This window comes from Cibotium barometz, chromosome 3 (assembly GCF_041138505.1).
Source record: "Cibotium barometz isolate CiBa-2024 chromosome 3, ASM4113850v1, whole genome shotgun sequence".
Classification (NCBI taxonomy): Eukaryota; Viridiplantae; Streptophyta; class Polypodiopsida; order Cyatheales; family Cibotiaceae; genus Cibotium; species Cibotium barometz.
Genome location: NC_141048.1, coordinates 27163388 through 27235476, shown reverse-complemented (window position 1 = coordinate 27235476; position 72089 = coordinate 27163388). Strand labels below are relative to the sequence as shown.

Below are 72089 nucleotides of genomic sequence, written 5' to 3'. Positions count from 1 at the left end.
TTGCCATGCTGGTGGACCTTATGCCTTGTCCACAAATGACCATCAAACCTTTGTTCCATTCCATCCATAGTTGAACCCTTTCTTGAATGTGGAGGAAATACGAATGCAATATTTCCATTGTATTCATAAGGAAGCTCAGTCGTCACAGCCAAAGGTCCATTTGAGTTCTACAACAATAGCTTCTTCAAGCACTGTGCCTTATCATTCCCCATTATCCAAGGAACAATCTGCTTGATTTCCTCCTTTCCCTCCAAATCTACTTCAATTATGTCTTATTTATAATCCTCATCCAGTTCACAATCCTCTCTTGTTTTGGGTGGAGTGTCTTCAATATCTATTGTCGATAGCACTGGATCAACAAACTTAGTTTGTCAAACTCCATACTCTCATCATTGTCACTGATGTAGCAAGAATCTTGGCTATGAACAATTCTATAGTGGCAAAACTAAGTGATGAATCCAAGCAAAAAAATTTATTACCATCTACATCCCATTGATATGGAGTCTCCACTTCAGTTAAGTTTGTACCAAAATGCAAAATAGCATGCAAAGAAACAAAAACAGAACTTGGGGGCAACAATGATTGAAGATAGTACGAGCTCAGAAGGAGCTTGCCATCCCTAAGCTGAAGATTGCAAGTCAATTTCTCTATGCCCACAGACCATGACACAATTGCTTCAACAATTGTCATTGTAAGCCTAAACAATGAGTTATCTAAGCTTAAACACAAAGAAGACATCAACATACTATCACCAACTTGAATATCTTTACAGATAATATTCACTCAGAATAAGTATTACAAATACCTCTCAATTAAAGTACAAAATACTTCTTGGGAAAATATATAATAAAATCTTATGGGGGGTAAATGAGGGATTGAACCTATCATGAATATGTGCATCAAATCAAATACACCAGAATGACTTATACTACATTATGATTAGTCTTTATACCAAATATTACAGGGAAAATATTGATCATTACATGCTTGCATTTATTTAACATTCCTTTTTTATAGGCCGCCCCTACAACCCTCCTCATTTGGAGGTGTAGAGGGGGCTACACCTCTAATAGCATGTCATAAGGAACTAAGAGGGTAGAGGGTGGTTTTCAAACCCTCTTAAATTCTCTAGAGAGGGTTTCACCAGTTCAAGCTGAAAAATGTCAGCTTTATAATTGGTTGCCCTCCTTTCACTTTCAAATGTGGATGGTAATGGGGGTGATCTCTTAGAGGGTGACCCCATAGGTCAGCTGGCAGCAAGGCTAGCTAGACACGCGGAGGTGAGTGAAGCATAGCTACCTCTTATTGCATGTTTGGAGGAGGTCTACAAGTTTGGAGGGCTACACTCTCTCCCTCCAAAGCAGCATTCCAACTTCTTCTTTGGAGGGTCTTCAGAGCTTTAAATGCACGTAATGAAGACCCTAATCACCCTCCAAAGTGGCCTTAAAAACACAATCCTACCTAGATAATAACGACCACTTTATATAATACTCTTTAATACTATACGTATACTCAATCATGCACTCTATACAATACTATATTATACCACACTAAATATACTATATATACATACTAAACTATACAATAATTAATACACTATAATACTATAATATGAGTAATACTCTTTACTATACTAAGTAATACACTCTATAATATTATACGTAAAATCTATATTAAACTACAGAGATAATACACTATATAATACTATATTCTACAATACTAAATATACTTTACTATACTAAAATATACTATATATAATACACTATATTACTATACTATAAGTAATTCTATTTATATAGTATTATAAGTAATACTATTTACTATACTATATGTAAGTATTACACTATACCTAAAATACCCTTTTATTTGTTACTAAAAATATAATCTCTTTTATTATATTCTATATATAATAAAAATAAGACACTAAACTATACTGTAATTAATATACTATACCTAAATTTTATATAGTATTGCTTTATTAAAACTTTATATCAAGAGAAGCCAGCGAAGTGAGAGAGAAAAATTAAATTTGTGGCTGCCAGCGAAGAAGAAGAAGAAGCTGTAGCCCGCGAGCTTTGCCAGTTTGGGTATGTGAAAAAAAAGGGGCGCTCCTAGAGCTCCCCGAGCACTCGCGCGCGTGCGGGTGCTCAGGGAGCTCTGGGAGCGTCCCTTTTTTTTCTGAATGCTATGTTTTCTTAAATGAATGTTGTCCATAGAATGAAATGAATGCTGTGTTTTTTTAAATGAAATGAATGTTGTCCCCATAGACACAAATTGGAAATGAATGTTTATTTTTCTAAATGTTGTGTTTTTTTAAAGCCCTAGAAACATGCTATCCATAAACCAAAAAAAAGGGGGGGGGGGGGGCTCCCAGAGCCTCCTCCTGAGCACTCGTGCGCACATGTCTTTCACATCTTCGTCTCTTGGTGATTCTAATGTAGAACGTCCATAGGTGTTGTATGGTATATCCCATCTCCCACTAACATTATAAACACCTCTTGAAGAGCCTTCCATGGGATCCAAAACTATGGGCTGCTTTCCAAACCTAGAACCTGGAACATGCCCACTTTGGTCTCTTGAAGGCATATTTGACTTTCCTTGCATATACCACCAAGATTCCCATGTGGATTTGGTGCATGATCAAACTTGTCCACACCCCTTTGTACACCTAAAATCCGATCTTCAAGAGTTGCAAACCTTTCATCCAACTTGTCCACCATTTGATGCAGCAACTTGGCATTCTCATTACCTTGACACACAATCTCACTACTAATGTAGAGCACCTCTTTTTGGGCATCCCTTTGAGCATCCTTGATTGCATCGGTGAGAGCAATCCTTAACATATCCAAAGTAATGTTACCCAATGAGATTTGATCATGTCCATTAGTGTGGATCAGCATTCCTTCATTCACTATTTACCCACTAATGTCATGAAGAGGCACTCTATCTTGTTGCATAGCCCTTGAACTTTACCCATGTTCAACAATGGAATATGGATTCTCACCCAATGGAGCATCACCCACATGTACCACACACAAACCACTTCATTGGCATCATCATGATCTTGGTTGTCTTCCACAAGCACTTGTGCTTGAGATCTCGATGGCCTTCCCTGGTTTCTCATGCTACCAAGTGGTTAATATAGAAAACAGCAACCAAATTGGGAGTTCTTTAGTTTGTCATTCGCTTTGACTAGATGAACACTTCTATCACCCTCGATCACCACTTTGAGCACCCCTATACCTCTTTGTTTTGACTTTAGCTAAAAGACAACTATGTGAGGTTGACCATCCAAATGGTAACGGAATTGGGAGCTTGTTGGCTTATTTGGAAGCTCTTAGGTAGTGCTCTTAGGCTATGTAAACACCTTCAATTCATTCCGTACTATTTTTGACTGAATTAGGCTTTTCAGTCTAACAAAACTGTCCCCTTTGTACCCTGAGATGGTGTCCAAATCAACCACTTGATGGCTTGTTAGGTTTGCCTTAAGACCCCCTTTTAAGGCTTCCAAAGACGCTTGAGAGATCTTGAACGGATTGGGATTGAATTGCACTTCTGTGCACACTGCAAAGTGTAGGAAAATCATAAAATTTTTGCCATAGTCTTCTTGCAATTTGGCCCAAATCTCAATCAAAATCCATAAGCACTTGCCCAATATTCAATCATGATATAATTCCCCAAGTAATCACTATCAAAAGCATATACTTGCTCATGCAACTCTTACGCTTCGACCACTATCAAGTATCCATGGCATGCCCAATCAAGTGACATTTGGATTTCATAGCCTCGACATGCTTGCAATATAGTCATGAAGGATGAAGCTTCATGGCCTTGGAATCGCAGAGCAAAACGGCGCTGTATACCCACAAAAAACGTGCAAAATGGCATGAAGAATCAAGCAGAATTTTGCAGCCGTCTCACAGCCGCCTAATCGAGAGAAGCCTTCATAGTAGCCCTAATCTAAGCTTAAGCAAGCTAAAGAAGGCTAGTATAGATCAGAATCGCGTGAATCAGCTAATGATCTGAGAAATATGCACTAATAGGGTTGCAAACCTCCATGGAAGAAAACGTGAACACACCAATTTGAGATGCCATTGGAAAGTTCAAGAAATGCTCCTTCAAAAACCTAAGTCAATGCTACTCAATGGCAAGAGGGTGAAACCCTATTTTCCCTCAGGAATTACATGGAGATGAAGGAGAAGAAAAATCGTAAACGTTTTGATTAAGAAAAGTTAATCAAGATTAGCAAAATTTTCCCCCAAATTTGGTTCCTTCTTTCAAATTTTGGAGCGACCTCAGAATTTGGTCCTCAACCAACCCATGACCCCAAAACTTTAATCAATTCAAAATTCGAGGAGAACTACAACATTCCACACTCCCCGTGCCCCATTTCTTGATCAAGAAATCAATCAAAATCAAGAAATTCAAGCAAATTTCCAAGAAAATCAAGAAAATACATAAATTTTAAAAAATTCTAAAAAGTTTGGATCAAAGACAAGATTCTGATACCACTGTAATGATGGAGAGAGAAGAAACAAAGTGCACTCATGATGGAGTACCACATGCACTCGAGAGAGTACCACCATAGCCATAGAAGCATAGAGATCTAATAAAATATGATTTGATTAGTCAAAAGTGATTAATGCCCCTAGTTACAATATTCACTTATATACTTGCCCACCTTTCCACACTCATTAATGTTGGGCCTCATACTTGCCCGGCCATATCCATGCCCATGAGCCTCTCCTTATGTACAAACTCAAGCCCCTTTCATTACAAGGAGGAAGATTCTCATGTCTCATAGTCAAATGAGGAATCAGAGGATGAGGAGGAAAACCGCACGACACGATCAAAGAGCAAGAAGGCAGAGAAAGCGGCCAAGGAACTCGCTCGATTGTCTAGTGAACAAGCAAATTCCCCTCAAAAAGTTTGATCGGGCACTTGTGCACAAGATATCGGAATCATGGCAATGTGGCCGTGGAATGCGGCTTAAATGTGCTTTGGTGTGCCACTTACATGACTACAATGCACAACACTAATGCTTGCAGATATAATGGAAGGAGATCACCTCAGCCAACTATGATACAACCGATCCGAGTTGTGGAGGCAATTCAACCTGCCCCACAAATGGCTGCGCAAGAACCATACGGAAGGCCGCCATTCTACCCAAGAGTAAATTTTTCTCCCAGGGATGTCCCAAGAGCACAATGCTCCGCTCTAAATTTCACCTGTTTCTATTTCCATGCACTAGGTCATCGGAAGTCTGACTATGAAATCTGGAAGAAACATAGAGCCGATGTGGAAGGCACTCACGGTTCAACATTTGGCCTGCCCCGGCAATGAATGCCATGGAAATTATAGCTCTAGGGGAGCAAGAAGTAGACATGCCGACCATAGAGGAGGCAGAATCATCAGCCATGGTGGTGACAAGGTTTATACGACATGAGACTCCAAAGGTAGAGAAAGAACCGACCTCAGATAAGAAAGGAAAGCACACGGTGGTCACATGGTAGGATTAACACAAGGTTTGAACACAGGTGTCCCGCCGATTGGGTGCAGAAGCAGTAAGCTCAAGAAGCACTTCAGAAGAAGCAGAATTCAGCAAGAAGTTGAGGCACAATACAATATGGTGATCTGATCTAGCAAGTCACGGATCAAGGAGGAGAGGTGTCAAAGACACGGGACAAAGTAAACCCTCGGGAAAGTGCAGACGCACCAAAGAAGGAAGACAGCTTGATCAAGGTAGCGGAGGGAGAAACTCTACAGTATAATCTATGGGAAGATCTAAAGACACAATAGATCCACGTGTCAATGGAGCAGCATGCTAACCCTAGTGCCGAACTTCAGAAAGCAGTTGTTTGCCAACTGATGCCCCAGGAGGAGAGAACGAGTCAATCCCAGGTTCTAAAAACCATGCACATTGACAAAACAAAGTTTGAAAATCTGACTCCACTAAGGGAAGCTCCAATCTATGATGATGCCATCTCAATGATTCAGGTCAAGCTGTGTGGCATGGACATAGCATAGGTACTATTAGATGGACGATCAGGAGTCAATATTGCGTCGAATATGACATGCCAAAAATTGGGGTTGATTTGATGGGATCCAATCCCATTCATTATGAAAATGGTAGATCAGAGTAGAGTACAATCGCTCATATTGATTAGCAGGCTGATAATGGAAGTCTTTGGGTTTACCTTCCAAATTGCAGTGGTGGACCTCTGGATGGAGGACATTAAAGGTGCCTACCCGATGTTACTCGGCAAACCATGGTTCCAACAGGCACGGATCAAGCATGATTGAGATGCAGATAAGATCACCATCTGGAGAGATAAGAAGAAGGTCCTCCTATCTCAGTGGCCAGCCATAAATAAGAAAGTGGAAGACCCGTCTCCGACCAAAAGTAGTTGAGGAAGTCAACATGCTGGAAGGACTAGATCTGGATGAAGAAGAGGAATACCTTTAGCAGTAGTAGCAGAATGCCAATCTGATCAGCATATTTGAAGTTGATGTAATTAGCATCATGGAGAAGTACCAGCCAACCCAGAATTAGCTGAATGTGGCAGGCAAGAGTCAGCAGAATCCATTGGGGCAGGTGGAGTCTCCGAATGAGGCCTAGGACTATTTCAAAGGATTAGCCAAAGATGACAGTGTACCACACCTTCAACAAATCATTGTGGCAGAGAAAGTTTTTAAAAAGGATCTGAAGAAGTCTAAACGGGTCAAAGAAGATGATCTAATGAAAATGAATTCGGGTACGGAGGTAGACCTAAAGATGGTCCGAATCAATATACAAAACTGGATGATGCATTCCGAGCAGAGATTTGGGGATTACTCACTTCCTTTAAGGATTTCTTTGCATGGAGCTACACAGACATGAAAGGGATTGACCCTTGATTTTACCAACATCAAATCAATCTGAAGGAGGATGCAGTTCTAATCTGATAGCAAAGATATCGGATAAACCTGAACTATGCCAAAAGGGTGAAGGAGGAGCTCGATAAGCTATTGCATGTCGAATTCATATTTCCGATCGATCGAGCAAGTTGGCTATTCCTAATCATGATTGTCCCCAAGAAAAATCAGAAGCTCAGGGTCTGTGTGGACTACAAGAAGAAAAATCAAAAGCTCAAGGTCTGTGTAGGACTACAGGAAGCTCAATGCCGCACCGTTAACAAACCCCTTCCCTTTGCTATTCATAGATTCTTTGTTGGATACAGTAGCCGGCCACGAAATGTATTCCTTCTTGGATGGATTTAGTGGCTACATCAAGTCTAAATAGCACCAGAGGATTGGGAGAAAACATTCGTGGGTGTCTTTGCATCCAACGTGATGATTTTTGAGCTAAATAAAGCTCCTGCCACATTTCAGGAGATGGTTTAGGAACTTTTTTACAAGCATTTGACAAGATTTACAGGTGTTCTCATAGATGACTTCAGTGTCTTCGGGAAGTCATGTCAACACCTGACACATCTAGCATTATGTTTAGCAAAATGCAGAGGTTCTAGACTGAGCCTGAAACCAGCAAAATGTGCATTTGTAGTCTAGATCAAAATGATCCTTAGCAACATAGTGTCTCCGGAGGGCATTGCAATAACCCAGTTAAGGTGGAGGGTGATTCGGAAAGCTTCTGTTTCCGACAAATGTGAAGGAGCTAAGAAGATTTTTGGGGCAAGTCCGATGGCACAGCCAGATGCTCCGGTACCTCTGGCACATATAGCAGTGCCATTGAACCAGCAAGATGAAGCATGCCAACCTAGAGTGGTTGGAGGCATGTGACATCGCATTCAAACGCCTCAAGTTGATGCTGGCAGAAGCCCCCATTGTGCAAGCACCCAATTGGGAATTTCCATTCCATGTGTTTGTGTGGATACATTGGATGTGGCAATTGGGAGTGTCTTGATGATGCAAGAAACTAAGAAGAAGTGGTTCCACCACTCATAAGGAAGGCGCTCAAGATGATTTACTCGGTTAGCAAGTTCCGCCCCACTACCTACTAGGCAAAAAATTTACATTCCATGTGGATCACTCTGCATTGCTCTATCTGGTAGGTAAGCAGAGTTTGGCAAGAAAAATGGCTCTGATCCTATAAGAGTTCAAGTTCAGCATAGTGCACACCCTAGGAACCAGCCATACACTGGTAGACTACCTATCTGGACTAGAGACTAGTGAAGCTCCAATCGGTGTGGCTGATGATCTACCGGATGTGGAGCTGCTTGCAGGGGCGGAAGCAGCTGTGTCGATCCCTTTGACCTGGTATGATGAAATGTTGCAGTTTGTGGCCATAGGTAAGATGGAGGATAATATTTCTCGAGACCAGAGGAATTTCCAAGTGATAGCAGGATAGCTGTACAAGAGGAGCATTGACCAAATTCTCTGTCAGTGCGGTCCAAGTGATAGCTGGATAGCTGTACAAGAGGGGCATTGACCAAATTCTCTGTCGGTGCGGTCAACCTCATGAGCAAGAGGTTGTCCTCCAAGAATCCCATCAAGGGATCAGCGGGCAACCACTTTGTAAGGAAAGTGACTGGGAGGAAGTTCCTCCAAGCCGGTGTTTGGTGGCCACAACGGTACTAGGAGATGCCTACAGATTGGCCAAGCAATGTGCCATGTGCCATGTGCCATGTGCCAGATGCTCGGTCAGTCGACTGACAAAGATTGGATGCCTCACAATCAATCCTTCCGCTAGAGCCGTTCCAGAAATGGGAACTCAATTTTGTGGGTCCATTTAATCCGCCAATCCGCTTTACCATTAACCAATACATTATGGTGGCCCCATGGACTATAGTACCAAGTGGGAGGAAGCAAGAGCTCTTAAGGACAATATAGCCAAGTCCACCACCAAAGTTTCTGTATGACATTATCATCAGCAAGTTCGGATGTCTGATTGAGCTGGTCAGTGTGATTAGGGCAAACATTTTGTGAATGACGTCTGCCACCAATTGGTCACCTAACACTTAATCATCCCCATAAGAAGTCCACCATCTATTATCCCACCCCACATGCCAATGGTCAAGCAGAGTCCACACAAAAAAATCTTGCAACAGATCCTCAAGAAGCTGGTGAATGAAAATTGCACAAATTGGGATGAAAAGTTGTATTCAACATTATGGGCATTCCACACTGCCTATAAGGTCTCTATAGGAATGACTCCATTCAAACTAGTATATGACACTGAAGCAGTGGTGCCAATGGAGTTCCTGGTATACCTACTCTCTAGATCACCATAGCTAAAAAACTAAGTCCAGAGGAATCCCTTCAACAACATCTAGATCATCTCATGCAGTTGGATGAGGATAGATTCACCAATTTCTTTGTTACCATAGTGATGGAGAAGAGGAGGAAGAAGTGGGTGGACCAACATTCCAAGTTTTGACTATTTAAAGAGAAAGTCTCGGTCCTCCTATTCCAATCACGGATGGGTTCGCATCCGGGGAAATTAAAGCTCAGGTGGAGTGGACCATTTCAGATAGTAGAAAAGTTCTATGATGGAACTTTCCTACTCATAACTCTTGTTGAAATTTGGGCATTGTGATGAGCTATGGTGGATCAAACACTAGAATCAACATCATTAACAAAGTGATTAGTAAATAATTAAGATATAATTAGTGGGTAATTAGCAAATAGATTAATGTAGGCATGGATACTCAAAAACCAGCAAATTCTCATTAGGGCAATGCCTCAATTTATAGAGTTTACATCAAGCATCAAATCCCACTGATTTCTCCATGATTCACTCCACCTCTTTTCCCTGATTCTCTCGACCTCTGCACTTTTCCCAGAATATCTCCACACTTCCCAGAATATCTCCACACTTCCTAAATCTTCTCATGCTACCCTTTATTCTCTCCTAGTAGATTCTTCTCACCTTTTCACAGGTTCTTTCACATTTACTCATTCTCTTTTACAGCCTCTAACCAAGGGCTTGTTCCCGCACACACCCTATTCACTTGTATTTTCAACACCTCCCCTCAAGTGAATACTCCTAGTACACCTAGACCCTATACCAAGTTTGCCTCCCCTTACTTGATAGTCCGCGACTAGTGTCTACACCTCCCCTCAAGTTATCTTAGCACACCTGGACCCTGTATCAAGTTTCTTTCTTACTTGACAGTCCGCGACAAGTCCCTAAACTCCATAGTCCTTGACACTCTCTCTCTCTCTCTATGTGTCCAAGGCTACTATAAGTGCCCGCCGCACGACCAGTGCCTCAAGTCCCTAAACTCCATAGTCCTTGACACTCTCTCTCTCTCTATGTGCCCAAGGCTACTATAAGTGCCCGCCGCGCGACCTTGACTAAAGTGCTCACACATACATCTACCACGTGGCCTACATCATCGGTGGCTCAGAGGTGGTTTTACTTTGTTGGGGCAGGTTACATTGGGTTGTGGGCTCTCTCTCTCTCTCTCTCTCTCTCTCTCTCTCTCTCTCTCTCTCTCTCTCTCTCTCTCTCTCTCTCTCTCTCTCTCTCTCTCTCTCTCTCTCTCTCTCAGAAAAGATGATCCGACTCCACTTCCTTTGGAGCCTCCATGAAGTTTGCCGATGTCATTCCTTCTCCACCCACTGGGTTTGCTATAGCAGTCTCTCGCCATGTGTCCTGGCTTTCCACATTTGTGGTGGCAAGTGAAGGTCCTTCCTCCTTCTCTGCCTCTTCCTCGTCCTCGTCCTCGAGAGAATCCACCTCGAGTGAAGAATGCCTTTTCTTCTCCTGCTGTGTTGAGTCAAACCACTTCTTCTCTTTACCTCTGCTCTCTTGCTCTAGTAGAGCTGCTTCTATCTCGTGTAGCTTCAATTCAGGTACATTCTTTAGTGTTGCTACAATGTTTTCATAATCACCTTTGTCCACACTCTTCAGAAGCACTGCTAGTGCCTCATCATCTTCTACCTTTTTGCCAATAGCTGCCAGCTGTTGCTTAATGCTTTTATATTTGTTCAAGTGTGTGATTAAAGGTTCACTTTCCTTCATGTCCAATTTGTAGAATTGCATTAACAGATTTATCTTTGAATTTTTTGCTTGTGTGCCAGATAATTTATTGAGTTCATCCCATGCATCTTTTGCCCATTGTATCCCTGTGATGTGATGAATGATTTCATCATTTAAATTGAGTGTAATAAGTCCCAATGCTTTTTCATTCCTACTCTTCCACTCATTTTCTCCTCTCTCTGGGCATTCATCTCTTCCCTCAACTAATCCCCACAGATTTCTCCTCATGAGCAAATACATGGTTTTTGTCTGCCATGTGTAAAACTGCTCCCCATTAAATTTGGCTATTTCCTGTGCTGTACTCATGGTGATGTGAAGGGGGTCTTACCTCTTTATCCAATTTCAAGATTCAAGGGCAGTGTCTACCCTTTTACAACTCAATCTGGTGTTTAATAGACGATTACAACAAATTTATCAGCATAAAATCACCAGAAATTACATTAAATCAAGGGTAACCAATTTGTACGGAATGGTTGGAGTATCAAACCAACTCCGAATTGAAATCTGAAGTTATAGGGATCTGTATCAGATACCTAATGGTTAATTTGAACCCTCAATTGCACCAAAATATAGTGATTAGCATTGATTAATCACTGATTAGCAAATTAATCCATTATTTTGTGTGCAAAAAACAGAGTATGCGGGGAGTTCAGATCTGGTGCCTTAGACTTCAAATGAGCTCAAATGCTTTCAAAGGAATCAATAGCAATGAGTCTAGTAGAGGATTAAGCCAAGAAACACAAGATTTGACCAAATATTGAAAGCTTAATCTCTGTTTTACCAAGGTCACCTGCAGATTTGATGAAGAGCTTGGATCTCATTGTAGACTTGATGAAACTGAATTCTGTCTTCACCAGCTTGTAGAGCATGCTTGAAAACACCTTGGGCTAGGAGGAATTAGAAACATTTGATTTGTGCAAGCTGCAATGTCAATTTTACTCAGAAAAAAATGCGCCTGAAAAACGTGCTGCCGCCGGCGATTCGCGCTGATTCCCTTCAATTCCTTGGAGTAGCTTGTAGCCCCTTGAGTGTAGTTTAAGCTCCTAAAAGGGCTTGGCCTAATTTGAAGTGTGCAAGGAGAATGGACTCCTCCACTGGCTGGGGGTACAGAGATGAGTTGAAAACTAACTAAAATTTTGATTATTTTCTAATTATCTACTAATCCTAATTAATTAGATAATGGGCTCATAAACCTGATGGATTCTAGGCATGGATACTCAAAAACCAGCAAATTCTCATTAGGGCAATGCCTCAATTTATAGAGTTTACATCAAGCATCAAATCCCACTGATTTCTCCATGAGTCACTCCACCTCTTTTCCCTGATTCTCTCCACCTCTTCACTTTTCCTAGAATATCTCCACATTTCCTAAATCTTCTCATGCTACCCTTTATTCTCTCCTAGTAGATTCTTCTCACCTTTTCACAAGTTCTTTCACATTTACTCATTCTCTTTTATACCCTCTAACCAAGGGCTTGTTCCTGCACACACCCTATTCACTTGTATTTTCAACAACTCTCATAGGGGAGCGGTTCTAGAAGCTAGTGAATGACTACAGCCTTCGACCATACAACATGCCGATACCACCAAATCCTTTCATTAATGAGGCGGCGCCAGTTATCTGCTCCCTGGAGGTCAAGAAAATTAATGAGGGTGCGCTTCAAGAAATCATCATGGCATATTCTTCTAAAGAATTTATTTTTTTAATACTTAATCATGCTAACTTGAGGGCGGTGTGGCATTCATGCACAACACAAACTATTTTTATGTTCTTTGTGAATGTTGTTACTTTCTCACTTTCTTCTACATTCTTGCATGTAAATAAATGCCTTACACCCTGTCATGACAACATAGCTTCACCTTAAGCTTCACAGCCATCACAACTGCTCTTGCAACCACGCTACTTGGCTGCATTTTATTCTGGTTGCATAACACTCCACACTCTCCATCAGTTTATCACAGGCGCAGGTACCATGATGATGTTTCACCCCTTCACCAACGTAGCAAAAGATGATGAAGATGTGTAGGCATGGCTGGAGAAAATCGGTCTTGCAGACTTCATGAACATGTCATGGCATATGATCCCAATGCACCCAGCCCACCACCACCTGCCGAAGAACTCATAAGGTTGCTGCAACTCCATCACAGTGTGGGGGGTGGTGGAAACGCATCTCACATAATCTTTGGTCATCGCAAAAAGACTCAAGCTACCCCTCAAAGGTCTCAAAGAGGTCACTCGAAGGGCATGATTTAATGGTCACGTACTTCGGGGAACCACTAAATGGAGAGCACAGGCTAGCAAACCACAACTCCACAAAGATAACCTACTCTACAAGATGTTTATGGAGATGTGATTGCAAAACAAGACCTAGAACATCTCTGTAGAGCAGCAGCCATGGGGTGGATATGGAAGGTGGAAAGGGGCGAGGCTATCAATTGGGCGTCCCCATTCGTCACAAAGTTATAGAAAGAAATTGCCCACCTGGTGAAGAGAAACACCCACACCAAGGTGGGACAATTGCTAATGATCCTCTTCCCATTTAGACAAACCACAAGAAAATTTGCCTGACAAAGTAGAGGTACAACCTACCCAAGCCCAATAGCAAGACTAGCAAATAGCATTGAACCCTGCACAAGTAGCCAACTCTGAGAGGACGGTCAGCTAGACCTCCACAACAAGGGGAGAACCAGCTCCACGACCATGACCTCGTAGTTTAAGAGAAATCTTATATTGGCCTCCCTCTCCTCTAAGGAAAAGAAGAAGCATGGGTGATGGAGCCTACCTGCAATGATGCAGTCCAATAATCAGGTCCAACTCGTCTCCACAGCCCGACAAGTCCCTCCAAGCCATCCCAACAAATTGACCTCCCAATAGCCAAATGCTATGCGGAGTACCTGGTGTGCTTTTTCAAGGGCGAGGATCCATGGCAAGTGGAAGGAGAACACAAACCTTTGACAAAACAGGCGGTAATGCCCAGAAGGAGGTGGCAAACACAAAGGAGAAGGGGTTGGAAATAGTCCACCATATTTACAGACTTCATGGACTTTTTCAAAGACAAAGCACTAAAAGATCAGGCTCAAACGAGCTTTCTTGAGGCTAACCTCAAATCCCAGACCGACCCCCCCTCCATCACCATACAGATAGATATAGAGATGCTGGTCGAGCTGTTCGATACTCTGCAAGAATATCTAGCCACTCAATGGGATAGCCTCATGGACAGCTCATCCTCACGGGCCAATGCAAGCCACCTACCATCCTCCCGAGGGACGAGGCTAACTCGGATGATGACAAGGATGCCTAGTCAGGCGCCCCAGGCAGAACGCCAATCAGAACATAATGCATTGTACAAAGGGGGGCAGCAAACGACTCCAACCTAGCTCGAAAGGGATCGACTCCTTTAGCCCCAACAAAGGATGATCTTCTCTTGAAAATGGAATAGCTCGAGCAAGAGCTCAATAGTATAAAGAGCAAAACGCAAAGCTAACAGTCCCAAGAAGAGGCCTCTCCAAGTCCAAGAGGAATAGGTCAACATACAAAACCTGCAACTAGCCATGGTGTCTGACTCCGAAGAGTAGCGTCCTCAACAACAGACCCAACCATGGCGCTATTAAAAGAGCATGCAGTGGCCCTCCAGAAGAACTATGATGAACTACAAGATCAGATGACTGCCATGAAGTTGGCATACAAAGACAAACACAAACAAGCCTTGCAGGATAGAGATGACATGCAGGCTCATATTGATGGGCTGAAGACCAAACTGGTTGACAAGAAGCCTTCGGCTCGGCAAGGGAAATGCCAAAACATGCATGAAGATATTCAAATGATCATTGCCACTATGGAAGAGGCCAAGAATGTAACACTCCATGCCGAACTATCAGCTCTACTAGAACGGAGATCTCCAACCTACAACAAGGGGTGGCCAGGAAACTTAGCAACCTCACTCCGATTGTCCGTCAAGTGTGTGCCTACATCCAAATCCTCACAAGTTCTGTCGTTGTTGTGGCCAATCTACCTGAACCTTAGGCCTAGCAGGTAGATGGATAGCTTTCTCCAAAGCAGCATGCCTTGCAATATTAGCCTCTCCCAAACCTCGCCCCGGCCTCCAACTCCAGCTGGTCCAAACAATCCGATCCGACCTGTTGACTATACTGCCAACAATGCTGTTTGGAGACGATGAGCTAGGCAGAGTGGAAGACTAGAGCCTCGGAGCTAAGGGATCAGGAACGTCCCCAAGCACGTCTGGGTTAGAATTGTTAGTATACACTCAATGCCTACCTCTCAGCATGTATCTCACTTTGATGTATAATGCACATTTGTTAGGCCCCCATTACGAGGAGCAGCCATGGTGTATATGTCTTTAGTGTGAACCCCGGGACGTTGATGGGGTCATTATTGTGATCATTGATGATGGTTAGGAGATGGTCACAAGTACGAGTGTTAGCTGGGGTCTAGGGCATTGCCCTGGTTGGGCCCCCTGCGGGGGTTCGGGGGTGGGAGCCTCGAGGTGATGGTATGAGGAATACTCCCTAGAATATTCCCTCAGATAGCAGGTCCATCATTAGTGGGTGGTGGTCGGTGGTCGATGGGCTGCATTCTTGATACACGGGCAATGATATGCAGTGTAACCACCCTCATTGTATACGCGTCTACCACACCGCCTATAGTACTATATATGGACATGTATATATGGACATGGTTACCATGAGCTAAGGTATCCAATGCTTGTGAGTATCCACCCCCTTCTACACTTCATACATACTCCATCCAGATTCTGTCTAGATCGCCATCTAAGCTCTACTTGAGAGCGCACGAGTGGACAGCACCATCACTTGTACCTCTTTGGTATAATCAAAATTTTAAATTCTCTCCATTGTGTATCTATTGCATTGTCTATTGTGCTTTGTCTTGATATCTCTTTCCGCTATGCCATATTCTTATAAGAATTGCTCGGAAGCACAATGATGAGGAGGATTCCAAAGAGTATCCCCACTCTTTCGACCAGTCGTCGCATTGATATGCCCACCCACACAAGCTATCAGGTGGACCCCATCTCTGGGTGATTTACTCTACCATACCAACAACATCAAGGAAAGACTATGGGTTTGAGTCGTCGGATTGGGAATCCGACCCACCAGGTGTGCCAAGTGTTGGGGATGGATAGTCGAACAAGTCAGAACACCACAGTCGTGCCAGTTAGGCACTTGTAAAACGGATTAGTTGGTTACATAATTGCTAGCTTTAGCCATCATGGGTGTAACACAACCATTGCTCATAGCACGAAAACTTCTTGGTTGTAACTGCACCTTGAGCACGAAAACTTCTTGGTTGTAACTACACCTTGAGTAGTATAAACATGTGATGGAAATCAATTGGTGTGCCAAGTGTTGGGGGAGCCGGATAGCCGGACAAGTTGGAACACCACAGTTGTGGCTAGTTGGGCACTTGTAACGCATTAGTTGGTTACATAACTGCTAGCCTTAGCCATCATGGATGTTCCTGTTGCTCAAAGCATGGGAACTTCTTGGTTGTAACTGCACCTTGAGCAGTATAAACATGTAATGGAAATCAATGGTGGTTGGTTGGTTTATCAGTCAAGTGTCTACTTTGTATATCAGTCTTTTTTCTTCTTCTTCTTTGGTAATACATCAATGTTGATTTATCTCTTGTAATTGTGTTCATCTCTTGTGACTGTATTTATGCTTTGTCTTATGCTCTTTTATATGTAATTCTTTTGCGTTACAGTGGTGTATGAAAACTCAGTAGGTTATAGGGTAGCGGTCTCCCAATAAAACAGATCCCCAGATAGTGCCAAAAATGTTACAAGCTACACTATTCTCTCCCAATGCAATGGAAAATTCTTACCTTAACACATCATGGGAAATTGGCCTAGCATTCAAGCTCGTATCTTACAAGACTCCAAGATATGTTAGTGGTTGCTAGCTCCATTCCTTTGCCTCCTCCTCAAGATGTCACCATGAGGTTGCCTTTCTTCATACAAGGACACTCACACCTCTCTACTCTCATACTCATGAATGAACATAAGCATAAGAGGAACATGCACCAAGAATGAAGCTCTCTCCTCTCAACTCTCTCTCTCATACACAAGAGATTAAGGAGATAAGACTTGGCTCAATTGACACAAAGGGGGATTGTGTCTTGTACTACGAGAATGTTGTTATTTATACAATTGGTCCTTATTCACACTTGGGCACCCAAAACTTAATGAAAGATGAACTAAAATATTACAAGATACATAGTTTTGTGCATTGCTAGCCATTCTCATAATTACAACGTTTATAATGTTGTTTTATAACACTTATGGTGCTCTCTCCCTTATGTAATGAGAGATGCTAAGTTAACCCGTAAAATGGGGTTAACAGATTATCCTTGAGCCTTCTTGTGATGGTAGGGTCTAGACACCATGCTCATTAGAGGGTAGGGAAGCTCGAATTTCATGTAGAGTTGAAGAAGAGGGTAGGTGTTGCATTTTCTCTTGAAGCTACTCCTGCTCTTTCATAGTCCATGTGTGCTCTATCTTAGCTTTCTCCCTATCTTGCTTTTTGGGCATCTAAACTTGCTTTGGTGCGACTTGTCTATACAAGGTCCTTAAGCATGATAATGATTTTGTTAACTTTTTTTTTTCTCACTCTAGGAGGGTTGCATCTTTATGGGGACTGCATCCTTGGAACCTATATCTAGCTTCTTCCTTGGTAGTATACTTGGGTTATTATAGTGAACTTTGTGTGGTCACCCATCCCTGTGTGGCTGGATGACTATATGGCTTTCAGTTTCTTCTTGGCTTAGGGATCCACACCAGCTTGTCATCACCACACATGTTTGGGTTCTTTGTTCTTGGGCTTTGATTGTTTTGCGGGCACACAAGTTGGCTTTTTTAGTGTCTGCAAGTACCCACACTTGCTTTATTTGGTTTCTTGGGGCTTTCTAAAGAATTGAGGTAGCAGGATTGGAAGTATTAGTTGTTGGACTTTGTTTTCTCTTACGGTGCCTCCTTGGTTTTTAAAGAGGCTTCTCCTCCTTTGGTTGGGCTTTTAGCTCCCTAGCTTTTAGTTTTAAGGAGGGTTAATTGGATAAGGCCTTGAGTTTTTGGATAATTGCACTTATTGGCTTGATAGGACCGGTTTGTAGTGATATCATTAACTTCTGGACCGCCATAGATGCATTTTAGCTACGTGGATAGGTATAACAGCTCTCCTTGGTTTTTCTTTTTCTTCATGGGCTTTAGCTTCCCATTGGGATCATCTCAGCCTCGTGTTTTCTCTTTTCTTCAACCTTGTGAATGGCTTGAGTTTCTCATAGGACAATAGCCCACAATATTTTATAAGTTTAATCCCATTGAGGAATCCTTTCCATTTGGACTCTATTGAGGGTTTCTAGGCATACTACCCCTCCAAGCGTGAGTTCATAGATCCTGAAAGGACCCATCCCTCTCAACTTCAATTTTTTTAATTTTTCTTGAGTTCATAAAGTAGGGCTAGGTCCCTTCTTAGAACCTCTTGGTTTAATCTTGGCATCAAACCACCTTCACCTTCTCTTTTTCTTGGCACACATGCCCACCACTAAGTGTAGCCTTGCTTTTTCTAGCTTCTCGAGCTCACAACAAGTCATTCAAATAACTCACTACCCATCCATTCCATTTTATTTGCTACCCTCAAGGTTGGGATCTTGAATTAAACCGAGGGTATCGCATCAAGCCAAAGACTAGGTTTTATGGGATCTTGGATTCAACTGAGAGTATCGCATTAAGCCAAAGACTAGGTTATATGGCATAGTCCTAGTTGAGGTTTTGTAGGCGGTTCTGTAAGCCCATAAAGCAGATGAGAGCGTCTACTCTCCCAGTCCATCCTTGATGCTTTGATTGTCTTTGTAATAAGCACACTGTATAGGACCTTATTCGTGCTTTCAACATTTCCGTTTGTTTGTGGATTATTATATAGGGAAGACTTCTGGTATACTACTATCAGTTTTTCTAAGAGAAACTCAACTGCATCACTTAAGAAATTGGTCCCCATGTTCTAAGAGAACATCCAAATCATCTTCATATACCTAGAGTCTTAAGATATTATATTTCCCTCTCTTGTAGAGCTATCTTGAAATGAGTGTACGGGGTTGTTACCTTCACCAACTGGCATTTTCTTCTGAGGGGCATGGTCTCATCTAAGGGAAGTTCATTGCTTAAGTAATCAGCCAATAATAACTCTACCTTGGGACAAGCTTATAAAGATGCATCTAGAAGATCATCCTCCTCAACCCCAGTTGGTCCCTCTTCATTGGAAATAACTCCACCTTGGCAGCACAAGCTTATTTGAAATAGAGACGCATCTGGAGATTCATCTTAGACCCCTATCAAAAATTCTAGATAGGTGATCACCTCTAACATACAATGTTCCTTTGCAAACTGACATTGTGAAATCAAATTCAAGAAGAAGTAACAACCATCGCGTAACTCACCCTATGGACATGGTTTGATCATAATGTAAAGCAAAGCCTAATGGTCTACAAAGAATATAAACTTGTTTGCCAAAAGATAATGGCAAAACTTCTTTACCGCATAAACCATCACTAAGCCCTCCCTCTCTATGGTTGTATAATTCTTCTCTGAATCATTGAGTTATCTACTGGTATAATTTACAAGAAATTCTATGTTCTTTTTTCCAGGTTGAGCTAATATACATCCTATAACGAAAGCTTATGCATCTATGTGTATGTGAAAGATGGCATTCCACCTTGGTGCTCTAAAAATCAAAGCTATTATCAAGGCCTCCTTAAGTTTATGGAATGATCCTTTGCACTCCTCATTCACACAAAGCATATCAATAGGGTATATAGCGGTCTAACAATTTGTGCATACATGAATATGAAGCATCTATAATACCCCGAGTGACCCATGAATCTTTAGACTACTTTTGGTGTCTTTCAAGTTCTATAATCACTCTAAGCTTCCTTCATCTGTGGGGATTCCATTTTTAGACACCATGTGCCCTAGGATTACACCCTATCTAACCATAAATTTACATTTTTCTAGGTTTAGACACAGTCTATAATGTCAGTATCTTTCCAACACTACTAGTACATGGGGTGTGTGCTCTCATCTTAACTTTGAGTTCATGCATAGATCATCCATGAAGATCTCTAAGAACCTTTGTAGGAAATCCTTATATGTTGTGTACATAAGTCTTAGAAATTTAGTTGACACATTAGTTAAACCAAACGGCATTACTTTACATGCAAATGTTCCCCATTTTAGCAAATGTTCCCTTGTTTGTGTTGGTTTCTTAGGTCTATGGATACTTGGTTGTACCCAAAAATTCCATTTAAGAAGCTATAGGATTCTTTTCCTACCACTCTTTCTAGCACATGTTCAGTGTATGACACTGTGGATAATGATCTCTTACTGTGGGGCTGCTTTCACTTTCTTCAAGTTTACACACATGCAAATCTTATTGTTCTTTTTAGGCACGATCATAACTGGTGACACCCACGATGTGTAGACTTAATATCATAAACGAAACCCACATTGATAAGTCTATTAGCTTCATCTTTGATTAGCTAGGCATAGGTCTCATTGTAGGTGTACGATCTTTGTTTTATTGGACTAGCACCATCCACTAAAGGAATTGTGTGCTAGCAAACCTCTAGAGGGACTCCTTTCAAATATGCATAGCTTCGAAGCAAGCACATCTCTTTATTTCTTGAGAACTATTATAAGTTCTATCTCCTACTCTTAAGTTAAGTTGGCGACTATCCAAAACGTCCTCTTGGGTAGCCATCGACTTAACCCAAGAGGAGAAGACATAATTGCCATAAGTTCTGTCTCCTCCTCTTAGGTTAAGTTAGTGTCTACCCAAACTAATTTGGGTTCCTCCCTAGGTAGTGCTAAATCAACTTATTTTGAATCTTCTGGTTCGTTCACATGACTCGATTTTTTCCCTTTTTGGTGGTGGGGCTCACACCTTCCTGCTTTCCACTTTGTAGTTCTTGAATTAAGAAGGGACATATTTGGAGTCCTCTTCCTATGATCACTAGTTGTTAGGCTTGAAGACTCAAAATCCTTCTTGACGCTCCCTTCCTTTATGGCCTTGTTTTGTCTTCTCCATCTAGACTTGGAAGTCTTTTTGGAGTCCATTGGAATTGTATCATAGAATTACTCATAGGTTAGCACTTCAACTACTTCAGGATCTATGTTCATGACATTTGCACTGGGTCTTTTCATTAGATCCTTCCAACTAGAGCAAGACTCCTCAATTGCTTTCAAAGGGCTTCTCTCTTTTTTAGGAATCCTTTGAGAATGGGCCTAGTGTTCTAGCAACACTTATCCTTCTTCGTCTTTGCTATCTTCACTATAAGAGGAGCTTTTTGGTGTAAGACTTACACTTAAGCCCCTCATTGGTACAATTTTTGGTTCATCAAAAGACTTTTTCCCTGTCTTTGGTTTCTCCTTTCTTAGCAAAACCGGTGTCTTTATTTTTGGAAGCATTGGGTCATAGTCCTAACTAGAATTATGTCCCTACCGTTCTCATCACAAGATTGTGTTCCCAAGTGTCTAGGACATACATCCATCATCATAGCTAGCAAGTGCATCTAGTTTTCCTCCTTTTCAAGGTTTAGTAATAACGAAACTATGGAAGATTCCTCTGCTAATACCACTGAAGTGGTGCATGTGTACCAAGTCTGAAGCAAGCCATCGTATCTAACCCCAAGTCATCGCTCAATAGGTGTTTTGGTGACTTATTTGTACTTACGGTCCCCTTCGAGTTCACCTTAATGGTATTTTCCTCTTGACGGAGATAAATGACATCATAACCCTAATCGTCAATCATCGACAATTGGCACATAAATGGTCTTCCCAAAATTACATCGTAGTCAGTAATAGCAAATGTATTCTCGTATAGGTTAGGCTACACGATGTTACCTCTACGTCCTTCAGGATTCCCACAGGGGTTCTTAAATTTTTGTAGCTTGAGGACTACTTTTGCTCTTTTAAGGGGCTTACTTCCCCATCTTTGCCACATGTCTTTGGTCACAATGCTCACTCCCGATCCCCCCCATCAAGGATCTGAGTGGTGGGTCACTCCTCCCAATTTGATTGGAATGGTTGCATTTATATTATGTCCTTCATAATACTTTTCGATCGCACACTGACTGGTACATCCTTGAATATCCATCATGGGTTATCTTTTTTAGCTTGGTTTTGTCTCCTCAATTTCTTCGACTAGTTTAAGCTTTTCTTTCATCCACTAGTGATGGACTTCATTCTAAGATTCCGGCTTGCATGCCAAGTACTCAGCCATGGTTATAGTGACAAGGGCTGAGAAGATAACTCTTGAGGCTCTCGTTTCTCCTTTCACTTGCAAGCCTTAGAGATGGCACATTAGCGACTATCACGAACTCGTCATTCGTACCCATGTAGGATGGTGCAGTGGATAATGAGTTAGGCGTAGATTTATGTGGTACCCACACCCATTCTGATGGTTATCTCTAGGTGTATCCTCCCATTAGGGATTCTTTGAAGGGATATTGCCTCTCTTGTTCAAGCCTTTCTTTTATGATGTGCTCTTGAGGCAGGCTCATAATCTTAGTTTCATCAAGTTCTTGGAGCTCTTCGAATGTTTTTGTTTCATTTTTAAGCTCTTTGTGAGCATTGTTGTGGGCAATTCTAGTTCTTCCTCCCTCATTGTTTCCTCTTTTTTTAAAGGGTTATTATTCTTTTACTCTATTGGTGCCTCCCATTGAAGCAGATGAAAAGTTATATAGCATTCTTACTCAAGACACTCCCCTCATCCATCTCTAACAACCCCTCTCTAATGGCGTTATAACAGGGGTTCTTTGTGGGAACATGGAAATCGGTCTCCTCGGCCCTTCTATTTCAAGCTACCCGTACTCTACAACTCTTGCATGTCATTCAACCTCAAGATTTACTCTCTCAGGTTAGGGTAAGCTTGTAACTTATTAGGAAGGGGTTCTTCTAGTCCTCCAAATTTGTACTTCCCTTCCATGGCTTTCTTAGCCGTTTTGCGAAGCTCATCCTTTTGGTCCATTATGATTGATCCGACTTCACTTTCCTCGCCTCATTCTTCGTCTAGAATGAGGTTTGAATTGGTGGTTTGTGAATAATTTCTATTTCCATGTAGCTCAGATCATCAATTAGTTCAACCCCACTGGAATGAGGTTTGAATTGGTGGTTTGTGAATAATTTCTATTTCCATGTAGCTCAGATCATCAATTAGTTCAACCCCACTGGAAGGCTCTTTGTAAGGATAGGTCCATCAAGACTATTTACCCCTTCTCTTCATCAAAGGTTATTTAGCTTACTGAATTCAGAACATCCTCAATCTCAATTTAACCTAGATGGTCTTTTGGGTCCTTTCCTCTTGTCTCATTACCACTAAGACGTTTTGAGGTCCCTGGTTGATTGGGTACTTTTGTTGGCTCTATGAAGGGCAATGTAGTTTTTCCCTTGCCTACAGTTCTTGCCTCGTTTCTTGTTTTTTAATGCTAGATGGTCTTTTGGGTCCTTTCCTCTTGTCTCATTACCACTAAGTCGTTTTTAGGTCCCTGGTCAATTGGGTACTTTTGTTGGCTCTGAGGAGAGCAATGTAGTTTTCCCTTGCCTACTTTTTTTTGGCCTTGTTTCTTGTTTTTTAACCCTCTTGGAAGTTTTTAATGCTTAGGTCATAAATTGAGGACTAGTTTAATCCTGCACCTTACTTCTAATCCTCGCTAGTATTTCATGTTCTTCTTCTGATGAAGAAGACTGGCATACAACCCTGACTATGACAAAACTTGCTAAAACTTGCTGAAGGTGACTACAGTGTGATGGTAGATGGATTTGGAGGAGCTGTCTTATGCGGGCAGAGTATCTATGCCACACCTGATACACCATCTATCTAAAGATGGTGGATTTGTTATTATTACCGCTTTGGGATTTTGTCTTCATGGGGAATTATTCTACCTCTTTGTGGGTCCTTGACATCTAAAACAAGAAAGAGGGGCTCTTCTCGGGCCATAAATGTCCGGTGGCCTATAAGCTCTTGATGTTATTTGCATTGAGGTAGTCAATTGTTGCATATCCCACATCATTTGTCTTAGTTACCCTGAATGGTATTCACTTATAGGTGGGCTCCCCGAGATTGGGTTTATATAGTCAACATAGGGTCCCTCTTGAATGTGTTCCATATCATTTTTTCTACATCGACATGGGTCCTAGTTAGCAGTGTTGGCTATGGTGGTAACACTAAAGGTGGTACATCCCGATGCTCTATATGGGTTTCTTGCCAATGTAGGGTTAATTTTGCTACATGAGTAGCATTTGGTCTAGCTGTAGGTGGAGCGAATAAAGCTAATGTTTGAGGAGTTGCCGATAATGCAGGCACTCCTATCATTCTTGCCATTCATTGTGCATGGTAGATGATTCATTATTTTCATACCTCCTACAAATAACCACACCACTAGTTTCCTCTTGCTCTCAAGATTAGGCACACATGCACCATGCTATTACTTCTACAAACTGCATGCCAAGTCATTTCCCATCTTGGAGCTAATTGTGGATGGCCTCTCTCCTCCCTAGGAGAGGCTTTCCACACTTCTTTTAGCCCTTTGATCACTGCCTTAGAAATGTGGAAAGCCTCTCCCTTGGAGAGGCTTTCCACACTTCTTCTAGCCCTTTGATCACTGCCTTAGAAATGTCTTTACATTGTTAGGCTCTTCCATTTTTCTAGTGTCCTAGCTTTTGACATCGGGTTCTGTTTTGACCAATGAGTCTAGTCTTCTGCTTTTCGTGGAAGGGATGCCTATAAAGTTATCATCAAAATCTATCAAATTTAGGCAATACATGAGTAACATTTGGTCTAGCTGTAGGTGGAGCGAATAAAGCTAATGTTTGAGGAGTTGCCTGATAGTCTTTACGCTGTTAGGCTCTTCTATTTTTCTAGTGTCCTAGCTTTTGACACTGAGTTCTGTTTTGACCAATGAGTCTAGTCTTTTGCTTTTCGTGCCTATAAAGTTATCACATCAAAATCTATCACATTTAGGCAATACTCCACTAATCTCATGTGCCTTCTAGTGTACAATGTATCATGCAATTGTTTGTTTCTCTAAGAAGAATGATATTAGCCTGGCTCCGATTTTTCCTAAGCAAGGCATATGCTAATCAAGTTCTTAAGGCAGTTGATATAATGTCTCATCGACTCGTGTTTAAGCTATTTGAATTGATACAATTATGTAACAAATCTATGCTTGACACCAATCATCAAGAAGCCGTGGTAAATGTTAGCTCGAGATCCTCCACGATCCCTTTTTGTGAATATTCCATTTGAGACCACAATAAAACATTACCTTATAAGGTCAATCTCGAAGGCATCGATCTTTGTTTTGGGATTGATTACTCACTCAATTGTACAAATTTGGGATTGATTACTCTCTCAATCGTACAATTTTTCTAAATGTAGCTACGTGGCTATATGGATCCCCCAATTCATCAAACTTTGACACTAGCTTAGATATATGTGAGGCTCTTATCCTTGGATGGCCATTATTGTATTCGTCTCTCATTCCTCTAGGCACTCTAACCACCGTGGAATGACATCTAGCACTCTTCTTGTTTTCGTCAAGAATATGAGCTTGTACTCTAAGTTATGTAGGCTTGACTATTAGTTATGGGGCCATCGAGGCTACATATCTTGGTTTATCTTTGGGAGGTATTGGTGCGTAGGATGGTCGTACGTACCCATAGGCTGGTACACGTAAAACTAATGCTTCTAGTAAAGGTTCTAGGAGCATATTGGCCGTATGTGTCATTGGGTATCCTGCTAGCTAATGGTAGGCTTGTAGCTCTTTGTTCGTCTCGTGACTATCTGGTCTTTCAGTTTCCCATGCTCCTTGAGTTGGTACTCTAGGCTCTAAGGGAGTGGCTACCCTTGCTCTTTTGAGAGGTATTACCTCTCTTCGAATAGCATTGTTTTCCCTCATCTTTTCTTCCTTGATTCAGTCCAATAAGGAAGGAATCCGATAGTTAGCATCATGTCTGTGGCTATAGAATGAGAATTCTTACTCCTCCGCCCACTGTTGAACTGCCTCTTCTTAAAATGATTTGCTCATGAGAGGTTCTTCCTTCTCTTCCTCTTGTCATCCTTTCACTCTGGTAGGGTACGGGTGGTGTGACACCCCCTACCTAGACTTCTTTGTATTCCTTGCCTTCTGGGGGTATATGTGTTGCCTTCTTCGTCAACATGCATGATCCATGGTTGGCTGGTAAAACTTGCTTACTAGGGGTGCTTCAAGGAATAAAAAAGATCCCTACTAAGAGTATTAGAGGTTTCCCGGGGTATCCTCATATAACGTTATTCCCTCATTGTTGGCTCTAAGCCTCCTTAAGAAGAATATGTCAATTACAATAGGGAGTTGAGTCCTTATTGGCTTCGTATGAGCTCTAATAGCTTCTTGCAATGTCCTGGGCCTTTCTATCGCAACATGGCTAAAGGTCTAACCATTTGAATGCCCCTTGTTGGGATATATATCATCCCGTTTGAAGTCAAGATAGAACTCTTGGTTCCCCACTAGCCAATCAATACCACTCGCACGATGGGTTGTTTGGGAGAGGTCTGGCTCCAAGGACTGCATTGGCCATCTCTCCAAGAGTATCCCATTTGTGTCAATGAATATTGGAACTTGGTTAGATGTATGGAAGTTGTAACATTGTAAAACATACGCTTCACTCTCCATGTGTTACTAGCCTGGCCTCTAACATGTTCGATCATGTCCCTTCTCTCACCCATTGGTCTTCTAGCTTTGGGCCTTTTAGATCCTTCTTAACAACTCTCCTATAAAGGTTTTGTGGTCTCATTTGGCTATTTCCATATTTGGATGCTAAATTGGACTAATGTCCCACAATCCCAATTTGGTATCTTCCATTGTGAAGGATTCTTGGTATGCTTCTGAATTGGAACTTGGAGCTACTAGGGTGGTTAGATTGACTCTTGGTCTTGTCCCACTCCCTAATGTTGGCATGCACAATAACATTTCATGCTCAAATGTTGGGTTTGAGAATGAAGTTGCAATGATTTGACCTAAATGCATAAGCACTTGGTCCAATGCTAGAATCACTTACAGGGATTATTTTTATGATTTTTCTTGGTTTTCTAATGTTTTTGGGTTTTCTATACTTTTTTTAATTTTTCAATGGCTTTTTGGTAAATTTTCTTGATTTCCAATGTTTTTGGTCTTTTAGAAGGTTTTATATTTTTTTAAATGGTTTTTCTCCAAGATTTAGCAAGTTAAAGTCTAAGGTTATGGTGAAAATACATTGCACTGGCTAGTTTTCTGATTTTTTTAATGCCTCTGTAACTTTGTCTCAATAGGATCAACGATCCTAATTTGATGATTTTTCATTACATTAAATCAAGAAATAGATTAGCAATTGTGATTAGGAGTAGAATCCACTCCCAAAACATAAGCATTAAGCTTCATTAAGTGTGGATGAGAGTGGGATAGTTAATTCATTAAGTGTGGATGAGAGTGGGATAGTTAATTCATGCGTTATATATTTTTTCAATTTTTTTTAACAAATGGAAGCTTAGAAGAGTAGACAAAAATCAACCCAAAAAACTTAATTACTTGTATAACCACTATTAACTAGGATTAGGAACCTTAATCACCACCCATCAAGTCTTAAAAATTTCAAAAACTTTAAAAACTAGGCCAAACTAGCTCTTGTGTTAGGAAACGTGAGCCCACGGTCTTGTGAAAAAAAGATGTGAGTCAAACATGTGAGTTAACACACATGAGCATGGAGACGTGAGCTGCGAGCCTACAGATGTGAATCGTGACTTTAGATATGTTAGTTGTAAGTATGGAGAGCTGAGTCAATAGAAATGAGTCATCCAAGTAAGGCCCTTCCACTTGCCATGCCTTGATACCATCATCTGCTCTCAAAAATCTTTTTGAGGATCCAGGTCCACTAGGGTTGACACTAGCTAAGGAAATAGGCAACTTGTTTGGCTAATCTAACTTTGGAGTGTGAGTAAAGGTCTATAATCCATAGCCCCTCTTTCACGCACACACACACACACACAGAGTTTTCTCTCTCTCTCTCTCTCTCTCTCTCTCTCTCTCTCTCTCTCTCTCTCTCTCTCTCTCTCTCTCTCTCTCTCTCTCTCTCTCTCTCTCTCTCTCTCTCTCTCTCTCTCTCTCTCTCTCGGCCACCCACCCCTCGTACCATCCATAGCACCGACCATTAGCACGGTAAATAATTCCCAATCCTTGACCACCACCATCAGTTGTTTTAAAGCTAAATTTTATATTGGAACTAAACCTCCGTCTTGCAAGTTTTATGTGTCCCCCATAGGTATAATGAAAGAGAGTATCATCCCTTATAGGAGGGGATGGATTACAACCACCACTAATATTATGTCAGTTGAAAAAAAGAACCATAACACTCGAGCATCCCCATGGAATGGTTATTGTACCCTTGGTGGATGAGGGATCACTAAATCTATCAACATCGCAAGCCCATCCTCCACTTATAAGCCATTACCTTAGGTAACCCCTAACACTCAATGCTCCTCTGGCCTTGCCACTCGACCACCCCCTCAAACCATTATGGGAATCAAAAACCTCGGTGATATAGACAAAGACCACCCCCAACATTATCCTAACAACCCCTCAAAGAGGTCACCAAGAGAGAGTGGTGGGTACCTAAGAGTACCTTGGCTAGCTAAAACAAGTATGATACCCAAGCAAATACCTGGCACTCACCACTTAGCCAAAACAAAAGACCTAGCACTAGCCACCATTTGACTAGAAGCTTTCCCATGAGCGAAGATATGTCAAAAGCGGGAGGCCATAACAAATAGAGTTTTACTGACAACCTAAGCCCCATTGGATCCCCATCATCAAGATGTTAGAAGCTCAAGGCTTCTACGGTGGAAAACCTTCCATTTCGGTCCTAAAAACCTTGCGGTCCACACCTCAATCTCCAAATTTAAAGAGAGTCGGGTGGTAGCCTCAAATACTAGTTTAAACTCAACCTTTGGGTCCCAATCACGCTGTTAAAACTACAAGGGTTCTATGAAGGGAACCCCTACATTTGGGTTCTGAAGTCAAGAAAACCCATGCCACAAGCCTCTATAACCATGCCATCATGCTATCAAACGCTAGACCAAAGATGGAATGGAGACCAAAAGCCATGCCTCTGACGTTGACCCTAAAGCTTACATAGAAATGGAGAGGAGTCCAGAGCAGTGGCTTCTACCTCGACTCATTTGCGAGAACACCACTTTTAGGGGAAGTCAAAGGAGTCAACACCAAGTAGCAGTGGCTTCTACCTCGACTTATTTGCGAACACCACTTTTAGGGAAGTCAAAGGAGTCAACACCAAGTAGCGGTGGCTTCCTCAACTCATTTGGGACACCACTTTTAGAGAAGTCAGAGGAGTCAACACCAAGCAGTAAGAGGCAATACTTACTTCATGCAAGGTGGCCTTAATCAACTACATTCCCGTCAAAGAGCCACATGCATAGTACCAAGCCTCCAAGCGAGCTACGCACATTTTTCGTGGCATCGCAAAGCAACCCCCAAGGCTTAAAAGGATCACCATGACCCCGCAACACCTATGTGCAAACACCTGCATGTGCCATGTTGTAACATTAGCTCGCTAGCTGGAACTAGAAGGACAAAACTCAATCAAGCATGCCAGCAAAGTCGACAACAAATGACATCAAAGCTTTCATCATGGATGGGCAATGATTCTCTGCCTTCACTAAGTGAGCCATATGGTAAAAGCTGAAATCTTCAACCCCCATTGTACCAAACGTATCTATACCAAGAATCGCCCAGTGTGTGGGACCTCATCTTTGAAGGCAACTTCCATGACATCCTTTACCCACCCTTTGATATGGCCAAAATCTACCTAGTGAATCAACAAATGGACAATCTACTTGCCTCTAGTAGAAGGTTGATCACCACTGGCACGCAATACCAGAGGTGGATGGCAATTTATTAATCCAAGGGACTACACATCCACGAGTAATCTAGGAGTATAACTTGAGTGGCTCATGCCCTATCTCCTAAAATGATCACCATATGTGGAGAGAGTACATGGTTGTGCACCAAGAGAAGTCAACATTGCCCTAAGCTTCACGGTTCAAGGTTCTCGCCAGATCAAAAGAAGGTGGTCCTATCCCAAAAGGCATGCCTTCTATAAATTTCTCTATGTTAACGGACCCATACCACTCGTCATCATAGAGGCATGACTCAACATGAAAAATTTCAATGATTTTAATGATCTCATGTGAGAGTATGGCGCGAGTGGCTCATGCCCTATCTTCTAAATGATCACACCAGATGTGGAGAGAGTACATGGCCACATGCCAAGATGAGCTTGCACATCATCCCAAGGTTCAAGCTGATCAAAAGAAGGTGGTCATGTTGCAAATTCTTACAAATGGAATGCAAAAGACCCACTATCTATAACTTTCCTTACATTGACGGACCCAGACCACTCACCACCACAAAGATGTGGCTTTGCATGAAAAAATTCAATGATCTCAACTACACCAAGGTTCCCAACCCAACCACATTGCTGCCACGTGCCAGATACCAAGGACTAATGGAAAGTAAAGAATGTTCTTTGACCTCAATGAAGGACCAAATTTTCACCAGTACAAATGGACCTCTATGGCATGGTCAAATACTTCCATGGCCATAGGGTGGTCACCTTTTAAGGACATGCCACGTACCAAGTTCTCGAAACCCTTTGACATCATGTGAGGGCCTAGCTGATGGCTTTCCATAAGCCCTTTATCACTTCCTTCTACGAGACCAGTGGTATCTTTGGCACCAATGTGGGTTGTTAAGTCTCATTTTGCCATACTTAAGGCCAGTATAAAATCATCGTCAACTCAAACAAGGGTACCACAAAAGTTTCATCACCTTGATTTCCCAAAATTGGGATAAATGAAGAAGGGATAAATAAGAGTCAAGGAAAGCAATGTTTATCTACCATAAGGAACTTTGGCATCTTACCCGCTCAAACATACACTTATCTTCTGTAAGACGATGCTAGAACATATAAAGCAGCTTTACCTTGTGCTTAATGTCAAATAGGAAAAGTCTAAAGAAAAATAAGAGTTGAACTCGAACCGGCACTTATCTCTTGTAAGATGACTCTCAAACATATAAAGTGGCCTTTAAACCTTGTGCTTAGTGTCAAATAGGGAAAGTCTATGGACTTTATGTACATACTTGCTTAAGACTAGTAGAAACCGGGCCATTTTTTATTTTTGGCTGGCCTAGTGTGAAAATTAATCACTTGTATATAAGTCATTTTTTACAATAAGCAATGGACAATCATTTCCTTGTAATAGAATACTTGTGAGCTCTCCTCTTTCCTCTTCTTTCTTGCATGTATGCTATTCGATCTTGCATGTTTGATAGATGCTTGCTAGATAGGATTGGTTGTAGGTTTTCTGCTTGCATTAGATTTCTCCTGTATCCCCCACCTTTGCGAAAGAGAACCAACGAGAAGGTATTACCTCCATCAAGGCAAAGAGATCTCTCCCTTCACCCCAAGGCAAAGAGAGATCTCCCTTCACCCCATTGGCAAAAGAGGATTTCTGTGTGACAACAGAGTGAGAATGTAATGTGGACGAACTAGCGCACCCACATAGGGAAGTTGCATTTGTTTTGCGATTGGAAGGCAAGACTCAATGACATAGGCTTCGGTAAGGCTAAGGTAAGCTCTTAACTTGAACATATTTGGTGCCACTTCCGAGGACTAGCCTCAGACCGAGCTCTATCCATTCATCCATTCTAACTTATTGGGATCCCAATACCCAATGTTAGGAGGCCACACTCCAAAATACATATGGTTTTGGAGTCATTGGATGTGTTTAGTTATTGCTTTTGATTTTTATTTGCATTAAGTCATTCAAGTTTCATCTATTGGAAGAGTGAAACCCTGATTTCGTTGGTGATTTGCATGAAGTTGGAGACCAAGAGGCTCAAAATTCATTGTTTTTAGTCAAGAATAGCATAGAGATTGTGATTATAGGAGTGGAATCTACTCCAAAAACATAAGCATTAAGCTGTATTAGGGGAAATTAGAGTGGAATAGCCAATTGTGCTTATGCATTTCATAATTTTCCATAATTGTTCATGCATTATTTGAATTGGTAGCTTAGGAGCATGCAAATTTATTAAAAATAATTAAAAAACACTTAATTACTTGCATAACAACCATTAACTAAGATTAGGACCATTAATAACACCCCATTAAGTCTAAAAACCATGCCAAATGAGCTTTTGGGCTAGGGGCATGGGCCCGCGTGAGTTTGGACATGTGAGCTGGTCTTAATCCTTGTTAATGTGGTTAGGAAAGTGTTTGTGTTTTTTAATGTTTTTAATTGGCTTTGCATGTCTAAGCTACCAACTCAAACATTACATGAAAAAATATAAAATACATGATAAAACCTAGTGGACTCTAATCCACACCTAATGGAGCTTAATGCTCATGTTTTCAGAGTGGATTCCACTCCTAACCATAATTGCTAAGCTATTCCTTGGCTTAATGCAATGGATCTAAAATCATGCAAATCACCAAGAGACCATGTAGAATGCCCTAATGTACCTAATGGAGCTTAATACTCATGTTTTCAGAGTGGATTCCACTCCTAACCATAATTGCTAAGCTATTCCTTGGCTTAATGCAATGGATCTAAAATCATGCAAATCACCAAGAGACCATGTAGAATGCCCTAATGTAAATAAACTTCAAATCCAAATCCAAATCAACAACTAAATACATCCAATGGCTCCAAAATCATATGTTTTTCGGAGTGTGACCTCCTAATCAACATTGGGTAATCCCATTGTGGAATGGACGGATAAATGGAGCTAAGACCTCCTTGATAACAACACCAAATACATTCAAGTCAAGAGCTTACCTTAGCCTTGTTGAAGCATGTGTCGCTAGGTCTTGCCTTAGGAGGGAAAAGAAGAGCTCACAAGTAAACAGGTAAACTATTACAAGGGAATGATTGTGGAATGCAGGATGAAGGGAGAGCTCTCTATGCCTAATAGAGGCAACAATGGCCCATCGTGATGGTTCTCTCTCACAAAAAGTGGGGGATGAAGGGAAAGCAAATCCAAAAAGACAGCCTACAACCAATCCTATCTAGCAAGCATCCATCAAACATGCAAGATTTAATAGCATACATGAGAAGTAGAGCTCACAAGTACACAAGTAAACTATTGCAAAGGAATGTATTGCTTATTGTAAAAAGTAACTTATATACAAGTGACTAGTTTTCACACTAGGCCGACCAAACAAAAAAATGATATTGCCTCTATTTCTAATCTTAAGCAGCAAATATATACACTAAGTCCTTAGACTTTCCCTATTTGACATTAAGCACACGGTAAGGTTGCTTTATATGTTCCAGCTCCATCTTACAAAAGATAAGTGTCCGTTTAAGTGGGTAAGATAGCAAAGCTTCTTACGATGGTTCGGACGGGTGAAACCATGCTAACCTATGGAGTGGCTAACAAATGTGATGTTGGGGTGGGGTGCATGGCTTGCCCCTGTAGAGTCGAAATTGTTGAGTGGCTTCTAGCCTACTCGTTTTCTCAATGGGATTTGTACTTTGCTAGCTTCTTTGGCAGGTTGTTTGGGTCAATGACAACTTCTTTCAGCTCAATGGCGGGTTGTAGGATCATCTCTTCTCCTCAAAAGATGATGAAGAAATATTTAAGGCGTGAATTGTCACACAATAGTTCTCTTTCCCAATTTGGGAAAATAAAAATTGGACGTGATGCTTTTCTATAGCCGAATTTTTTAAATTTTGGCTTAAAAGAATAAACGTTGATGGGTGCCGTCTTGTGCCTTGTCCAGCTCACCAACAATATCACGCTGAAATAAACTGGCCAGACAAGCAGTGTGTCCGGCCGGACACATGGAGCACGCAAAGTGTCAGCATTTCAAAATTCGGATTGACGGGTTTTAGAGGGAAAAAACCAGATGGTTTTGAACAGTGAGTAAACCGCTTTATTGCGTATTATTTCATCCGCGACAGGAGTCGTCGGGCTCCATTGTCTTCGTGTTGCATCCTTCGGTTGTTCTTTCGCTCTTCGAGCTTGCGAGCTCTGGCTATGGCGTTGTACTTCACTGTGGCTTTGTTGATCCCATCGCCCGAATGGCGGAAAGCAGAAGTCATTCCTTTTCCCACTTCGAAGTAAAGCATTTGCTTTTTTGTGTCATCGCCATCACATCCTTTTCCCACTTCGAAGTAAAGCATTTGCTTTTTTGTGTCATCGCCATCGCACTCAGCGCCCCCTTTTCACTGTTACCTCCCTTCTTCTCGAGCTGAGCTCTGGCTATGGTGCTCTGTTCACTGTCGCTCAGCCGATTGCCACGGCCCTGTGTATAGCCTTTCTTTGCCATCGCCAACGCCCTACGTTGTCATCAATGCGCCAGCCGTAGCCCTAACCCTAGTACTGTAGCCCTGGCGCCTTCAAGCAGACCCGATTCCGGCTTGGTCTTCTCCGGCGCAGTCATGACACAAGCCGCCCTGCCATCTCGCCCTGCGAAGGTTCGTGCAGGCCTGGCAGGGGCGAAGCCTGGAAACCATACCCCGCAGCATGTACTGATGGAGCTAAAGCATCGCATCCTGGTGGCCCTGGGCAAGCTCGCGGACCGTGACACGCAGCAGATTGCAGTGGAGGAGCTCGACAAGCTGGTGGAGACCCTCTCCCCCGATTGTATATCTGTCTGTCTCTCCTGCCTCTACGATTCCGACATGCAGCAGAAGAGCGTGGTGAAGAAGGCGTGCGTGAGGTTGTTTGGCTCGGTTGCATCTTTGCATGCGCATCTACTCGTTCCACACTTGCCCAAGATCATCGCCAGCATTATGCGCAGGCTCAGGGATCCCGACAGCAGTGTGCGAGATGCCTGCGTGGATGCCATAGCTATCCTCTCCGGCCGCATGCTCTCCCCTTCTTCGTCTTCATCCCCCGGCCAGGAAAAAGAAAACGGCACACAGGCTGCTTCCATCCTCACCCTCGCTACCTTCTCCAAGCCCCTTTTTGATGCCCTCAGCGAGCAGAACAAGAGTGTCCAAACAGGTGCTGCGCTCTGCCTGGCCCGCGTCATCGAGAGTGCCAAATCTCCCCCTCTCGGGGCCATGGCTCGTCTTTGCCCTCGCATCTGCAAGTTTATGAGCAACCCTAACTTTCTAGCAAGGCCAGGTTTACTTGCAGTAATCGGAAGCTTATCACAGGTCGTCATCTCTGTCTCTGTCTCTCTCTTTCTCTCAAGAAATGACTTTCTGTTTTGGCTAAGCCAATCTGATCTGTGCCAAACTCTGGATCTCTTCATCATGTCATCCATTAGTTCACTCTGCAATATTTTGTGTATGTTTGTCGGAGGGCCAATGACAACCTGAATCTCAGTCTTATATCAATCATGGATGTTCCTTGCACTAGTGTTTGCGTGCCATGGAAGGGGATTTACCACTCATGAGTGAAAGTGCTTTGGTCATTGGAGCATGGAGCAAGAGACAAGGAAGATCAAGAGATACAGCATGGTTAGTATTGAATTCCCTCTTCACAAAGGCAGCAGAGCCATCTTTAGCTGGGTTGGCATGCCACATGCATCAATCAAATGCATGTGCCATATCAACTGAGGCCATGCACATGATAGATTAGCTGAAGAACAGACCATTGTGAGCTGTAATCTACTGAGGCTGGGATGCACCAAGGTGCACCCCTGTGATGGGTGGGCACTGGGAACAAAAGGAGCAAGTTGGGGACATCAGTGGCAGCCAAGACTTGGGTTGAGAACTGCAGGTTTTGGCAGCCAAAAATCAGTGCTGTCCAGCAGGCACGCAAGGCTGGTGCTTGAAAGGTCACCTGTCATTCAGAGGGCTTGCTTCTCTGTTTTATCTACTCAACCGTGCAAGAAAGAAAAGCCCAAATACTCTGAAAGATTCACATTTCCATGACAACTTTCTGAAATTTACGAGGTGGCTCCCTAAATGAATCACTCTTGGCATCTCTCTAATGTTCCCCTTGCTGGGCCCTTTCACATGTGGGCTGGCCAATACTTCAATTTTCCAGTGCAGCCCTTAACCGTCACAAAGGGCCTCAAGCCCTCTATAGACTCTCTAATATCATTAGACCCTTGGGGAGATCCCATCATTAGAGAGCATGTAACACTAGTCCTTCAGGGGACATGTTGGGTTTTTCCCACATTTTGAGAGCCCCTAAAGCAGTACTTGAGGATTCACTTGCTCTGCATGCGTGCGTGCGTGTGTGTTGGGGGCGTGGGGGATTTCTAGAAAAGATATCTCTTTCCCCTCCATTACCATTCAGCCCCTCTCAACCTTGGCTCTTTTCAAAAGCAGGCAGCCAGCCCCCAGCAGAGCACAGGAGGTAACTGTCATTTCACTTCGCTTTTATCTTTTAGCAACACTGGTGCTAGCTATGGGCAGGATAAGAGTTGACCCTACAACAACAAATGTATTATTTGGCCTCTTTACATAAGGATCAGGAAGAGGAGTTGGTGGTTCCTCAGGAAGGGACTTCATACCTTACGGGACCAACAATAACAAAACCGAATGATGCTTCTAGCCCACTCAAACAAAAGGACCCTCCCTCCCTCCGTCCCCATGACATGTCCTCCAGGGGTGCTGCAAGTGTGTTGAAGACTCTCCACTAAACACTTTTGATGGCTTTGAAGATTTTGAATGGTGATTCTTGTGCTGGCTCTCATGGTGACTTTGTCGGCGACTGGCCTAAGATTTGGAGAGATGCTTGGAATGCCCCAGCTGCTTGGTTCTCAGCCTCTGTGTGCCAAGAGTTTTGGGTGATTGTTGTCTCCAGGCTAGGAGGCTTGTTGGCCTCAAATTCTTACAACTTCTTGCAAATTTTCAGCCCTTCTTACTGAGGCAAAGTCCTAATCCACAGTATAACTGCTCTATCATATTGATGAACAAAACTTAAACAGACAAGGCTGTTATCTGGTTGTTGAACTGGTTAGATATTTATTTAGACAGCAAATTAACTGAAGCGGCCAATGTGCACACAACTAACAGTAGCTGATGTCATGACCCTGTGAATTTGTGCAGCATAAGTGTGAGCATGGTGGTTGGTGAACAAGACATATTTTTTTTAATGTTCACACTTGGGACAAGGGGACAAAGGTTTTAAAAATTAATAAAACCCCATGTGTGGATGGGACAAGGGGACAAAGGTTTTAAAAACCTTTTAACCAAAGGAATATCTCCTTTGGAGAATCGTGGCCCTTTTTAGGGGATGCCCACGTTATTTTTGGACTCTCTCTTTTTGGACTCGTGGGTTGGAAGGAAGCGTGGAGCTGAACAGCATGTAGGCTCTCTCTCTCTCTCTCTCTCTCTCTCTCTCTACTGCAGCATACACACGCATGTGCTTTTCTCTTGGAAAGGGTGGGTGGCTGGACTGCAGCTACAGGCAGGAGATTTGGTGCTTGGGAAAGCTGCTGACTGGCTGGGCTGCATGCTGAGGACACAGGACAGAAACGATCTTCTCTCTCTCTCTCTCTCTCTCTCTCTCTCTCTCTCTCTCTCTCTGTGGCGACGGCTGGACTACACGTGGACTGGGCTGTGGAGAACCGGCAGGTCTGAACTGCACGTGGGCGGGCAGTCTGTAGGTGAACAGCTATCCCCTTTGTGAGTAGGCCGGCGGCCAGGATTGCAGACTCTCTTTCTCCCATCTTCTCTCTCTCTTTTCGTGAGTTGTTGGACTGTAAGGGCAACACTCAGGTTGCAGGCGAAGGTGTGGCTGAAGCCTTTCTTCTCTCTCTCTCTCTCGCGATCGGTCTTGGTGAAGATAGAGATTGAGGCAAGGATGATGGATGCTCTGGTCACACGCATGCGAGCCTTAGGAGTACATAGCTTCTCTTTCTTCCAGTCAGAGGGCTGTTCGGTGGTTCTTCTCTCGGTTTCTTGTGAGAGGAGGAATTTGCAGCCTAAGAGGGCAAAAACAGGAGCAACAATTGAATGCTTTAGGAAGGGTTCATGGACTGTTTCATGGCTGTGTTTTTGGTTACGTGCATGGGCAAATTGACCGTGTTTACAGGGCCTCATGGATGTACTATCTTGGTTGATTAGAGGTGAATAACAATGTGGTGTTTTGGGACACAGGGTTGTGTGAAACCTCTATGCTAAGAGGTCAAGAGGATTGGCAATTTGGACATGCATATGTATAAGCCATGAATGGCCATGATGTATTCAGTTAAACTCTTCCATTGAATTTGAATAAAGAAATATTGAAAGGGGCGCCAAGCTTTGGGGTCAATAGGTGTCGCTGTTCTTTTTGTGTAGGAGCACTCTAGCTTCCTTTTATTTGTCTTATTTGTTGGATTACAATGTGTTTGAGTGAATGCTAGTCTACCGCACTTCGGTTTCTACCGGAGGCCGGTTTCAAGGTTCTGTTGTCGGGACCATCACCAACTTTCTTAAGGGGTTGAGCTCGTGGTTGTTTCGAGGAAAGTCGTTGAAAATTTAAGCAAGATGTCAGACTATGATGATGAGGAAGAGCAAGAGACCACTGCTGAGAGGACTGAATTTGAGGATGTACTTGCAGGAGAACAAGCTGCAGAAGATGCACGTTATGAGGATGTAACGCAACCAGAAGATATACCAAGTAAAGAGGAAGATGGTGCCCAATTCAAAGCCCGTTTGGCAGGGTAGTGGATGTGCTCATGCAGCTCACGCAAAGTGAGAACTTTGTTGAATTTATGAGGGTCCCTTCTAAGCCTAAGAAAAAGAAGAAGGTACGTTCTAGGAACCCACCTTAGGGCAATAGTGGTGCTTGCTTTTGGATAGTTTTCCAACATGCAGAACACTTATGGTGCAAACCCATAGAGTTCTTTTTTCGGGTAGCCACCTATTCCGCAACAATTGATGCATCCATGCTATTTTGGCGGTGGTTCTGTGTTGCAATCTATGATTGGGGGTTAACCCTCAAAGGGGCATGGGAATGCGAGAAAATTTTGGAGCTAGTTTTCAGCCTGGCATGCGAGGCAACACGTATGGTGGTATGCAGCTCGGAATGCAAGGGAATATGTATGGGGACATGTAGCTCGGAATGCAAGGAAACATGTATGGAGGCATGCAGCTCCGTATGCATAGTGTGTTAGAAGTCATCTCCTATCTTAAGCAGACACCAAGGCTTCTGTTGTGGGTGTGCTCGTCCTGTATAGGTGTTTTATCATTTTTTCTCACTCTCTGTATTTTTTTTCCATTTTTTCCATGGTATGGATGGATGCCACATGTTGGCAGGAGTCCCTGGTGTTGGCCGACTACACCTCATGTGCTTCTGGTGGCTGGCCGATTGCCTATGATGCAGTCGTGGAGGTGTTGATGTTGGTTGATCTGCTTTCTACAGTCGTGGAGACATTTTCTGTTGGCCGATTGCTTTATGCAGTCGTGGAGAGCAATCAAGCGTTGGCCGACTGCATCCATGGGGCATATAAATAGGCCCCATGTTCCTTACCATTTTCTCATTCAGTTTTGTACGGGATCTTGTGTATAGAGAAGAGTTTACACGCCTATCTCTCAGTGTTTCTTGTGTTGTCTATTTTTTGCACTCTACTTGCTCTTGTGGACCCAAGTTTGGTTATCATTTCCGCTGTGTATTTTGACATGGTATCAGAGCCCTAGGCTCTTGATAGATCTTGGGAGTTTTCTGAGCAAGAGGGGAATAGTTAAGTTGCTGATTGGTGGAGTGTTTTGGACTGTTCGAGAAGAGAAATTGCAAGAGTAAGGCGGGCTAAGGTGCTGAACAGCCACTTGCAGGTTTAGAGTTTTTTTTTCCCACCCACCCATCCTTTTTCAGTTTAATCCCCGCGATGGCAGATTTGTTAGAGATGGCTGAGAAGCACGTGAAGATCCTGACTCTCCCCACGTTTCTTGTGGACCGTCAGTTGGACGAGAACAATTACGGCATCTGGAAGGTCATGGAGTCTGTGCTGGAGTCATATGACCTTGTTGATTTCATCGTCATCGGGGTTTCACGGCCGAAAGCAGAGGAAGGGGAGTTACTGTCGATGAAGAAGGACCGAGAGGCACAGGCACACATGTGGGATCGTGTCAACGCCAGGGTCCGGTCATTTATTTTCCTCAACTGCACACTACAAGTAATCAATCACATAAAGCACATGACGCTGGCCAGAGGCATATGGTAGCACTTGGCTTCTCTTTATAACAGGGTATCACCCATGAAAAGGATCTCCTTGGAAGTGCAGATGTGGGTTATGAACCTTGCAAAGTTCTCGACAATGCGGGAACACATTAACAAGCTGTAGGTCCTTCAGCAGGAAGTTCTCCAGGCTGGGAAGGAGATATCATCTGAAGACATGGCCATCACTTTGCTGTCCCACTTGCCTGCTCAGTATTTTGCTTTCTACTCCTCGTTGATTACGAGTGGCAGGCTCACTACCATTACCAAGGAGGAGCTTGTGCCAATGGTCTTGGACCAGGAGGAACGTTTCACGAACCCTCCTCACAACAACGACGGTTCGGAGGCCTTAATTGGCCAACGATCGAAAGGCTGGAATAACAACAAGGGCAAAGGAAAGGCTTCACCGGAGAAGTCTTTTGAAAAGAAGCCTGACTCAGAACGAGAGAAGCTGAAGGCCGAAAGATCTTGCAATGATTGTGGCGAGAAAGGCCACTATTGGAAGAAGTGTCCTAAGCGGACTGGAAAGAGTGCCGATTCCTCAGCCTCAGCTGCAAAGACTCTTGCATTTGTACACTTAGAGATGATGGACTTCGCGCTTCATCGTCTTCAAGCGAGGAGGCAGTTGGCTTCATCGCGAAGGATACCTGGGAATGGATTCTTGACAGTGGTGCTTCCAGGCATATGACTCCGTCCCGTGACTTCTTTTTGGATCTAAAACGACAGTCAGGTCGCATCTTTATTGGCGACAACTCCACTATTCCGATACATAGTGAGGGCCGGATTGAGATTATTCTCGACGGCAAGGGAGGCAAGCATGCTTCCCGTGTTCTTTATGTCTTTGCTCTAGGTTTTCATCTTCTGTCAGTGCATGAAGTATGCAAGATTGGCTTTTGGGTGGAATTTGAAGAGCATTCAGTTGTTCTACGGGACCGTGAGATTGGCCAGGTTGTTTGGGAAGGCGGTGTGGAGAATGGTATCTACAAGCTCTCTGCACTCTCCTCGTTGATAGGTTCTCAGGTCGGAGATTTGTGGCACTTTCGTTTTGGCCACTTAAATGTGGATGCAATTCGGCGAGCTTTTCGAGACCAGATGGTGGTTGGCTTGCCAGATGTTGGCAGTAGGCAAGGGCGTTGCAGTTCTTGCATACGTGGTAGGCAGCATAGGGAGTCCTTTTCGAAGCAGGCTTCCAGGCGGGCTTCGAAACCATTGGAGTTGATTCACACTGACTTGTGTGGACCTTAGCATACACCATCTTTGGGAGGATCTCTCTACTTTATGCTGCTTGTTGATGACTGTAACAGATTCACGTGGGTCTACTTTCTTTTCCAGAAGGACCAAACTTTTGCACGGTTCAAGGATTGGCACGTGATGGTGGAGAAAGAGTCTGGATTTTAGTTAAAGACTCTCAGGGCTGACAAAGGAGGTGAATTCTCCTCGATTGTATTTCTCAGATTTTGTGCAGATCATGGCATCAAAAGGGAACTGGCCAATACAGGATTGCCTTTGGAGAATGGAGTTGTAGAATGCAAGAACAGGACTGTGGTGGAGATGGCGAGGACCATGCTAGAGCATCGTGATCTTCCTCGTCCACTTTGGGGAGAGGCTGTGGCAACGGCTGTCCATACCCTCAACCGATCTCCGACGACTTCAGTACCTCATATGACTCCATTTGAGGCATACTTTGGCAGGAAACTTGATGTCTCGCACTTACATGTTTTTGGGAGTGATGCATATGTACATATTCCGAAGAAGCAGAGGGGGAAGCTTAACTCCAAGTCCCGCAAGCTTGTATTTGTGGGGTATAATTCTCTTTCCAAGGGATACAGATTGTATGATCCAGACAGGAACGAGATTGTTGTCAGCCGGGATGTGATCTGACGAGCATGTTTCAGTATCCACTGTCGAGGAGCCGCCACTTCTTGGAGATCCAGAGGAGTCTGATGATGATTCCCATTCCAGTTGATCAACCTTAGTCAGTACAGGAGGTTAAGTCCGCAGCTGGAGTAGAGTCCCCCGCGACCACAGGAGGCTCCACGATCTGTTCGAGTATCTAGGTGGTTGTTAGACACCCTTCGGGAGTCAGGTGTCACGGAGTTACCCTCCGAGTGGACCACAGAGGATGGCCCTTGACGATCACACAGAGTCCGAGATAAAAGCAATACAGCGGAGCTTCTTAAGGTAAACTATGCTCTGATGTCTCGTATTATGCAGGACAAGGAGCCCACTTCCGTCAAGGAAGCCCTCTCACAGAATACTTGGAGGAAAGCCATGCAAGTGGAACTTGATGCCATCGAGAAGAACACATGGGAGTTGGTACCGAGGCCGTCGAAATGGTCAGTCATTGGTGTCAAATGGGTCTTTAAGACCAAATATGCGTCTGATGGGTCGGTGGACAAACACAAAGCCAGACTTGTGGCTAAAGGTTATGCTTAGCGGCCAGGCATCGACTACAAGGATACCTTTGCACCGACAGCACGGTTGTCCACGATTCGGACCGTTCTTGCCCTTGCTTCTTAGAGGTGGCCCGTGTATCAAATGGATGTAAAATTTGTGTTCCTTAATGGTGACCTGCAGGAGGAGGTGTATGTTGAGCAGCCTCCAGGCTTATTGTTCCAGGATCAGAAGGGATGGTTTACAGGTTACGTAAGGCCTTGTATGGTCTTTAACGCTTATGGGTAAGGTGAAGGACTATAAGAAAGGGAGAGTTACGATGAAATTTGACACATTCAGTGGAGCCAAAGACAGGCTCAAGGCTCTTGCCTTTTTATAGCAGTTTGATGTTGCTTTTTCTAGTGAAAATTACACGGAGTTCTCGAAAGTGAAAAAAGCTGTGACTTTTCTAAAGGGTAATGCATTGCAGTGGTGGTCCACTCTTCTTTTGCAAGGCATAGCACCATCTACTTGGGTACAGTTTAAACAGGTGCTCTTCCGTGTGGTGCACATCTACATTTAAGGTGGATGCAACGACAGCATGGCATAAGTCGAATGCATCGAAGTGTGAAAATCTGGAAGACTATAACAAGAAGTTTTGGGAAGCTCTACTTCCAGTTACTTCTTATCGTGTAGTGTCATTTTTTGAGCAGGTTGAGAAGTATTGTTGTGGGTTGCCCAAGGAAGTGCGTGACTATTGCATTAAGACCTGAGTAACAAATATGTTGCAGATGATAGAGAATGCCATGACGGCAAATGCATTACTCATTGGGGTTTCAACTGGATTTAAGGGCAGCAAAAGCATTGGCAAGAAAACTGAGAAGTTAGGGCATGCATCTCGGGATGCAACAGTGCTTGCAGAGAAGCGACGTAAGATGTTACCAATGCCCAAGAGAACTCCTGAGGAGAAGCAGGCTTTGTTGGATGCCAAGAAATGCTTTTTTTGTACCGAAGAGGGGCACATGTCTTTCAATTATTCCAAGCGTAAGTTCAACAAGGACTCTGACACTAAAGGGGAGCCCAAGTAGAAAGCAAAGCCTTCTATAAGGTTAGTTCTTGATCTTGTTGGGAAACAACTAGGTGGTGAGGAGATTGAATTGTGTAGAGCATGGGGCAAAATTAGAGATCAGAATGCTTTGATTTTCTTTGACACAAGTGTTAGAGTCAACTTTATCTCACCAAACTTGGCTGGTAGATTGGGGATCCGTGCAAAGGAGATGGGGCCTTTGTATGAGGCTAATATGGCTTGTCTTGGGTATGTAGAACCTGTTATTCCTATTATTGGGAAGCTGAGGCTTCATGTGTAGGATTATGTGAACAGCGAGGAATTTTATATCATGCCACTTGATGGGTGTGATGTTTTGTTGGGTATGCCATGGTGCCATAGAGTACATGCGGTGGTGGATACGTACAACAAGAAGATTACTTTGACTTATAGAGAGAAAGAGCACATTTTGGATGTAAAGCTTAAAGGGGAATTTGTTCGTATTGTATCGATTTTGACCATTTCATCAGTAAATAAAAAAGCATCTTTTTGCGTACTTGGTTTTTGTTAAGGATGCAAAAGATGATGAATCTCAATCTAATTTGTCTATGTTAGATAAAGACATGATTGATTTTCTACGTGAGTACCAAGATTGCTTTTTTGAGTCATTGCCAAGAGAACTTCCTTCGGAAAGGCCAGAAGATCATGCTATTGATCTTATTTTGGGAAGTACTCCACTAAATAGACCGCCGTACCATGTTAGTGCAGCCCAACAAAAGGAAATTATGAGCTAGGTACAAGAGTTGTTGAAAAAGGGGTTGATTCAGCCAAGCTCATTACCCTTTTGCTCACCTGTGCTCTTAGTGCAAAAGAAAGATGGTTCTTGGTGCATGTGTATAGATTACAGGGAGCTAAATAAGAATACTATCAAGAATCGATTTTCTATTATGAGGATCGATGACATATTGGACCGCTTACAAGGCTCCATAGTCTTGAATCGATTTTCTATTCTGAGGATCGATGACATATTGGACCGCTTACAAGGCTCCATAGTCTTTAGTCGGATAGACTTGAAAAGCAGGTATCATCAAATACGCATTAGATCTGAGGATGTGCATAAGATAGTATTTCGGACCACCTTTGGACTATATGAGTTCTTGGTCATGTCCTTTGGCTTGACAAATTCTCCCGCCACCTTTAACAAGATGATGGACAAGATTTTCCGACCTCAGAGAGCGTTTGTGGACACATTATTTGATGACATGATTGTGTATTTATGCTCAGAGGAGGAGCATAGGGAGCATTTGGCCACAATGTTTGAAGAACTCCGGAAGCATAGGTTGGTCATAAATGGCAAGAAGAGTGAGTTCTTCTTTGAAGAAATACATTTCTTGGGGCACATTGTGTCTAAAGATGGAGTCTGTATGGATTCTTCGAAAGTAGAAGCAATTCTTAATTGGCCAGATTTGAAGACCGTGTATGATGTACGTAGCTTTTTGGGAGTGTTCTTATTACAAGTGGTATATACGGTATTTTGCTGAGATTGCTTCGTCCCTTCATGCTTTAACAAAGAAGGGAACTCCATTTCGATGGGTTGATTGGGAAATTGCAGCCTTTAAGAAACTTAAAGAAAAGCTTACTTCGGATCCCGTATTGGTACTATTGGATCTCCGAAAGGCTTTTGTTGTCCAGTGATGCACGTGGGAACAACATTGGGACAGTTCTCATGCACGAAGGGCATGTGATAGCGTATGAGAGTCGTTTATTACAGAATGTTGAGAAGCATTTATAGGTCTCTGAGAAAGAGATGTTGGCTGTAATTCATGCTCTTTCTACATGGAAACACTATTTGCTTGGGGTTGATTTCATTGTGTAGACAGAACATCAGACCTTGCGTTATTTTCTCACGCAAACTAAACTTTTTGAGAAGCATATGAGATGGGTCAACTTTTTGTCTATGTTTCACTTTCAGATTGTACATGTGGAAGGCAAAAAGAACGTTGTGGTAGATGCTTTGTTACGCAAGCCACATGTCTCAGCAGTTTCACTTGCTTATCATCAGGAGCTTGATGAGGACATTTGTCATTTTTCAAAGAGGGGGGTATGTCAGGACCTTGTGAATTTGTGCAGCATAAGTGTGAGCATGGTGGTTGGTGAACAAGACATAATTTTTTTAATGTTCACTCTCTTGGGACAAGGGGATAAAGGTTTTAAAAATCTTTTAAGCAAAGGAATATCTCCTTTGGAGAATCGTGGTCCTTTTTAGGGAAAGCTTCCGTTATTTTTGGACTCTCTTTTTGGACTCGTGGGTTGGAAGCATAGTTGTCAGGTATGATATTGTACGGAAAAATACGATATGATACAAAAAAATTTCTTATCGTATGATAAAATACGGCGTCTTAAAAAAATACTTATAAACTTAGGTATTTCCAAGTCTAGATATGGAGTATTTTAGAAGGAGGGAAGCATCATAGTACAAAGGAAGCTCAAACAACCATAGATAAGCAAAAAAAAACACCATTACCTACCAAAAAAGTAATATTTTTTGGAGAAAAAGTATTTTTGAAATAAAAAAATTTATTTTTTTGAAAAAATCCGTACGACTATATATGGCATCGTACCGTACGGTATTCTATACGATAAGCCGTCGTACGCCGTACGGAAACAACCTTGGTTGGAAGGAAGCGTGGAGCTGAACAGCACGTAGGCTCTCTCTCTCTCTCTCTCTCTCTCACAGAGGAAGATCCGGGCCATCAGCTCCCATCATCGCAGGACCTTCTCGTGCCAGCTCAGTTTTACCACCTTGAGCACCATGTCACAGCGGCCCATGAGGGATGTATTAGGGTGATATGAGAGCTCTCTCTGCTCATGTACCTAGATTAGATTTTAAAGTTCTAGATTTTTTGTTATCTTTCTTTATTACTATTTTGTACCCAGGATGATGTACCTCATGGATATGATGTAACCTTTTGGTCTCATAGGTCATTTTGGTTAATACAACTTTCTTTCTTTCTTTCTTTTGTTAGCAGGGCACAGAAGAGAAGGATATGCTGTTGCTTTGTGGACTTCCGCAAAGCCTTTGATACCGTACCACGTGCTAGGCTTATGCATAGATTGCATGACATTGAGGTACCTGAGGATATGCAGTGGGGGATATATGCTTTGTATGAGTTTGTGACAGGTGGACTATTTGATAGGGTGACCAGCACGATAGGGGTGAAGCAGGGATGCCCGCTCTCGCCCACCCTCTTTGGACTGTACATTGATGCGGTCTCTGATTATGTAGACAGATTGGGAGGCCTAGGGGCATGCTTGGCAGGGGTGTTGATACCCATCTTGTTATATGCTGATGATATTGTTTTAATCTCAAACTCTCCGGAGGGATTACAAAGACACCTAGATGCATTACAGGCTTTCTGTGCGGATAGAGATCTGACAGTGAACCTTGGGAAAACCAAGGTTATGGTGTTTAACACCACACAGGCATGGGTGACGAGATCAAAGCCTTAGTTCACTTTTCGAGGAGAGCCGGTAGAGTACGTCAGGTCATGTGTCTACTTGGGAGTTACTTTCATAGGACCGTGTTTCTCCTTGAAGGAGGCAACTGTAGCACCCTTTCAGTACAGTTTGGATTGTCCATTTTTTGGATCTCACCGGCTTAGAGCAAAACAGAGTGGACACAGAGAGGACACGGACTAGCCCCCTTGAGCCCTTAGGCACGAAAATGGCTCATTACAAGAGCCATTTTCTACACCTCTCACCAAATGATTTTATCACTTGCCCGGCGTACATGGATGTACACCTATCACATGGGATACGTTGTGCCATTGGACAAATCCGGACCTCATCACACCAGCTGCGGATTGAGACAGGGCGATATGTGCATCGGATCATGGATGACCACATTTGTCAGCTATGCTACCAGGAGGTAGAGAGAGAGGAACACTACATTTACCGATGTACAGTCTATTATGAGATCCGAGGGAGATATCACTGCCTCTTTCAAGAGGGTTTTGGGCCGTTACGCAGGTTCATGGAGTTTTAGGATCAGAGATGCTTGGGATTGTTTCTACTTGAGCTAAGGAGACACAGAGAGACCCTCTTGGCAGACAGGAGGCCAAGCCATGATGTACCTAGATAGGGGACCTTGACAGATTTCTTCAGCACCAGCACCAACGTCAGCAACCCAGCCTACACACCTCCTGATACCTCCTCCATTGGGCCATCAGGGCACCGACCATGCTCCCAGGGAGTCACCACTGATAGAGCCGTTATCTTATGTCATGCTCGTCGGCCACGCTCACCAGGATCCCGACCACGACATCCTCACCATCGCCAGATGAGAGCCATTATTGCTCGGCATCGGAGGCGCCTACCTCGTCGCTACGACCTCTCCATTCTAGACAGCCCCATGGCGGAGATACTTGATCTAAGGAGAGGGCAACACTTCAACTGATCAGCATACATGGATCTACTTGATATACATTTTTTAGTATTTTCCAGTATTTTCTACTCAGTATCATCTCGGAGTCTTACAGTTTTATTCTTATAACTGTAGGACAATCAGTTTATTGTACTTTTTAGTCTCATTTAGTTGTTCTCTTTGATGAGACACCAACTTTAGATGTACTCTGAGTTTTGGTCTCATAGGCCATTATGGCCTCTTATTTCATTTTTCTGTCTCTCTCGGAGAGTAGAGAGGAGGAGGAGGACATAAGGCCATTGGGAGAGTCACCATACGGAGCCCTTTTCAGATGAGATCATACACTACTCCAACCTGGGGGAAGTCCTCCTTATGGGGGACTTCAATGCACGGACACAGAGCCGACAGTGCGACATCTATGATTTCGAGGTGATGCACACACTAGAGGTGGAGGACACGGGAGCTTGCAGGGTGTCAGAGGACATGGGGCCGGATAACACCAGATATGGTCATCACCTACTTGAGTTGGGAGCTCGACAACATCTTGTTATTTCTAATGGGATGAGACAGTGGCACGATTCAGGAGCACTGACATGCTTTCCACGGTCAGGGGGAGGTAGCACAGTGGACTACATCATCGGGTCCATGGAGACCACACAGGCAGTGACATCTTCCCCCCCCCCCCCCCCGCGTCCTATCGGTGCAGACCACACGTACCTCTTGCTGTCGTCGCTGGCGAGCTCCACACTAGCACCCACAGCCCACATAGGCATCGCATACCACTTTCTACTTCACCCATGACCTGGTAGACATATATGAGCATCATGTATATGACGGGCTACTCCAGATGGATCCCCTCTCACCCCTAGACACACTCACCACTCAGATGTGATCTCTACTACATACGGCCGCCACCCGCAGCTTCCCCCATCATACACACATTGCACACACAGATAGATCTGGGAGCATGCCCTAGAATCGGTGGCATGATGATTGATGAGTGCAGAGAGCTATACAAACACCTTTGTGCCCAGAGAGCACTGGGGACCATTACATAGAGAGGCGAGCCGACAGATACGGACCCTCACACGTCGTAAGAGGCGTGCATATGAGGAGGCATAGTACTGGGATATGTACCACCTTCTCATGAGCAGAGATACACCACTGCATGGTGCAAGTGTTAGAAGTCATCTCCTATCTTTATCAGACACCAGGGCCTCTATTGTGGGTGTGCCCGCCCTGTATAGGTGTTTTATCATTTTTCCTCACTCCCCGTATTTTTTCCCCATTTTTCCCTAATTTTCCAGGGTGTGGGAGGTAGTGTAGGACCTGTCGGCTGTACCAGATGCTGGCCGACTGGTCACAGGCAGTCCCAGTTGCTCCTTGCTGCTGGCCGACTGCACACGAGTGATGGCCGACTGCTGTATTTTCAGGTCGTGGGCATTTCAGGTCCAATCGGCTGTCCATCTACTGGCCGACTGCACTCATAAGGCCATATAAATAGGCCCCATTGCCCCCACATTGTATTCATTCAGTTTTCCTCGGGATCTTGTGTATAGAGAAGAGTTATACGCCTATCTCTCTCCTACTCTTGTGCTGTCTATTTTCTGCACTCTACTTGCTCTTGTGGTCTCAAGTTTGGTTATCATTTTCACTGCGTATTTTGACATGGTATCAAAGCCCTAGGCTCTTGATAGATCTTGGGAGTTTTCTGAGCAAGAGGGGGATAGTTACGTTGCTGATTGGTGGACTGTTTGGGAAGAGAAGTTGTAAGAGGAAGGCGGGCTAAAGTGCTGGACAGACACTTGTAGGTTTAGAGTCTTTTTTTCCCACCCCACCCACCCTTTTCAGTTACATCTCGCGATGATGTTGAGGACACACATGACAGAAACGATCTCTCTCTTTGGCGACGGCTGGACTACACGTGGACTGGGCTGTGGAGAACCGGCAGGTCTGAACTGCACCTGGGCGGGCAGTCTGTAGGTGAACAGCTCTCCCCTTTGTGAGTAGGCCGGCGGCCAGGACTGCAGGACAGCAGGTCTCTCTTTCTCCTATCTTCTCTTTCTTTTCGTGAGTTGTTGGACTGCAAGGGCAACACTCAAAGCTACACTCAGGTTGCAGGTGGAGGTGTGGGCTGAAGCCTTTCTTCTCTCTCTCTCTCTCTCTCTCTCTCTCTCTCTCTCTCTCTCTCTCGATCGGTCTTGGTGAAGATAGAGATTGAGGCAAGGATGATGGATGCTCTGGTCACACACATGCGAGCCTAAGGAGTACATAGCTTCTCTTTCTTCCAGTCAGAGGGCTGTTCGGGGGTTCTTCTCTTGGTTCCTTGTGAGAGGAGGAATTTGCAGCCTAAGAGGGCAGAAATAGGAGCAACAATTGAATGTTTCAGGAAGGGTTCATGGACTGTTTCATGGCTGTGTTTTTGGTTACGTGCATGGGCAAATTGACCATGTTTCATGGATTCACATGTGTGGGCCTGGCCAAAGAACTGTCTACAGCCCATGGCCCTCAGCCCGCCATCTTACCCCTTCCACATGTTGCTAGTTCCCATTGTGGAGATGGGTTCACACACATGCATGCTTTTGGATACTAACTCCTAGACCTAGATTGGTGCTTGTACACCTAAATGCAAGTCTGGTAAGTGCCCTAAACACCTCTACATCATTCCAGAGGATTACAAATACGTGCGGGGCATGGGCAGAAATCATATTAGGATATGCATGCGTGACCATGACCATGTATGGGACTTGTACACTTGGCCATGATGCTCTATGGTGGATCCTGCTCGTCCTTGAACAAGGGCCCACAAGGGACCAGGTAACCACCATAGGCCTTGTACCTATATTGTAGAGATATGTCCACGTGACATCCAAGTGTGGGATGCACGTGATAGAAACCTCTTTGCTTAGATGAGAGGGAAAGCTCGAATAGAATGAAGGATGAGGAGGTTGGAGTCCCTACTACTACATGTTGCTTGGCCCTTTGTATACCCTTAGAGACAATGATATAAGTCACTTAATGTGTTTGCACTGTGATTGACTATGGTTGTTTTGAACACGATAAGGCTTCCCAAAACTCGTCTAAAATTGTTCCAAACATGTTCAAACCTGATCCAACCTAATTCTCGCTAACTAGTTGTTGATTTAGTGGAGACACTAGTGTTCAATTGTCCTAGTGTCTGCCTTAGCGCATGTTGCCATATGGCTATCCCAGGCAGCTTTTACTAAGGTGTCAGTTTGTGTTCCTCCCTAGGATGTGGTGGCTTGTTTGTAGGATGGCTGAAGGGTTAGGTTCTTAACAAAGCTAGGAAAAGGGCTGAGTTTTGGATTTAGGTGAAGTAAGGGTGCTAGAGAATGATTCTTGGTGTCTTGGAGGGAACTTCATCATGATCGAATTCCCTGAGAGCTAACAGGGCAAAAGAGTGTTGCGTTATTGCAGAAACTATTCAAACCTCAAAGACGGAGTACCAATATTATGCACACACTTCCTTTTGGATCTACACAATTGCAGAAACTATTCAAACCTCAAAGACGGAGTACCAATATTATGCACACACTTCCTTTTGGATCTACACAATTCTTTCAGTTGATCCTCACATAGGGGTGATGGCATTGCTTGCAAGTCTTGTTAGGACCTTGGAGTATACCTTCCCTCAAGTTTAGAAGATGGCATGCGACTTCAATGAGCAACCAATTCAAACTTTTAGGAGAGATATTGTGCACTAGCAAATATGATAGAACACTTGGGAGGTGCTCTAATAGGGTTTGTTCACAAGATGTCAATAGACTACTCATTTAACATCCGGATGATGCAAATAGGATATGCAAGAATAGTATGGGGTGTGTGTGTGTGCTTTGTGGGAAGACAATGCCTTAGGGATTGAAGTATGGGCTAATCCCTCCTTGTTTGGGTATTATTTTATTCCAAACACTAGATACAATGTTTTGTGGAGGCCTTGTCCTCAAATATGGTGCACATGATCAATCAATGCCAATTGCCAAGGATTTGGCTTTTGATGATAAGGATGCCTTTTTTCTCATGCTTTCCAAGCAAGTTTGGTTTGTTTCAACTAGCCCCTAGGGTAGCTTCTAAGGGCTGCCCACCTTGTAAGCAAGGCCCCTAAGGTCTTATGGGGTGGCCCCCTTAGGGTTGTGCCTTTGTCGACATACCCACATACAACATGTATGCATGCACAAAGGTTCTTGATACCTAAAGTTGGTGTGCTAGGCAAAGCTCGATACACCTCTACATCATTCCAGAGGGTGACACTTGAGTGCAGGACATGTAGCATACGCCAAGCTAGGACCGTGTGAAACAACGAGGGCTTCTTTACACCTGAGTTTAGTGAGTCTTTAGCAATCCTTTAAACAACATACATGAATTGAAAGATGTAGTTGAGATGACACCAGATGGGGTCCCAATTACCCATAGAAGCCCCCCCTCCCCCTTTCCCCCCTTGCAAGTAGGAGTATTTGCTTTATTTCTTTTGGAGAATTAAAAACAAGTGGAACTGTGTCCACAAGACTGAGCGGACAAATTGATTGATTGACCGCCAAACGTAAGGACAAAGTGACCAAACGTTGGGTAGAATTAATTGTGCATAAGTTGTAGGCAAACTGTGAAGCTGTCTTCGAAGAGAACACGGTCTGAGATTGAGGGATGGTGTGCTGAGAACTTTGGAAAGAGACTGAGCTTCGGATGCCTTGGGCTTGAAAGCACAAAGGATGTTGAAATTATGCACAAAGGCAGGTGGCCTAAGCACACATGCTTGATTGAAGATGTAAACTTGAGTTTTTATCTGATGATTTTTGGACTGTGGAAGGGTCACCCTTATATATGTCCGTAGGAGGCTAGTCGGCAGATCCTAATGTTATCGGCTTGTTTAAATTTGCCACCACGATTGGGTTTTATTAGCATTAAATGTTGATAAAAGTCGTGGGGCTTCTGGTTGGTGGTTGACTCCCATCAAACTTGGCTGATTGTTGCCGAGTCTACATATAAAGTTGTCGATTGTTGCCTAGGCCTCCTAAAAGGCTATTGACTGGGACTTTATGTTGGTTGAGGGTATTTGTCACCCATCGCAAGGTTGTCCTCTCCTTGGGTCGGCCTTAGGACTCGTCCCTACTACATGGATGCAATTAACATGCTCTAATGCATTCTAATCCTAAAGTTGACATCTACATGTACCTACATGAGGACTACTTGTTGAATTCTCCAAAGTGGGTTAAGAGGATTGACCTCACATTGACGTGACAGACCTCTATGGTTGGGAGATTGACTTACGTAGCTTGTGCTTGACATGTCCCGGACTGGGGCTCACAAAGGGGTCATGGCATACGGCAAAATATCCTATTAAGTTACTACTTTTGTACATGTTTGTTGCAGTGTTGATGAGCCAGTGTGTCACCGTATACAACAATGCGTGGGTGCACATGACATTCCCTCTTGCTTAGCTTGGCAACAAGTTCATGGCTTCGAGGTAGTGCGCCAATAATTGTGGATACTCGAGCAAGAATTCTTTATCTAGTCAAACGGCTTCATGAGTCTCTCGATCTTTGAATTTGGTATAAATTTGGCGAAGTCGTCGTCCGGAATCGTGCTTCCAACGATGTAGAAGGATCTGCTCGGGCTCTATCACTTCTGCTTCATCAACCATTTTTGGCTATTGCTCTTTTGGGACATCCCGCAACGAAGGTTGGATATAAGGCTTTAAGCAAGAGACGTGGAAGACGTTGTGCATCATCCAACTGTTTGGCAATTTGAGTTGCATGGAGACATCACTTAACTTCTTGGTAATGGGAAAAGGACCAAAACTCTTGAATGATAGCTTCGAACAACGCTTGTCCACTTACTTGAGCCTTTGCTTCATGATCATTAAGTATACCCAATCACCCTCTTTGAAGTTGACATCTCTCCTTGACTTATTTGCTTGTCTAGTATAAGCCTCATGAGCTTTGGTAAGGTGCTCTTTGATTGACTCAATGATGGTAGAAAATGTTTTTGATGTCTTGTTGGCTTCCAAGGAAGGAGATATCATCTAAGTGAGAAGAGATGAAAATCTTCGACCAAAGACTGTCTCATAAGGAGATGAAAAACTGGCCCAGAAGGCATGAGTACTCCACCTGTTAAATGATGGGGCCTCCTCGAAGGCACGGAACGGATATGACATGAGGCACTGTCTTCGGTGAGGCAATACAGATGCGCAAGGATGGAATCCCGGCCGCGTATGCGAGGGACGAAGTGGCAGTGGGGGAGGATTCCATCACTCTCCCATGGCTCCACTGATCATTGGGAGAAGAGGAAGGTATTTCTTTTTGAGGCCTGGGAAGCAGATTGTCACGGGGAAGTTTGAAACGCCAGCCAATGGGTCGGATGCGGGGTCGAAGCCGTGCTGCCACCGCACAAAGAAGGCTTGGGCCGTACGCAATGCAACGAGGCTCGGTTGTTGCAGATTTGACATCGTTGGCGAGTCGAGCTCAACTTGGTAGTAGCCACGCCCCAAAGGATGAATGTTTGTGATCTTTGCAGGCTCACCAAGGAGGCTAGCCTAAAGAAGATTTTTGAGTTGTCCATGCGCAGGGCGGCTACTAGAGTGGAGGCCTCTAAGGATGCAACAGTCGTAGCGAGGAGCTAAAGGTCTGCTTCAGATAAAGATAAGCAAGTGACGGTGGCCTCGGTCGGGGATGACGGAGTGGTTGCCATGGAGTCCTCCTGAGGGTGAAGACCAAAAGAGGTCGAGACTTGCCGAGTGAAAATGTCCAAGAACTAAAGACGTTGCCAAATGAAGATGCAAGGGACGATGGAGTTGGAGGAAAACAGGATGATGTTAGCAGTCATCTCTTGTCTGTATATTTACACCAGGGCCTCTGTTGTGGGTGTGCTCGCCCGATTTAGCTGTTTTCTCATTTTCCCCGCTCTCCATATTTTTCCCTATTTTTCCTCAGGTGTGGGAGGCTGTTTTGTGGCTCCTGGCTGATCCAGACACTGGCCGATTGCTGGTCTGAGTGTTTTGTATGTTGGCCGATTGTCTCTGCCTCTCTCTGACCTTCCTTGAGTGCTGGCCGACAGAGGTTTGCTGGCCGACTGGAGGTGGGAGCAGGTCGTGAGCCTGTAGTTGCTGTCGGCTGCTTTTTGGGCTGGCCGATTGGCTCTTAGGGGCCATATAAAATGTCCCCTAGCCCCCACACATCATTGTATTTAGTTTCTGGGATTTTCTTGTGTATATATAAGCAGAGTTACACGCCTCTCTCTCTCTCTCTCTCTCTCTCCTTCTCTATTGCTGTGTTTTTCTGCAGTGCACTTGCTCTTGAGTTTTCAGATTTTGTCTTCATCTCCACTGCACATATTCTGACAGATGAATGGTGAGGCTACGGAGGAGAGAGGGGGGGGGGGGGGTTGCACACGGCGAGTAGAGGGGGGGGGTGCTTACGGGAGAAGGGGGGCGTAGGCGAAGCACTGGTGAGAGAAAAGAAGGGGGAGGGGGGGCGTAGGCGTAGACGCAAGAGAGGAAGCGGGGCCGTTGATAGGAGAAGGGGGGAGGCTCACGCGGTGAGTAGAGAAAAGGGGGGATTGGGGGGGGCGGGGCGGCTTTGCAAGGGGAGGGCACAGCGGGGCGTAGGCGGGCAGCAAGGGCTGGGCAACGAGAAGGGGGGGGGGTTGGGGAGGGCACAGGGGGGTGTAGGCAGGACAAGGAACGAGGGGGCAGCAGGGGTTGGGCAACGAGGGGGGGGGGGGGGGGGGGGGGGGGGGGGGGGGCGAGGACAATGTGGGGAAGGGGGAGAAGGCACATGCAATGTAGCTCACAGGGGGGGCCTCTTAGTTCCAAGCTTGACGTGTGCATCCGCATTCGTCTTGCAATCGATCAAGTGTGTGTGTTTGTTGAGCCGCTCCACCACAATGAAAATACAATCATTTTGGAACCTTTGACTCTTCGGCAAACCCACCACAAAATCCATGGAAATGTCCACCCAAGGCAAGTCGGAAACTAGAAGAGGGTGAAGCTTGCCTACCGCCTTCTGCAAATCAAGCTTTGACTTTTGGCAAACTTGGCAATGGCGCACGAACTGATGCACATCTTGCTTCATGCAAGGCAAAAAGAATAAGCGTGTCAGCTTTGTGGTTCTACAAAATCGGGATCCAAGGCATACATGGCCTTCATCGGCAAAAAGAAGTCATTGGCACAAGTTCAACCGTAGTCACATGACGTGGCTTATACTCGATTTGAAAGGTGAATCGAGAAAGAAAATGCCACCACCGAAGTTGATGAGGGGACAACAAGTCCTGATGAGACTTAGTGAGAAGATATTGCAAGGATCAATGATTTGTCCGAATCCAAAATTCTGCTCCGATCAAGTAGTGCTGCCACTTCCGAAGCTCATGCACTACCGCAAGAAGTTCTTGGTCATTAGTGCTGTATTGGAGCTGAGCACCACAAAACTTATTGCTCTCATACACAACATGATGTCCTTGCTGCTGCAAACTGCTCCCAAACCACCTCCACTCGCGTCACAAAAGAGGGTGAAGGGCTCGTCCAGGTTGGGAAGCCGCAAAACCGTCCCGGAAGACATGATATCCTTGAGCCGTTGAAAGGCTTCTTGCCCCAAGGGTGTCCAAACAAAAGCACGATCCTCCTTGGTAGCATCAGTTTCGTGGGCATAGTGCTCCACGAGTCTCTTGTAGAAGACAATCAAGCTGAGAAACTCTCTTAGCTCATGAATGTTGGCTGGCACGGGCCACATGATGATGGCCGCAATCTTGGTGGGATCCATGGAGATGCCATCCGTTGAGATAACGTGTCCCAAAAAGGAGACCATGGTCAAGAAGAACTCGGTCTTTTTCTGATTTAGTCTCAGGTTGTGCTCATTAATTAGCAGGAGAGCTTGCACCAAATGTCAACGATTCTCCTCACGCATCTTACAGCAGATGAGAATATCATCCAAAAAGACAATGATGAAAATCCCCAAGTAGGGCTGAATGTGAGACATCATCCTACTGAATGTAGCCGAGGCATTGGTAAACCCAAAAGGCATCGCCAAAAATTCGAAGAGGCCAAAAGAAGTTTTGAATGTGCTGTCTTTTGAATATCGTCCGGATGAACCTTGACTTTAAGTCTAGCTTGCTGAATACTCGCGTCCTTCTTTTTGACCAAAAGAACTTGGGCACAAAAAGGGGACAAGCTTGGCAGAACCAAGCCTTTGGCCAACATATCCTCTGACTAGGTTTTGAGCTCCATGAGTTCATTGTGGCTCATTTGGTACGGGGCATGATTGGAGGCTCCGCACTTGGAATAAGCCCGATCTTGTGGTCCTTGGGGTGAGGAGGCAACTCATCCACGAAGAGATGTCCATACTGCTCCAGCACACGCCATCGATTTTCTGGTAGAGAATGGACATAAACCACACATGTATGGTCACCCTTGCAAAGTATTCACTTCAGTTGAAGCCCCGAGATGACCGCCACAGGGCCCGAAATGTGAGGAAATGGCTTCCCCAACAACCTCGAGCTGTCGGTCTGATCCATCGCTAAAGGTGAGGCGATGCTCTGATTGATAGACCACACTCTTGTGATCATACAACCATGGGTGTCCCAAATGATATCTACCTAGTCCAACGGAGCCACTTTGAACGTTTGTTGTTTTTCAAACATGCCAAAAGTCAAATGGGCTTCGGGCAAGGTCTCGGTGACTTGGAACTGGTTAGATTGTTTCGTCTTGCCACGCATTGTGGTGGCGAGGACAATCCCATTGGTGTCTACAATTGTGGAGAGCTTCAAACGCTCCACCAAAAGATCCCGCACAATGTCCTTGGAAGCACCTCCATCAAAGAGAATGGACACTGGATGCCCATGGAGGGTACCACGGCACATAATTGTATCTTGCCGTCCAAGAACTATGGAAAGTTGACCAGAATGGGTCAGATGTAAGGAAGCTGTAGAGCTTGAGGTAGAGGGAGCTGCAGAAGCTTAATCCAGGGCCAGAGGGGCAACTGTAGCCGTTGACCTGGTCTTTTGCTTTTCCTTTCCTTTACCATCTTTGTTTTTGCGTCTTTTTTGGCCAATTCTTGCCAATATGCTCCCTACTATCACAGTAGAAGCACTGTCTAGCTGCCAGCTTAGCCCGACGCTCCTCAGGGGTGAGCTTTAGGGACTCTCTGGCTTGCCCTTGTCGTTGGAAGGCTTGGGTCCCTTGCCTTTGTCCTTGCCTTGCTGCTGCTGCTGTTAAGAGTTCCCGGGCTTGGGAGCCTCTTGGGCCACCAAAATGTTGGCCAAACTAATGGCCTTTTCTAGAGTCCGAGGCTCATGTGCCTTGATGTCAGATTGCTAAGGAAAATGAAGACCATCCACGAACTGTCGGATGGTCCACGGGAGCATGAGCATAAGTTTCCACAAGCGGGAGAGGTAATCTGGAATCTTCTCTCCAGAAAGCTGCTGAGCGTGCTCCCATTGCCACTCTAGGTTGCGCTGGAAGTGAACCGTAAGGAATTGGCAAAGGATTGTAATATGCAATCTTCCCAGTTACACACATATTGTGATGGCGAACATAGTCTTCCCACCGGAGAAGAGCACCACTAGAAAAAGCCGTACAAACCAAGTGAAGTTGGAACATATCCGAAACCGCCTGCTGCTGTGAGCACGACACACACCTCCTGTGTCCAGTGGTTATCTTACCAGAAAACTTCGGGGTTCGATCAACTTGAGCAGTTGAGTGTGCTCATCCCGAGTCATAAGACTCATAACATCTTTACCTCCGCCTGAAGCCGAAGGGTGCTGCCATTGGTGAGGGGCTCCGCGAAGGGAAAGAACTACGGAAAGAGGAAGTCGACGAGCTATTGCTACTGGAAGGATTGTCGGGAGGGTTGGGATCCGGGCTAAACAGCCACTTCCCAGGAGAGTGCGAACGGCATTGCCCTGCTGAAAAAGGAGTCGGGTCCCGATGCTGGCGCTGATCGGGCATGCGAGAGCCAGCTCTAGATGAGGGCGGGATATGATTGCGGATGGGGTACCGGAGTCCGATCTGCAGCTGGAAGTTTGGGAACCCTGGGGACCGTTGTCCGGACTGCAATTGCGCCATATGGGCTGTAAGGTCTATCATAGCCGTCTGCATGGCACGCATGCTTGCCAAAAGCTCCGCCATTTCATGTGGAGAAGCCATGGTACCAATCGAAGTCGAAGAAGACGCCGAAGGTTCCTTTGCCAGGACTGTGCTGACTGCATCAAGGAGATCCGAAAATCCAAGGCACTGATCGTCCTCGACAAGCTTGATTGCTACCAGGTCCAAATGCTTGGCTTGCTGGGTCAAAGTGGGCACCAGTGCGCGAAGTGATGAAGATGGGAGTGTGCCCAATGCGTGATGAAGTAAGGGTTTTTGGTATGGCTCTTGGTTGATGAATCAACCACTAGAATGAACCAACGAAGCACCACCCGAAAATGCAGCTGCAAAGAAGAGAAGTTCCGAACTGAATTCTGCTTGCAGCCTGCCCAAACCTATGGGCGCCCTGAAAAAAAAATCTGGCTGGTTCTCTAAGTTTTGATACCAAGTGTAAAGCGTTATGCCCTCAAATACCTATAAAAGAGAGAAATTCACAGTGGAGAACAGAGATACAAGCACAAGCTTTATAACAACACACCTTACAGGAGGTGACCCTGAGAACCCGGGCTCACCACCAAAGGATGAACAAGTTACAAGTGTACAGGAGAGTCGCCCTTGTTACACGCAGACACGTGTAGAGGTAAACGCACTCTCGCTTGCACTCTGAAAATGCAGAAGAGAGTGATTCGCAATTATTAGAACCCTCCCCCGAGAGTCCCTATTTATGGGTCCCTGGGCAGGTCATCGTCGGGGTCTGCTGGTCGGATGGGGCTGCCGGAATGATGGTTCACCTGGTGGACCACCTGCAGGTGTCACACCACTGGTTGGTGGGCAACCACCATGTAGAAACAGCCAGAAGAAGTAGGATACCTGGCTCCTCTTGCACATGTGTCCTCTTGGACGAGTGCTAGAGTCTCCAGAATCTCCTCTGAATGGTGGGTGTAATGTCATATGCCTCCGAGTGAGGCCTAAGAGTGGGAACTCTTTGGGTCTGTCCAAGCATGAGCAACTTGGTGTTACGCACAGTGCTGAAGTAAAGTACGCTCCTCATGGGGTTAGCCACATCAGTCCATTCCCACTCACCACAGTCCCAATGTAGGTATTCGATAGGGCATCCACCATTTAGCCATAGGCACCACGAAGCATGAGGAACCATCACTGCGGACGGGTCAGTATACCAAAGCGACCCACTACTCTTACCGGCGGATCGCACAGCCAGGTGGTTGCTTGTACATCCCAGCTCTCCATCCGCCATCTGGACTGAACTCTTCCTCCTTGTGCATCTAAATCAGCAGTACTTAGCATTTATTAAACAAGTAATCTGCATGCTTCCGTATTAGCATATAACATTGGTGGAGGCTGTGTGTTAGCACATCTTTAGGTATTGTGACTCCTTGCCAGTCTGTAAGGAATTAATGGACGCATAGCAATTTGTTTGGAGGCTAGGGAATAAAATGTACTGCATTCAGAGCGGTGATGGAGACCTCAGGAGCAAGGGTTAAAAAGACAAAATATTGGGTCTTTGGCCAAATAAACCCTTCTTGCTTGGAGCATATTTCATAGACTGCCAAGCACAGTGAAGGAGAGGCTGCAGCCTGGTGCATCAGCCCTCAGGCTACCAACTGGGAATCACTCTCATATGCTGTGAGGGCTGAAGACAGCTCTTGTTCTTTCGACTCCCAACAATAACAGAAACAGTGATGTATTACCAGGCTGCAAGGTAGCAGGCATCACATCCTCACCATGACAGTTTCAATTCCTAAAGAGTAGTCAAACTGTTGCCTATCTTCTTGCGGCCACTGCGCCCCTCTACGCACTCAAGTCTTGCACAGCTAGTGCAAGACTAGCTGTGCCCCTCTACGCATTCAATTCTTGCACAGCTAATGCTTGCCCAGTCCCAATTAGTAGTCTATGTGCTATATGCTCCATCAATTAGTATCAAGTTCAATAGCAAAACAAAAGTAGCATAATATACACATATATTTGGCTAGCTGAACCATTGCACTTGTCATACGTCTTCTGATCACATTTTTGTGTGTTTGGAGCTGCAGGTTGGAGCTCTTGGCCAGCAACAACTAGCCTTGCTGATGCCATGCATGCACGACGCCTTGGAGAGCAGTGACTGGGCCACTCGAAAGGCTGCAGCAGAAACACTTACCCGTGTAGGCTGCAACCTTGGGCCTGCATTGTCACGTTTTAAGTCGACAACTCTTCGTGTGCTGGAATCATGTCGATTTGATAAGGTTGGTGGCTTTTGAGCCTTTGTATGGATTCTTTTGGGTATGCTTGTTTTAACTTTCCAGAGTAATTTTCTGTTTTTATAGAATGATTTGTAGTGTTCTTGCAGGTGAAACCAGTAAGAGACAGCGTACATGATGCGACTCAACTATGGAAGACCTTGCCAGGGACTGAGTCTGAATCCCCTGGATCGGCAAAAAAGTCAGGTAGAATCAAATTTTGAGGATAAGTTGTGGCTGTGAAGGGAGCCGGGTGATCTCCTTGGTGTGCTGTCATGACGAGTGCATGGGGTAGTCTGTCCAACAAGAATGAAAAAATGCATGCACGTTTTTTTTTTGGTCATTGTTTGATTGGACGCTGGATGTTGTGACTAAACCTATGTAACTGCTGTTGCTGTGTTCTGAGATATGGTTGTCACAGATGGCCCTGAATTGGCTGTTGCAATGCAGAAACTTGAGCTGCATAGTCCTAGCCCGATTTTTAAGGAGACAAGTCCTACAGCAGAGAGTCCTAGAAATGAGGAAAAATCTGAAATTTCTAGTCCTAATCGGTTGCTCAAAGCATCTGTAAAGCCTCTGGATGCTGTCAAGAAGAGGGCCCCTGCTCTTACTGATAAGAAACTGAATCCAGAATTCTTTCAGAAGCTGGCTGCAAGAAATGAAGACGGCTGGCAGATTGAAGTTGCGGTGCCTCGCAGTTGCCCACCATCTCTGGCCCAAGAACCAGAGATCAATCTCAAAGAAGGGAATGTTGAGGTGGATGACCTTCCTTTGGGGCAGCTTGCTCAGGATAATGAAAGACCCAGTCAGGATCCTCATATGGTGTCTAATGGGAGGGGAAGAGAACACACTGGCTCACAAAGTCTATCTTTGGCCATTGATGAGAGCCCATTATCAAGGAGCCGTGGGTTAGGAAAAACGTCTGTGAGGCAAAAGGAGGTCATGATGGGCTTGGACAAGAATATCCTTAAAGGTGGTATGTATAATCAGGCTTGCGACGCAAATGGTCATGTAACAGGCCTAACAAGCTATAGTGGGCTTGAAGCACATCAGGCAATGAATGAAAGATCAAACTGGCATTTTATCCACAAACAGCTTGCTCAACTTGAGCAACAACAGTCAAATCTTATGCAAATGTTTCAGGTATATTTACAAACTTGGTGTTTCAGGTATATTCACAAAGCTATGTGGACTAACCTTATTCATGTGCTGCACGCCTGGTGGGATCACACCCAGGGTGGCTTGGTGGCTGTCAATGGAAAAAGGGCCCTGTCTTAAGGGTCTACATCAACCGTCTTAGTGGCCCTTTTGCCTGAACTGTCGTCTACCCAAAGTAGGGATGCTAGTTGTGATCAGCTCTCTAGCCTAATATATTTTCAGTTTACTAGTTGAAGGATCTTTTATGCTGGGAAAGAACATTTTGAAGCAACAAATATCCTTGTCTTGATGAATTTTTTACTTACTGTTTAGAGGATGCACATAACTCTAATATATTTTCAGTTTACTAATTTAAGGATCTTTTATGCTGGGAAGAACATTTTGAAGCAATCTTCTTGGAAATTTTACTTCTGTTTAGAGGATGCACATATCTGACAACTTCTCATTACATGTTACTTGTTTCGTGTTATGAATTTTGCTATGCTGTAGCAAAAGCAATGTCATGAATGTGCGGCCTCTAATCTGCCATTCATGGGTGATTCTTTTTCAGGACTTCATGGCGAGCTCCAAGAAAAATATGTTTGTGCTTCAAGCAAGGGTACGGGACTTGGAGAATGTGGAGGATATGGTGTGTGATGTGGGGTTTTCTGGCAGGAAGAGATTAAATGTTGGTGTTGTGGGACATGAAAACAGTGGCTACAGGCCGCCTGGTAGATATTTTCCAGGGTCTGAATATGTGAACCCCAGGTTTGGTATAAGTGTGGACAATCGTCGTCTGTTTGCAAACAGAATCTCTGCATCTGAAAATATGAATAAAGGCATGCAACATAGGTCTTTTGAACCCGCTTTTGAAGATTGGGATGAGTTTGCATACAGAAGTTCGAGAGGTGGGCTGGCAGGAGCTCATGTGTTGGATGGCCAAGCTGCAGGGTTCCGACGCAACAATGTGGGAGGGCCTAGTGATCGACCGAGCAGTGATAGGGAAGATTTGGAAAATGATCAGATTGGAATGAGAAGAGTGTGGGATAGGGTGCCTAGGCCCATCAGGCTTGGGGAGGGCCCTTCTGCAAGAAGTGTCTGGCAGGCATCAAAAGATGAAGCTACTCTTGCAGCAATACGTGTGGCTGGTGAAGATTCAGAGCTTTCAGAGTTGGATACTCTTTCTACTGCAGCCTCTAGGCTAGGCCCTTCAGAGTCTGGTTCTGAGAGCTTACCCCACACGAATGGTGGGGGTGGTGGGCAGGGAAAGGGCCAGTATTGGAGCTTATGGGGTTCTGTTATGGAGTTTGTTCACGCAGGAGACATGGAGGCAGCTTATACTGAAGTGCTAAGTGTTGAAGATGAGCTGATGCTTATGAGACTGATGAGCCGAACGGGACCAGTGTTAGATCAGTTTACCATCACGACTGCAACTGAAGTGTTGAATGCTGTCGGACAGCTTCTTCAACAGCAAAGCTATTTTGACTTTTGCCTTGCTTGGATCCAACAGGTCAGTCTCCTCCCTGTCTAGTCAAAATGCTGAAATTTTTAACTGTCTTGTTTGTTAAGATGATCCTATATACCTCCATTTTTGATTTTGCATTTCTTTATGGACTGGAATCTTACTGCAGGTTGCTGATATGGTGGCAAACAATGGAGCAGATTGCCTGGAGCTCTCTCTGGATGCAAAAAAAGAGCTCCTGATAGCTTTACAAGAATCTGCTGGTATGGATTTGCCAGAGGGCTGGCTAGGCAACAATGTTGATGAGCTTCTACAGCAGCTTGCCAATGCTTGGTCCATGGACATTGTGGCTGTTTGAGTAGACTTGTAACACACGCTATGTGGTGCTGGTAGTGGTTCAAGCCAAGTCTACTTATATTAAACTTTTACTGAGGGGTTGAATTACGGGACCTGCAAACTCTCAATAATCATACTCGACTCCGTTAGGGCTTTCTGTCCAAGTCCTACACAATCAAGGGACTAGTTTGCATGGTACTGTTTTTGGATTTGCTCTGCACACTCATGCCAGAATGCTATGCTTCAATTTTGATTGAGTACATGTGATTACACCTCTATACACCTGAAGTTTTGCGTGTTCTCTTTTACACATTTTTTAAATCTTGAGAGTCAAATATTGTATTAATATAGGGGCAATGCTACGTTCGAAATTACAAGCATGGAAGAAATCCAACTGCCAGAAATTAGTAAAAAGGCCAATACAAATATATCTGTTCTAATGGTAGAAAATGCCCAAGTAGATTGAGCGTATATCCATCATGGATAGGTAGCAGATGAGGAAGTAGCAACATGTAGACCATTTGCAGAAGTTCCTATAGAGGCAAGGTAAGGTGGGACACACAGAAGGACCAGTTGAAGGAGCCCCAGCAGGAGGCAGCCAATATAACAGATGATGGAGGTAAAAACCCAAGATTGAGGGAGGCAAGATAACACCAGGCTAGGAGAAAGTCGCCACCTGTGCATATTTGGAGAAAGGTACCAAGGAGAGCCAAATGACCATAGTTGCAAATACAAGCCTGTTGAGGCCAGTAGTAGCAAGTAGAGCTGCAAGGAGGAATGAAGGATGCGCCCAGTTTTTCAATGAAAAGGAGCCCAACGCCATCCAATTTTGTCTTCACAGTGATTGTGTGTGTAAAAAGTGAAGCGCAGCCCCAGAAGAGCCTCTAAGGAAAGATAACTGAAAGCCTCTCCACCGAGAGGGTTAACATGCCACCTTTGAGCCCAGATAGCCCTCTCAAACCTACGCAGTTTCAAGCACATTGTTGGCTTAGGCTAACTAGCCAGAGCCAGCTCGCACACTCCAACCAGAAGAAAAGCATTACTAGCGAGCCCAAATGAATGCATGAACTTGCCAATCTCCTTCAATTTAACTTGTGGAGTAGAACATGGAAGTCCAACGTAAGGATTGCATTTGAGCAATCCATACCTGTTTGCAATTTGGAAATGAAAGGAGAGCTTTGTTCCACCCCATGCACGCCTTGATTAATTAGCAGTTAGATATCTCAGAGCACCAGATATTTGAGCAAGGTAAAGAGAAGGCTGACCTCACGAACCAACCACCCATTTTCATTCGGGCACTCAACTGCTTATGGCAGATTCTGTGAAGCATAGTGAGAATTTATCTGCTCTAGAAGCCTTGGCATGAGTTTCTGGCTTTAATACAGTAAGCCTCCTGTAATCTGTTGAGTTGAGCCTTACTAAACCAAGAGACAAAAGAGGCAAACACAGATGAATTAAAGACATAAGCAGAGTGTTCTTGGAATGAACAGGACGAAGAGTGTTCATAATGTCACATCATGCATGTCAATCCATTCAGATTGTAAAGAGACAGGCATCCATAGCCATAGGCAACCTGGATGCGTAAAAACCACCTGTTTCCACCACATGGCAGCCCCACACAGGGACATCAAAATTAGCATCTTCAGTAACTTTAATAGTCCCAACTTCAAAATAGTGCACTTGGAGCCAGAGGTAGAGGTGAATATATCTCCACTAGTCTAAGAGCACACCTGGCATTTCTGCCCATTAGTTTCCTAAAAAGGCATGATCTATCGACCTTTAAATGAGAAGTTGAGAGCCATCATCCAAATGTAGGTTATGTGGTTCCAGAGCAATAATATAACAGGGTGAGAAATGACAACAAAAATCGAAGGAGCGAGAGGGCATCCTTGCCTCCCCACCAGATAACACATGCGCACCTTTTACGTCTATAAAATGACCTAATATAAGCCCATCATTATGAGTGGAATATCACCAAAAGCACCAAAATCACTTGTCAAACCTTCCAAAGGCCATCAAATATGCACTCAAATCTATGACGCTTTTTTAGCATGTCGAAAAACATGGCTTTTTTTTTTCTCTGTGCATTTGTTCTAGTGTCGTCTAGGTCGTCTCCCTTTTTTTCCTTTCCCTCATGCATTTGTTCTAGTGCCGAATACACCTTTGAATATCGCTCTCTCTCCCCCCCCCCGTCAACCTGTAGTTCCAGTCGTGCCCGCCTCCCTCGACCTGTAACCGCCTTCGGCTCCTTGTCGCTCTCCCTTCTCCCATCCAATTGCCTCGGCCTCCTGCCTCTGTTCTTTTTTTTTTCTCCCTCCAGTCTGCTAGGCTCTCTCTCTCTCTCTCTCTCTCTCTCTCTCTCTGTTATGGCGTAGCATCTGCTCTCTCTCTCTCTTCTCGGGTATTCTCTGTGTGTGAGGCAAGATTGGTAGGGTTGAGCGAACCAGAGACCTTACGAAGAAACGGAGGGAGGATTGGCACGATTGGTAGGACTTTTAGGGTTGAGCGAATGCACACGGGAGGAGGCGGAGGGAACTTCAGGTTGACGGAGGGAGAGAGAGAGGTAGGAGGCGGACGCAGTTGGAGTGAGGGAGAGGGAGCCGAAGGCGGTTACACGTGGAGGGGAGGTGGACGATAGAGGGGGCGGCCGTGGAGGAGGAGGAGACTGAGGCGTCATTGAACCAGATGGCAAGGAGGATGGGTGGGCTTTGCGAGGACGAGGTTGAGAGGCCTAGTAAATGCATTAATTAATGCATTACAATAAAAAGAGTGAATATGCACCTACATTAAAAAAGAGTGAATATGCACCTACAACATGTGAAACCTCCCAAAGCTCATCACTATGAGTGGAATATCACCAAAAGCTTCTTATACACCCAAAGTCCTAGGCAAATAGTTGAATGCTCTTCTAGAGAAGTAGTGGCTTGAGAAAGCCCAAACATTAGTTCAAGATTGATAGGAGAAGTTTGAGTCTTGGTTGAAGGCAAGCAAGGGTATGGACAATGTCAATTCAAACACCATGCCAATAAAGCATAGTGGACAACTCCTAGATACCAGAGACAATCATAGAGGAGACTAATGAGGAATCCAATAGGCCTCATCCATGGCTCAACATACCCTAGGGTGTTTGGCGGTGACTTGGCATCTCCTCTCCCACTAGAAGAGGAGGCTCAAGTTCCTTATACTTTTGTGGATCCAAGTCTAGCATGAGAAAGAAAATCGGTCAAGGGATATTTCGTTTTTTCCCCCTCTAAGATGTAAACCCCCCATTAGCACATTGATTACTACAAGGTAACCCCAGCCTTTGGCACAACCTAAAAGATTGGTGGTTGGAAGGATGCTTACACATGAGTGTGGAAGACTTAGAGGAGCTAATGCTAGTCTAAGAGAAATATCCAAGTGTTCAAATAGACTTTGTAAAAATCAAATCACCTAAAGTACAAGTTAATAAACTAGGATACCTTCCTTAGCAGCATGCTATCTTAATGACATGGACATAGAATAACGAGCAATTCAAGCAAGTGATACCCAACATAGAATGAGAGTTCCTTAGCAACAAGTCTTTTATGTGTGGGATGGCAACTATCGTATACGAGCCTGGATGGAGGTGATAAAATGAGGTACGCCTTAAAAGAGATTGGTAATATGTAATAATATTATTGGGTAGCTTGTGAGATTTAAAGTGAGTCTACTTCTTGTAACTTTTTCTTATGATGTGGTATGCCACCCATGCGTTGAGGCCTCTCTAAACCTAGAAAGAAGGAAAATGCTTGTCAACACAGAAGTTAGTCACAACATCTTGTCATGGGAAACATGGATGTCCCTAGGTCAATGGATTTTTAAGGGAAATATGGATATCCCTAGGCCAATAGATTTTCAAAACAATGAACACTTATGTACAGAATGAGCATACAATAGAATAAACTATATCCTCTGTTAGGCTATAACGGTGGTATGATGTCAGATTCAATCTAGTAATGTTTGATGTATGGTCTCACATGAACCCATCCTTAGTGGAACCGATACCTCTGAGCGAAAGAATTACACAAAATAATTACCAATGTTTGCATGGATTGTAGGTATGCAAAATAATGTTAGGTATTCAAGTACATTTCTTCCTAGACTATACTAGCCTAAGAACAAAGCAGCATGGGGATTGCGGATTGGATGCCTATAGCGACAAGCATGACTTCCAAAACAGGCACCAGCTTGACAACATGTGAGAGAGAGTGTGTGCTTGAAGGTTATCCTCTTACACCACCATCATTGTTGTGAGGAGGAAGCACTTGGATCAAATTTACAACCATTGGAGACCATCGGAGTTGTGTGAAGAGAGCTAGTTGCATTACCATTGCCTCCTTTTTCCTTTAGAAGTTGCATTACCATTGCGGTTGGGTGGAATTCCTTTCTCTAGGGAAGCTATAAGGAGCATCCCCACGATAAGAGGTAAGTATTTCTTGTTGAGATATTGAGCCCAACTAGTGCTGCCAAAGCGGGGACATTGATGACCCACCTGGGTAATAGTTTTGCACTCATACCACTCGCATTGTTGGTGAGATTATGGTTGATATGCCCGCCAGTGGGATGATAGGTTGTGTGACAGCCACTTTAGAGTACTAGAGTTATGCATAGTTATATCGCAAGCTCATATAGTTGGGTTCACACTATGGACTGACCATTGTATGTTATTGTAGGAGAGAGTACTTTCCCTTTATGTACGTACTCTTATCTTTTAGATATATGGTTTTAGAGAAGAGAAGAAGATAGAAGAAAATTCAGCCATCCATCTCTCTCTTGTGACTTGCACTCTCTTGTGTGTGTTTGCTTGCAAGGACTCAAGCTCTCCCTCTCCCTTGCATTCTCTTTATGGTATCAAAGCTCCAGTTTGTGTGAGAGCTCATCTTGTTCCATCTCTCTCAATTGTCAATTTAATTACCTAAACAATCACGGAAGAAGCTAAAAACAATGCCATTGACATAATTTGAGTGTACAACAATAATGTCTAAAATAATATATTTCTTTCATTCTCTTTATGGTATCAGAGCTCCAATTTGTGTGAGAGATCATATTGCTCCATCTCTCTCAATTGTCAATTTAATTATGGAAGAAGCTAATAACAATGCCATTGACATAATTTGAGTGTATAACAATAATGTCTAAAATAATATATTTCTTTCACAAGTGAGTGAAATACATCAGTACGGACGCCGCGGGTGCTGATGGAATAAGGAAGGTATGGGGTAGGGAGCTCTACTAAATGGCGCAGGTGCAGGTGGGAATAACAGCCTTGCAAGTTCGGGCCGTGGTGCCCATGATGAGGGCAATGTAAAAGAACCCATGGGGGATATATGTAGCATGACATGTCGATATTGGGGCTCCCTTGGAACACCAGGTGGCCATGATGAGGCACTTGACTATGTTGGGATCATGGGTACTGGGGTGAGTGGAGGATATGGGTGAGAAACGTGTGGAGACGATGTCTCCACATTCATCTGCTGCTCCTGTCGAGCATACTCACTAACCTCACCCCTGAAAAATTGTTGATCCAAATCATCGTGAACATACACAAGTGGCCGTAGACACTTCATCGCTCTCCATGTTGATGCAATGTCGTTGCAGTATCTTGCATGCTCTAGCCATGGTCCTAGTACACTGGTAAAGTAATTTAGGATTGCATCCCCGCAATCGGGTGAACGTCCCATAAGCTCACAATTGGCATATATATAAATTGATGAAAATATAAAAGACAATGACTATATAACGATTACACTACTTGAATCGAGTTGTAATGAAGTGAGTGCTGTAATTACCTTGCGAAAGACTTGCTACGCTCAACATCTCAGATGGGATTCCCGTCTGCATCCAATTGTTATGGAGTTCCCTCTTGCGGTTTTGGCTCCAAGAAGATATCATTGTTCGCTACCTCGCCTCCCCGCCTATCATACTTTGGATGACTAGATGTACTCTCACTGGGGTGCGTGTGAAGATAGCAATGACCAAAACAATGGCCTACATGCACACACTAGTAAGTATGCTAAGGAAAATATTGAGCTTCACTTTAATAAAAACCATTAATTCCTTCACTCACCTCTTCTTGGTGGCCATCTTTTGACATGACATACAAGTATTATGGGAAGTGCAAAAACAAAGTCCTTCGCAATGTGAAGTTCCAAGTTCCTGCCTCTCGCACAGTAATCCCAAGGTTCTCTGCACCACATGTGGACAGTACTCTTCATTTAGATAAGACCAAATACATGTTATTATTGTTGTTCAATAAATGAACTAATGAATGCTCAAACATGTTAAGTTCACTTAGTGGATCCCAAGAGGACTGTGTTGTCTTCTTTTGAACTCTCCGACCCCTACCCTTTGCTCTCACCATGCTGGGTCACCTGCTCATCACCCTGTGCATGGGACTGCTGCTCACCATGCTCATCATCCTTACAGTGGCTATCCTAAGCACCCTCGTCAATGTCATCCCCTTTCCACTCTAGCCATGACCTTTGTTGTCAAAGTCGTGGATGATGGAGGTTTCTCATTTGTTGATTTCTTGACCTTTTTCTTCTCGGGGGCTGATTGCTGCTTGGTGCTAGGCTTCTTGCCCTTCTTCGCTGCTACATTCAATCAACATAGGAAATTGAAACTCACGAAAAAAAAAGCTGTATAATTCATACAAATGTTCTATCGTACACAATGAAACGTAGTTTAAAATCCTCAGCCTCCTCTAGAGGAAACTCTACCTTTGGGTAGTATATCCACCTTGGGCACAATATCCAAATGTCCTTGCCCTGAAGCTCATCGATCCACTCCTTGGGGTATAATCCTGTCTCCTCTATCTCAGACTGCACCCATGCGTCCTGAAGGGTGCTCGAGAATATAAACCCAATAACACAAACTACTTCTTCACCACCTAATACAGAAATATTAAAATTTTCCTGTCTTTATAATTCATACAAATGTTCTATCGTTCGTACACAATGAAACGTACTTTAAAATCCTCAGCCTCCTCTAGAGGAAACTCTACCTCTGGGTAGTATATCCACCCTGGGCACAGTATCCAAGTGTCCTTGCCCTGAAGCTCATCGATCCACTCCTTGGGGTATAATCCTGTCTCCTTTATCTCAGACTGCACCCATGCGTCCTGAAGGGTGCTCGGGAATATAAATCCAATAACACAAACTACTTCTTCACCACCTAATACAGAAACATTAAAATTTTCTAAGAAACCAATTTAATAACAATAACAACTCCACTAACGGAATGTGATAAGATAAAATAATAGTATTGTGGCTTGTTACTACATACCTGTACAAGAGGCATCGTGTTGTGCACAACAGGTGTGGTTGTGGTTGTGGTTGCTGGTCAAGATCCAAGGTGGCACACATTTTCCCTTTCCACATTACGAAGGCCTTCTCAAAGTGAGTCGATTTGAGGGCATATGTGATACCTACTCTAGAGTCCACTATGGCTCTATCGTGCATGCCGGCTCTAATGGGGCGGGTGAGCCCGTCTCCAACTTCGCGTACAATTGTAGTGTGTACTCAGTCAATTGGAACTAGTACACGTGACGATGGATCCACATGAAGAACACTCTATCGGATGGCGGGATCTGGGCGTCCCTCATAGCAAACTCCCCACCTGCCAATATGTCAAGAAGCCTACATTTCCTACATTGTGAACGAGCGTTATGTTTCTACCTACGTACAAAAAATATTTTAATGCGTCGAGGGGTTAGAGATCTTACTCTTCATTTGGAATATGTGCTCAAGTGATCTCTGC

The 72089-nt window shown here is 44.1% G+C and overlaps 1 protein-coding gene across 4 annotated transcripts; it reads left to right on the top strand.

Annotated features, from left to right (window-relative positions):
* Positions 1 to 34084: 34084 nt before the first annotated feature.
* Positions 34085 to 64588, top strand: LOC147639892 (microtubule-associated protein TORTIFOLIA1-like). 4 transcript variants are annotated; one of them, XM_086775077.1, is made up of 6 exons: positions 34085 to 35272; positions 61190 to 61381; positions 61486 to 61582; positions 61797 to 62518; positions 63084 to 64022; positions 64144 to 64588. In XM_086775077.1, the coding sequence occupies exons 1-6, from the start codon at positions 34550 to 34552 to the stop codon at positions 64330 to 64332; spliced, it is 2862 nt and encodes a 953-aa protein (XP_086631203.1). In that variant the 5' UTR covers positions 34085 to 34549; the 3' UTR covers positions 64333 to 64588. The 4 variants fall into 4 exon arrangements, with proteins under 4 accessions (XP_086631203.1, XP_086631194.1, XP_086631209.1 ...); XM_086775068.1 differs by having other exon boundaries at positions 61782 to 62518; XM_086775083.1 differs by having other exon boundaries at positions 34085 to 35578; positions 61782 to 62518.
* Positions 64589 to 72089: the final 7501 nt, after the last annotated feature.

What these genes read in the sequence shown, in the direction of transcription:
- LOC147639892 (XM_086775068.1), top strand. Translation starts at nt 34,550, where the DNA reads ATGACACAAGCCGCCCTGCCATCTCGCCCTGCGAAGGTTCGTGCAGGC. An exon ending in TGGATCGGCAAAAAAGTCAG is followed by an intron (nt 61,583 to 61,781) that starts GTAGAATCAAAT and finishes CTGTGTTCTGAG; the next exon opens with ATATGGTTGTCACAGATGGC. An exon ending in GCCTTGCTTGGATCCAACAG is followed by an intron (nt 64,023 to 64,143) that starts GTCAGTCTCCTC and finishes ATCTTACTGCAG; the next exon opens with GTTGCTGATATGGTGGCAAA.